Source organism: Melampsora larici-populina (assembly GCF_000204055.1).
Source record: "Melampsora larici-populina 98AG31 unplaced genomic scaffold MELLAscaffold_24, whole genome shotgun sequence".
Classification (NCBI taxonomy): Eukaryota; Fungi; Basidiomycota; class Pucciniomycetes; order Pucciniales; family Melampsoraceae; genus Melampsora; species Melampsora laricis-populina.
This window is the reverse complement of record NW_006768788.1, coordinates 29990-102078: the sequence shown is the minus strand read 5'-3', so window position 1 is coordinate 102078 and position 72089 is coordinate 29990. Positions and strand designations below refer to the sequence as shown.

The window sequence follows — 72089 nt, the reverse complement described above, 5'->3', positions numbered from 1 at the left end:
CTCTTATAACATTGGTGATCCTACTCCTCAATATCATTTGCCACATCATGACTCGCTCAGCAAAAAAAGGCTCCTCCTCACCCTCACAGAAACATAAAATCAAGATGACTCGCTCAAAAAGGTTGAGTGCAAATACATCCAATTCAATACAACTAACTGATAATCCTAGAGAAGAACAAAAGAAGAGCGAGAATTTAGGTCATGCCAACAAAGACGATTCAAAGCATGATACCCTGCCCACAACAACTTCTGGCCAAAAAAAAACCGGCAATCGAAGCTTTGTCACCTGTTTCCCTGGTCTCACACCGGAAAACTTTGAACAACAAGTCGACAAATGGACAGTTGCGGATCTTCGACAGCGACTTGTGGAACAACAACAGAAACAAGCTCATAATCGGACTCGGGCACCCCAAGATATAACTGACCTTACCGAGATTGTTCGCATTGGTTTTGAAAAGAGGATGCTTATGGTAGCCTTAATGGGAGGACTTCCAGAAACGGTGATATGGGATCTAGTGTAAGCATGACTTACCCAGTGCATCTTGTTTTGATGGTTTGTTAATGCAATGGAACTTTTTGAATTTAAGAAATATGGGTTCCAAATCATCAAAGCCCAATAGGTGGATACGCTTTCTAGCGTTTTCTAAGCTAGCTCTGGCAGAGAAACGTACGTCACCACCCTATGATGGTATCTTACATCAAAGGGATCATTATATGAATGTGTGATTTGTTTTCAGTACCTCCTCGTAATGACAAATCAGGCTGGAAGGCACGGAATCAAAAACTAGGCCAAATGTGGAAGGAATTGACCAGCGATGAAAGACAAGTCTTCAGTGATCCCTTTTTCTTTGCTTTAGCCAATCTACCCGATCTTTCAAAAGTTGTGATAGTCCATGTCTTTCCTCCTTCCAAGGAAGAAGGTGGAGAGAGGGAGGAGTAAGTCCTAGATGCCGGGATCTGGACTTACTGGACTATCTCTAGGAAGATAGATGCGGTAGCCATCCTTGCTCTTGAAAAGTTCAAGAGTGAGGATGGCGAGCTTTGGGAGAAACCTAGAGCTCCCTCGCGACACCGTGAGAACTCAGAAAGAACTCACGAAGTGTGTCAGAGGAAGAAGTCACTACGGTACGGGCAAGAGACCCTTTGAACCAAGGGTGGGAGGGCAAGCAAAAGAAGCGGGTTCGAAAAAGGTCTTTGCCCGAGGAAAGCCCACTCTGAGGGAAGATGAAGGTAGGCTTGAACGTGAGAGAGAGAAACGATGAGTGAGCAAGGTGGGAGCTGGTCACTCATCGAGCTGGGGTAATCCTTTTACCCAGCTTGTCCTATCCGTGCCTGGAAGTCTTATTCAGGGCAGCACCGGGAGGACGGTTGGACAGCTCACGTCATCCACTCAGAGTCCGCGTGATTCAGAAGTGGCTAATCACGCGGAGGGCTTTCCAGTCTGTGACATGGACAGGATTTATCTGCGGCTAGCTGTGACAGTCAAGAAGGATGGTCTGAGGTCGCTTCAACCAACTCAAAGTTCGCCGAATGGGCTCATGATATCAGCAAATTCCCTGAAAAGTTTAAAGTATATGTGCATGGTTTAGTGGTAGCAGAAGAAATTGAAAAAAGGGTTCCACATCCGACTGATGCAAGAAAAGCTATCCTCACTAAAAAACTTAACAAGATGATCAGTAAGTGAACCGACTTTTACAGTAGTCCGAGTTGCATTCCAAGGCACCTAACCTCAGGATTTTCCTCGCAGGTGATATACTGCCTGGACAGGTCTTTCCCAAAGGGCCTACCCCTGCCGTGCAGTTTGTTGAGAAGGGATGGCCTATTCAAATTTGGCAGGATGATGCTAATTCACTCATCAAGACTTATCAAATCGCCAAGGGGTTCCGTGGTTGTACCAATTTGTTGAAGAGGAATTGGCTAAGCGATATCGACAACGGTTATTTCAAACTTGAGAAGATCGATCCTGCGGAATCACTCATACCTACTAGCAATATCATCAATCATTCAATTACAAAAACACCCTTGAAAAATAAACCCTCAAGTCCCTCCGATCCAATTCTTTCAGCTGATGATGCTACTGACCACCCTACCAAAAAAAGGAAACGAAAGATGAAAGAAGCAAAAGAAAAAATTGTGAAGAAAAGGAAGAAAGAAAAGGATGATGAAGAAATTGAGTCATCAGAAATCGAGGACATCAATTTCCCAAGTAGCGATGAATTTTCAGAGGATAGTGATGATTTCAAAGGGGATTCGGGTTCTTCTTCCAGCTCTGAAAATGATGATGTCTAAGATTTGATGTATAATGTCATAACTCTTTGTTTCCGAGGGAAAACAACCCCACTCTTGATTATCTAGTGTGTTACGGTTGATTTTGTTGGCCTTCTACTACTTTGTCACTTTTGTCAGAACGTGATATGTCCCTTCATGGATCAGATCATGGTTCAGTGTGCAGTGGACAAAGTCTTGCTGAATTTGTCACAGTTTTCACTAATCTGTGACAAAATCACGTGGGGGTTACAAACCAGTACTTATGATTGGTTATACCAATCAGGTGGGGGTTACAACCCCTTACTTATGATGGCTTTATGAGATATGAGTAACCAACAATTTACTGATATAGGTTGCATTGAAGAAATAAACATTGAGCACTTAGGGGACCCTGAGTCCTCATGGGCCGGTTGAGGCTAGGTACATGTCAGGCCTGCGGAATGCCATAACCCCCAGAAGGAGTGGGAAATCTGGCATTCTGAATAGAGAGACTCCCCCTGAAATTGAACTTTACACAACATGGGGAGAGATTGGGCCCAATTCACATCATCTTCATGGTGTTAGACAATTATTGTGATTGAAGCTAGGTACATGTCAGGCCTGCGGAATGCCATAACCCCCAGAAGGAGGGGGAAATCTGGCATTCTGAATAGAGAGACTCCCCCTGAAATTGAATTTTACACAACAGGGGGAGAGATTGGGACCAATTCACATCATCTTCATGGTGTTAGACAATTATTGTGATTGGGGCTAGGTACATGTCAGGCCTGCGGAATGCCATAAACCCCAGAAGGAGGGGGAAATCTGGCATTCTGAATAGAGAGACTCCCCCTGAAATTGCATTTTACACAACATGGGGAGAGATTGGGACCAATTTGCATCGTCTTCAGGGTGATTGGAGATGTTTATGGGTGCAAAACTGCAAAATGTGATATTTTAAGCATTAATATGCCCATTAGAGCATGAGGGAGGGTGGTGAGTAAGAATCTGATCAGAGAGACTGACCTTGAAATTTAATTTTGAGTATTTTCCTCGTGGAGAAGGCCAAAAAACCCATGTCTTCATGTGACTCAGGTCATAAAATGGCTGAAGCACATGGGGAAAATGATTTCATTTTCAGATTGTGATTAATTTTCCCGTGTGCATCATTGAACTTCTGGGGTTAAACATGTGATAATGATGACTTTTTGGCCTTCTCCACGAGGAAAATACTCAAAATTAAATTTCAAGGTCAGTCTCTCTGATCAGATTCTCACTCACCACCCTCACTCATGCTCTAATGGGCATATTAATGCTTAAAATATCACATTTTGCAGTTTTGCACCCATAAACATCTTCAATCACCCTGAAGATGATGTAAATTGGTCCCAATCTCTCCCCCTGTTGTGTAAAATGCAATTTCAGGGGGAGTCTCTTTATTCAGAATGCCATAATTACCTCTCCTTCTGGGGGTTATGGCATTCCGCAGGCCTGACATGTACCTAGCATCAATCACAAAATTTGTCTTACACTCTGAAGATGATGCAAATTGGTCCCAATCTCTCCCCCTGTTGTGTAAAATTTAATTTCAGGGGGAGTCTCTCTATTCAGAATGCCAGATTTCCCACTCCTTCTGGGGGTTATGGCATCCCGCAGGCCTGACATGTACCTAGCTTCAATCACAATAATTGTCTAACACCGTGAAGATGATGTGAATTGGGCCCAATCTCGCCCCCTGTTGTGTAAAATGCAATTTCAGGGGGAGTCTCTCTAATCAGAATACCCGATTTCCCACTCCTTCTGGGGCGTCTGGGTGTGTGACACATCCAAGGCAATTGGATGTGTGTAGTAGCTGTGTTGTAGTAGCTGTGGTGGTCCGTGGGTAATCTTGAAGTCAAAGACTCACGGCATGGACCTCATGTACAAACTTGGACATCACACCATGTTGTTTATTTGCTTACATATTATATGGGAGGGTTCTCATGGTATGCCAAATCACTTTTTGTGTTAATAACTGTTAGAGCATCCGCACTCGTGCGGTAAGTCGGGTGCGGTAAGGTTAAATTTACCGCAAACGCGGGGTCTTTTCCACACCGGTGAAAAATTAGCCCCGCGGTAGTTAATTTTCGGTCATTTTGCGTTAGCGAATCGGTAAATTTACCAATTGGCTAACGCATGCGGTATCACACATCACGACTTGTTCCCGGCAACTCGACTCCAAAAACAAAACTCAACCAGACCTCCAACACCAAAGTCAACAACCAATATCTCCTTTTCACCACTCACACACGATGAATTCCAAGCCTTACAGTTGCATGAATCAACTCGAGAACGTTCGACACCGATCGATGTCTTCAATTGAAATAAGTCAATCAACCATCTTGAACTCGACTCCAAACCATTCAGATGAAAATGAAAGATGTCTAGATTCATATAGCTATGTAGAGGTCAATATTTAAGAAAATCAACATTAAAAGACCAATCATTGGAGGACTTTTAGGATCAAGTGATACAAATTAAAAATTGAAGTTTGGATTTTTATTTCCTAGTTTTAAATTCTTTAAATCTTTTACAAGATCATTATGTGTATTCAGACTCATTAAAAGCTTTCTCGATGTAGTAAAGCCTTTGTTTTTTAATTGGAATTCATGTATTAAGATCTGAACAAACTCATGTTAAATTTGTAATTTTAAATTAAGATCTATCGATCGAGTAGATGAACAGGATGATATCGGGTCTTCATGTGTAGATGGAGTATTAGTATCTTAGTGCAAAGAAGAGAACAGTGCCTCTATCACATGAAAACTGGCCATGAAAGCAGGTGATGTGTACTCAAAAAATTAAAACTTTACCTTACTGCACAACCGGTGCGGAGTACATGCACTATCTGTAAAGTTATAAAAGTTACAGCGCTGCTAATGCAAACGAGTGCGAAATTTGGTTGAGTTAAGTAACTTTTTACTTAATGTTGTGTTTGTTACCGCACGTGACCAAATTAACAACCGCAAACGAGTGCGGATGCTCTTAATAAGTATCATGATTCAAATTTAAAACTCGTGATGGAAGGTAAGTTCCACAGGAGCCAAAAATACTCTGATCACAATACTAAGGAATTTCCCGTGTCCACTGCGAAATGTAGCAAATCCTCCATTGTATCAACGTGTATCAATGTGTGTTGAACTTCTCAGAGCATGTATTGTTGTATTGCACATTGACGACATTTGTCAAAGTGCAATTCAACAATACCTATGTAATTAGTCTCACACAGTGATATGTAATGTCAGAAGTTACACTCACACATACGTATGTGACCTGTCTGATAATAAATACTACATTCCATACTCAATTCTGACATACCACGTGTTTTGTTCAACCAACTAGGTACAGCATATGAATCGCGACAAGCGCATTCATGTTCTTTTTCAACCTAATTCTTCCTCTTGACCGCTCAAACATCCAACCTAACCACTGTGAACATCATTCAACTTCCCCAAGTTGGAAGAGGAAAATGATTAATAGTACAGTTTGTCATAAAAGGATCCAATACTGCACACCTGAGACATAACACCCACACTACATATGTGCAGAAAGCTAAATAGATAGTTATCTATCATGTACATACAGGTCTGCTCAGTTTTTTGCCCATCAGAATGAATAAATCACATGTTATACCACATGAAACTTTTTTGACCTTGGAAAAATTGTTGCAAAAATTCACTACATAGAATTCTGTAGCTGCTCAGGCAATATTACTGAAGCTGTTTCATAGTAACAGAAAGGGTGTTACATGCAGTTGAGTTGATGAGATCACACCAAAACACTGGGTGGGTGTATGTAGTCAATCTTTTGAATACTTTTGTCAATCTGAAAAAAGTTACAGCATGTATTACATATGAATAACTTACGCTGATGAGCAGATAACTGAGCAGAACTGTATGTACATGATAACCACCTATTCACTGAGCCTGTTGCACATATGTAGTGTGTGTGTTCTGGCTTAGGTGTGGAGTGATAGATCATTTTATGACAAATCATACTCCCAATCATTTTTTCCTGCCCACTTGGGGAAGCCGAATAATGTTTGCAGTGTAACGTATCAACATATATCTTTGATTTTTGAAAGCTGCTATTCATTGGCCAATCATCGTTCATAACCTACCCTGTCTGCTTCGGACCCTTAGATCATCGCGACGAAGAACTCAGAAGCTAGAGGGGAAGTTAGTAACTGTGCAGCTGAAGTTGAAGGCTTATCAAACGATCTTGTTGTTTTTTAATCAGTTACATTTCATTGTTATTTGTTTGAAGTTAACTTCCAAACGTTATCAATCAATCAACAAATTTGTGTTTTGTTTTGTTTTGTTCAGTTTCCATAATCATTCTTATACTTTCACTATTCCAAGCTCATCTCATACTCGATCTCAGATTGTCCCTCTATCCTTCTTGAAGTCACCATGCCCAAGGACAACCCTCCATCCAGAATCAAATCAAATCGACTGTCATCTATCATTCAACATCTAGAAAAACCTACATCCATCCTAACCCGGGATTTGTCCTCGAAAGCGGTTCTTCCAAAGCCAAAATATAAGTCACCATCTACAATCAAGTCACGTCTTATCCGATCAGTCAAGAAGCATCTTGAGCGTCCTAAGCCACCCAAGCCTAATTCTCGAGCTGCAAAAAAAGCGGAACTCACGAAGCAATATGGCCTACCGGAAAACTCGAAATTTCTCTTCTTGAAGAAAGGTCGTAAATTTGGTCTTCCTCGTCTCAGTCTGACTCATGGAACTGTGGTTTGTCTCGATGCGGATACCTCCGAACTATTACTAGTTGTTCGATTTGTAGAGCCTCAGGAAGGCATGACGGAGGACTTGTTCAAATCTTATGATCAGGCTATCAGTACCATCTATCAGCACGCTAAAGCCAGGAATGAAGTTTTAGGTAATGGTGCTACTTATCGAGGAAGGAGACAAGGTCGCAAGTTCGGGCGAATGTATGCTGCAGGATTCCGTCCTGGGTATGATCCTATTGTCAAATGTGGTTAGTCATGTTTCAAGTCCAAGGATTCCATGTCCATATGTTCCAGAGTCACTTACAATGATATTAAAAATGCATTATAGGACATTATACCTGGAATGAAGAAATCGCAAATGATCTTTACAAAATGGAAGCTGACTTGAAAAGACAAGGCAACCTTCCCGAAATCGAATCGTTCTTTGCCGAGCGTTTCAGCTCACTCTCCTTGTTTGCATTCGATTCTAATGCAACTCTGGCCGCAGAAACAAATGCGCCATCCTGGGCCAATGAGTCCTTTTATGTTACTCCCAACTCTAAAGTCTTCGGTTCTAACATTGTGGTAACCTGCGATGAGTTTGTAAACAAAAGGCACAAAGATAGAGATGCATCCAAGTATGCTTTTGGTTTATTCACCTTAGTCGATCGAGCAAACGGTCATCTTTATCATCGCGGAGTAGATTCCCCAAGAGGTAATACTCTTGGAGCTCGTTTTGTTCTCAATGACTACAACATCGATGTAAATCTAGATGCGACAGATGGAGTTATCAAAATGCTTTGGAATGCTCAAATCCATCATCAAACTACAGCCTCGAAGACCTTCAACGCCCAAAACGAAAGGATTCCAGCTGAAACTGCCGAAATTACTCGATTCGCATGTTCATGTCAAATTTCGCAGGCCTTAGTGAATCGACTTAATACAGTCCAATCTTTGCAATCCACGATGTCCGAAGCCGATTGGATCAGTTATCAAGCTACTGTCTTGACCGGTTATAAAGAACAAGCTCACCAAAAGATGAAGGCACTTGCGATCAAGTATGGGATATGGCAAGAGGACTTTTAGCATTATCTTTCAACCAGCTTGAATATGATGATCTAGTTTCAGACTAACATCGATAGTTTTCAAAATTACAAATTATGAATGTTGAACAATCAAATAATTTAATCATGGATTGATCCATGAACTAGTTTCACACTAATTTCAATAGTTTTTTCATCAGTTTCCTATGCTCGTTTTCATCCATCTTGTTTCCGTTTTGATCTATGTTCAGATGGTTGAACTGTTGTAGGTATCGGTCTGGTTCGAGACAATCACATTTCATCATCAAATCGAACAATCGATCAACTGCAAAGTGATTATTTCTGGTTCATGGAAGGAATCTTATACATATTGATGTGTTTTGAAGGTTGTTGTTGTAGACCTTGGTTATTCTATCTACTACAACAAAGACCTTTCCATCAATATTTCAAATTAGATATCAATCGATCTAAGTTATTAATTTTTTGGATCGTTTATCTATCTATAAGCAATTGATGAAGATTCTTAATTAGATATATCGTTTATCTATCTATAAGCAATTGATTAAGATTCTTAATTAGATATCAAATGAAGTTTTTTTTTGATTTTTTGACTGTCTCTTCAATAATCATCTGAAGCTTGTTGTTGTTACTCTTGAAAATTTCAGAAAATCGAATTTTACACCTTTCTTCCTATTGATCTATTCATCTGAGTTGTTGTGACCGATTACTTAGTTGAGGTTCTGTTTATACCCGAAGTAGTCCAAAGAAATGAATCATCTTTTTGTTGTTTGTGTCCATACAATTTGGCAGTGTTGAGCGGTTGTGAACTTGCTCTGACTCTATTCAAGTTACTCTCCCTGCTAGTCAAAACCGATCAATCCAAGTTAGTGAATAATTTGTACTTGGTATGTTTTACATTTGGGCATGTTGAAAGAACTTTGCTATATTTGCTAAGTTCTGGGGTATCGAGCACAAATTCATCAAAGAATATCTCTAATCTCACATCATCAATTATTGAGATGTTTCTTCAAAATGTTATGTTCTTCTTTTTCAAAAATGATGTATAGTATTTGAACTTCTAAATGCCAGGTGAAAGGTCATTGCATCAAAATCAATGTGTGTGAAGATCCACAGTGCTTTTGTTGACCGAATAACACCTTCACTTGAGCAAGTCTCGAGTCACAAATACAATTCGGAGCTCATGTTCACAAACTCACACCTCAATGGGTTTGAATGATCCTTGTAGCGAGTTTGAAGGCTTCAATCTCGCATCTTGAACATCACCGAAGTTGAACATTTGAGAATCAGCTTTTCACTTTCAAGATTCATATACATATATCATCAAGTTCAATCAAACCTATTCTGAGCTTAATCTAAGACTATATTACACCAAGTGATTATAGAGGGTGACATAGATCTGGATGATTTATGAAGGATATCACCTAAGTAAATTGTTCAAATGATTTTTAGCATTGGCACCCACAAATAAAGTATAAAGTGTATCTAATCAAGTATCTATTTGTTTCACATCAACTTCACCATGACCATTACCTTCCGACTCATCATCACTTTGATCTTCCACCACCACAACCTGGGGTGGAGTATCACCCCAAAGATGATCCCACTCTGCATACCTGGCCATTTTGAGGGATTTTGCTAATGTTGCGAATATTGCCGAGTTGGCATCATACAAACCTTTCCATCCTTCTGCAGATGGACTGTGTAGGTGTGTCCATTCCGGATTCAAATTAGGTATAGGGAGGTCTGGAGTGATGCGTAGTTTGATCGATATGAAATGATTTCCATTGACATGGACCATTACGATTGGTTGGCAGTTGGTGGGGGGAGGTGTGAAAAAGGGGAAGGTGTACATAGTGGCATATTCGATTTTGGTGTAAAACATGACTGGTTGATTGAATGTATTGGCGATGATTGATAGGCCTCCAGGCATTGGGAAATATAGTGTTGGAGGTGCCCAATCGTTTGGGTTTTCAAGGATTTCGAGGATTTTGGTGATATCGTAATCAATACATAAATCGGGAAGGTTTTTTTCATACCAATCATACCTTGACATGACCTCCGCTCTCATTTCATTTCGGATCGACATGGCCTCGTCTGGTGAACGTCCCAGAGAGACTGCAATAGATGCAAATGAACAAAGCCCATCTCCAGGTACGTTCTTGGCCTCAATGATAAAGGGATGAAGGTATGACGGTATATCGTCCATGTACTTGAAGGGCTAGATGGAATATGTCAGTATCTGATGGTTTCTCTCAATTGGTACATGATATGATGACTTACCTTCATGGACGTTTTTTCTTCTTTGAGCAGTTCAGATTTTTCTTCAACCTCATCGACTGGAGCCTAGAAAAGATATGAGAGAACAGATTGAATGTCAGCATCCAATTGTTTTCCTTGTTGGTATATGATCGAAGTACTCACCTTTGAAGCCAATCCATCTTGTTTGGGGGATTCATATGCTTCTTGGCCCACCTTGGTGAAAAGCTGATAAGGAAATGCCAGATTAGACTGAGTTGTTCATTCAAAATGGGAAACCGGTTTGATAGATACAGAAAACTTTGGGAAATGGTAAAATGACTTACACTGGTGGATGAAGGTTTGTCGGAGGTAGCTTGTGACCGATGGGAATGGGACCGCAATAGTCGTCTAGGCTCATTGTTCAAGGTGGGTTTTGGAGGGCTGGGGATGACCGGAGCCGGTACCGTTGCTTTGCTCTTCATCTTAAGGGAAGGCTTTGCTGGTTCTTTGATGGGTGGAATTGTCTCCTTCAAACCTTTGATGCGAGTTGATGCCCGAGCAGGAGCCGTTACTAACGCCTTACGACCTTTACCTTTCTCCTTAGGGTTATGAGGTACTGTGATCTTTGCCGCTGCCGCTGCAGGCAAGGTGGCAGAGCCTGAAGCCGGGTTGATAGCTTCAATTGCTGACAGTTGAGGTTCACCTTCATCATTTTCAATGATCATGCCTGGAAATCGTTCTTTGTTGTCTTCAGCTGGAATACAAGGAAATCGTTCTTCTTCATCAGCTTGTTCAGTCGATTTGTTGAGTTCCATATCGAAATCGGGTGGTGTAGACATGTTGGCTGGCTCAATTGGCTGTTGATTGGTTTGGTGATTGGTTTGGTCAAGGGAGGAGGCATTGGGAGCTATAGACGTTTGACATGAGGGTTGGGAAGGCACCTGATTAAGTTGAAAGGGAGCTGATTGACCAGTCTTAGTCTCGGTTGGGTTTGGATTGGATGTAGACGCCTTGTTTTGATTTGAAAGAGAATTGATCAGTAAGTATCACTTTCTAGACATGAAAGGACAATCAATCTTACCTTCGGATAGATTGGAGGTTTGCCAGATATTTCAGGTGTTGGTGAGCCTGATTCTTTTGTATGAGACAGCTTCGTTTCGTTGCTTGGAGTGATTGAAAGGTTGAAGTATTCTTCCAAGATTTGCGTTTGATTATCTTTGTTGGATTCGACGAAGGTGATCTGTCGTTGAAAGGCATCCAGGAGGGTGGACTGTGTTGAGTGGTCTAGGTTATTCATTCTACGCATAAAGGTTTCAAACTTTTGAAACAGAGTTGAATATTGGATGGCGGGTGAAGTGATGGGTAGTGGGTTGACCGAATTGGATGTTGATTGAAGAGGACTTGGATTCGATTTGGTATTGGTTGACCTGGGACGACGTTCAGTTGGCGGTTTAGGTTTAAAGCTCCTTCCTCGCTTAGATAGTGAGTTCTGGCTAGCAGGATGGTCATGTGCAGGTTCGCGAATTGTAAAGTTCCACGGCTCAGCTTGGGAGTCTCGGGTGGCTTCAGCGAAAAAGGGGCAAGTTCCACGTGTATTTGCGTATCAAGTTGGTCCTTTGTGACATTTGAAATGGATGAATGTATGGCGGGAATCAAGGATAGATATCTTGTAGCCGTGACGAAGCGAATGTGATTCAAGGTGTAATTGTAGTGCCTTGAAATCTTGAAATACTCCAGGAGGAGGGGCAGGCAGTGCAAAAGCCATGCTAGTTGATTGAATAATGTGAGTGATTTTGGGAAGTAAGGGTTTTGTGGTCGATTGTTGATGAGTTGAGCTTGTGAGTTGTGAGTTGTGACTTCTCTGGAGTGAGTTGTGAGTTGTGACCCAACTGTGATATGTGAGTTTATATGTATTACTAGTAGTATATGTGAGTTGTGAATTGTGAGTTGTGAGCTGTCAGTTGTGAGTTGTGAGTTGTGAGTTGTGGGTTAAGTGATTGTGAAGTGTATGTTGTATCTGTAGTATCTATTACAGGTAGTATATGTGAGTTGTGAGTTGTGAGTTGTGAGGTTCGGTTTGTGAGTTGTGAGTTGTGAGTTGTGAGTTATGGGTGATGGGTGAAGTGAGTTGTGAAGTTTGTGAATATTGTGAAGTATGTGAGAGGTCATACTGTTTGTGATTTTAGTGTACTGTGTGAGTTTGTAATTGTGAATGTGTGAAGTTGTGTGAAGTTGGACTTGTATTCCAAATTTTTTTTGGAAAATACATATGTTTTTTTTTTTTTTTTTGATCTTGGATGGTGTGTTGTGTGGTAAAAAGGAGTTTATACCATGTTTGATGTTTTGAAGTCTTCAGGATCACGAGTAATGACTTTGTAAAGTTGATGATATGCTGGTCTAGCCCATCTGAAGTGATCTAGCGCGAAGATCCGGCTTGACAGTCGACGGTACCGCACACTGTACGGTCCGCTGTTATGTCATTCAAAAGAAGTGCCACAGGTGGATCTGAGCACGCGGGGTGCAAGATTTAACGCAGTATTACGGATTGCATGTCTAAATCAAGTCAATATTGGACCTGAGGGTATTTTAGTGTTACGGTAACACTAAATCACCCAGTTAGCGCAACCATAGTGGGTGCTCTTACTGTGACCGTCATGCGCTTGAAGTTGTATACTCCACTTTCAAACATCAAAGAACCCCTACTCTTATGTAGATTCTAGCTGGGCTTTGGGTTATAATCACCATGAATATGGTCACTAGAGCACTTTACCGAGATACTGAGAGATGTTGTAGGTTAACACATATCTTGTTATACATTTACCTATGTCTTCAATCTTATCAAAACTCGGGATGAATTCAAAAGTAGCAATTTTGATCTGATATATTGAACAATATAGGAGTCTACCGAGAATCTTGAATCTGAAAGAAAAAAATGGAAGGTATCAAAAAAGAAGAGGAGAAAAAAACCAAAGTTGAAAATGTCTATCGTGATAGTCAAAAGAAATGAAGTGTAAAAGCAAACAGAAAAAAAACGATTATATAAGATTTGGCAGATTAAAGAAGAACCATCAAACCAAAAAATGAACAAAGAAATATGGTAAAGAGGCCAGGTATCTCTTTGATCATACTAGCATCACTTGCAGAAGCCGTACCGCTAGCAGCCGAAGCGGAAATGGTAGGTTGTACGGCGGTTGGGATATTGGTGGTAGTGTGCTCCTTAGTCGTCTCAGTAGAACCGTTGATACTAAACTGAGCGCTTTGGGCGAGGATGGTGCCCTCCTTGAAATAAAGGGAAAGAATGTCAGCGATCATACGCAGCGCGCTTGAAACAAGAAAGTTGAGAATATTTACCGAACTCATGATGTTCACTTGGTAACCTTTACCGGGCTTGATTCCTGGTAGTTTATCGAGATTAAACTTGTTTTCAGCCGTATTTATTCCATCCTTGACCTCTTGACTGAAACCTGTTGGATAGGTTCTGTAAGGTTGTTTTAGTGCAAAGTCGTATCAGATGCTAGTTTCATCACGGTGTGCTTACGAAGGATTATTGTTGACAATCTTGATAGCAATGCTTGAGGGGTCGGTCTGAACGCTTTTCCACTGTACTTGATTGGACGAATGTAAGCTGAAATGAATCAAATCAACTTCATATACTGCAAATGACAAGAGGAGACGCGTATCGGCGAAATATTTGTTGTAGAACTTACTGCCATACAGTCCCCGATTGAGGTTGAGTCACAGTCAACTGTGCACTTGGACGTACGAAAGATGCGATGAAACCGATGACTAGTTGCAATGAGTAGGTGTGCATGATTTTGTCTGAAAGTATTTTAGTTTGTGCGTTCTGAGTTCAGCTTGCGGACCAAAAGAAACAATCGATGAAGAAAAACTGGTATAGTAGATAGTAGCTCTGAAGTCAAATAATTGTGCGAGGGTTAAGCTAATTTATCAGAAACAGGGAATTTATGCATCAGGCCATTCAACCCACATAAGTAATCGAGATAGATTGAATGGCAAACGATGACTGTTCGCCAATCCTGCTTATTTCAGCTTGAGTTGATTGATGTGTACACAGCGCGGCTCATCAGTGAGGGTAAATCCATCACATGACCAGTGAATCTATCGCAATAGGATAGTCGGAAACACTGTCAGGTTTGAGGTAACCCTCCTGCGTTATATCATATCAGCCTAAGCTTATGGATGTGAAAAAATGATCCCGCCGGAATATGATAGCAATTGTCAACGCTGATTATGAATCGTCCTCGGTGCTTTTCAGGCTTTTTCAGGTTTGCCTACGCAAGAAGTTGTCAAATTCATATGTCATGGTCCGACTTTTTCCGACCGACATTCCCCTGATTCGACGTACCAGGACGCACCATCATAGCTGGCACATATATACTGAGAATACGGCGGTACACATGGCCATTTGTCTCCGTACTGGCAGTCATGCCATATGGACTGTTTCCTCTGCCGGTCTAGGTGTGTACATGTAGTTCGCACAGGCTCAACCCTACGCGTCTGAAGGCTGTTGTAGATATTCAGGTCTGGTCACTTTGTAAGACTAAACATCATTCATCTCCAAGCTCATGAAGATTGAAAAGAGATCAGCTCATAGCCTTGATACGGTCGTATTGATGCCTCATAATTTCGCAGAATCTAGTAAATGGAACAGTTTTTGGTGATTCAATTTCACGAAGACAGCCAAATCCCTTCAACTTCCTAAGAGCACCCACTGTCATGGGGGTGATTTATCATAAATTTTGCGTTCCTGAGCGCGAAATTGAATCATGCGTGTAACAACTAAATTGGTAAACGCATGAAATCTCCTACGAGCTGCTTTACCATCTGATTTATCAACAATAGATCACTGTGAATCAACCAGATCCACAGCGGGTAGATTCTGACATGAAAAATCTTATTTATCATAACTTTCATCCAAAAAGTAATCATCTCACTATCACAATGCCTGCTTTGTTCAAAAGACAAGTTGATAACCTTTTGAAGGCTTCAAATGATGATGAGGAACAACTAGAGTGTGACCAACTGGTCTTTGACTTCTTGTTTGATAAAGCTCACACACCTCCTCAGACACTTCCAACAAATTTGGATCGCATGGTGGCATGCGCGCTCATGTCGCATGGTGAGATGCGATATCAGATCGCATATGTGACAGGCGATGAAAAGCCTGTGCGATGTGAGATCGCACAGGTTTCACGCAATTCAACCCGTGAAATCACATGCTTTTGTGTGATTTGACCCAAATGTGATTTAAGATTAGTGGCTCTCAAACCTGACCCAGTTTCAAAAAACCCGGTTGCCCCAGTTGAATTTTTGGCTGGGAGCTGTCAACAAATGTCAACTTGATACACAAAGTTACTGCCAAAAAACCAACTGGGTCACCTGGGTTTTTTGAAAACCGGGGCAGGTTTGAGAGCCACTATTGCATCAACTCAGTCTGACCTGATCCTCAAGCAAATCAAGATTGCATCAGCTCAATGCGACTCAACCACTCAGGCAATTCAAAATCACATAAATTAAACATGACTCAATTGCTCAAGCAATTCAACCTATGGAATTGCACAAAAAATATCCAAAAAAATTGTCTCATTGCTCAGGTCAAATGTGATCCAATCTTGCCTCATTACTTGTGATTCTACCCCACATATTTTTTCTGCCTCCTCACATCTGATTCAATCCCACTTAGAGAATCAAATCAATAAATTAAAACAGGATATCAAATCAAAAACAGGAGTAAGAATTGAAACACTTCTTCAGAAATCAAAAGAATTAAAATGAAATTAACTTATCTACTTCATGTTATTTTGTATTTTTGTTGTGTGTTTTTTTTGTAAATTTTCAGTGGTCTTGATTCTTTGGGTAGAAATATTGGAGAGTTTGAGTTTTGAAAGTTCAAACAGCTGACAAAAAATAAGGCTTCAATCTGTATTTTTAAAAAGGGTCTTTCTCAAGATAGGAGAGACAGGGGAAAAGATATGCCGCCAGTTGGCTTTGATTTATTATTTGCCTTCTTGCTATTTCTTGGGTTGTTCACAATAGTTGCAAGTTGGCTTTTTTACATAGTTATAGGCAAAACATGTTGTGTCATACATAAAGTATGCCTAATTGATTGGAATCAATAAGGGGTTTCGAGTTATTATAATTTTTACATAATTTTTAAAAACCCAGACAAGTTGTCTGTAAGAACAATCTTTGTAAAAACAACATAATTCTAATTTGGAACACCTAAAAAGGTGTCCCAACTTGAAAGTTTTACACATACTTTACAACAAAAGGCAGGTTGTTATAGCGTCAATATGTGTAAAAAAAGACAAATTGAGACCCCTTAATACACCTTCTTAACAATGCAAACATAATTCAAGGGATTTCAAGTTCCAATTTATACACATTTTTACGTGGTGGAAACTTGCCTGTTGTTGTAAAATAGGCATATAGTTTTGAAAGCAGGACACCTTTTGAGGTATCCTGAATTAAAAATATGTTGGTTGTATGCAAGAACAGTTTACAGACAACTTGTGCAGATTTTGAAAGGCCCTTGCTATTTGCAGCCCACACAAAATACATGTAGGCGCTGCCAAAACAGCGCCTACATGAAGGTTTCCCACGAAAAGCGCCGACATCATAAATGTAGGCACTTTTTCCTTGTTCAAATGACGCCTACAGGCTGAAAAACCAATGTAGGCATCATTTGTGTATGCCTACATTCTAAAAATAAAATGTAGGCATAAATTTGAAGCGCCTACATTGTGTAGGCGTCACATAAATGTGCCTACATCTTTCTTTTTGACTGTAGGCGTAATTTCTGTGCGCCTACATATTTTAATTCCAACACCCCTATAATTTAATACCAACACCCTTATAATTCAATTCCAACACCCTTATGATTTAATTCCAACACCCTTATAATTAATTATAAGACCCTTATAATTTTATAATCAAATGTGCACTCTTACATTTAATACCCTTATCATTTAATACCAACACCCTTATAATTAATATCACCACCCTTATAATTAATCTCACCACCCTTATAATTTAATACCAACACCCTTATATCACTGCACCAAATTGCAAATTTACCGCCGAGTTTGGAAAATTAAGAAGACATAGAAAATTATAGAGAAGCTGGCAGGGGTCAGAAAAATATGAAAAAATCATGGTTGGGCCCTTTGGTGCATTCCAATCATCTGGCATATTTTTTGATATTTTTAAAACCACAATTCATATAATGTCAGAAACCCAATTTTGGTCCAAAACTGGCAGTATCAAGACAGTGACCTTGCAAAACCAATAATATCATCAATTTTGCTCCAAAACATATGGTCTCTTGACATAATTAATGCCACATCCTGGATCCACAATTTGGATGCACAAAGGTGTTGTGTGTCTCCAAGAATGAGTGAGATATATCAAAAGCCGTACACACCAGGAACCGTATAAAAGCATAGAAATTGTCACTACAATGGCTCCAGCACTGTGATAAGCATTGTAGGCCCATTATGCAGCTTTCAGGAATTGCAAGTATCCAGTTTATTGAGCAAAAATTCTTATATTTTTGGGCATTGAAGTTTTTTGCCCAAAACTGGCTAGTTTTGGACCAATTTTGAGTTTCTGACCTGATATCTCTGCAAGTGTTTTGATTTGGTAGGTCTTCAAAACCAAAGCCAAAGATATGCAAAAATATGCAAAATGAGGGGACAACACACATGGATTGAACCATTATTTTTTTCAAATTTTTCTGACCTCTCCTGTATTGATGAGGTTTTTCTACATATTCAATTTTCTAAACTCCACAGTAAATTAATGATTTGGCGTAGTGTATATTAATACCAGCACCCTTATAGATTTGTATTCACACGTGTATAAGACCCTTATAACTAACTTAAGTGCCTACATGGAAAAAACAATGTAGGCGCTTGAAAATAGCGCCTACATCATAAATGTAGGCCCTTTTTGGCGGAAAACAACCGTGTAGGCGTAATTGGGACAGCACCTACATGGATTTCATGTGGGCTACAAATAGCAACGGCCTTTTTGAAAATCATGTAAAAATTAATCAGACTTGAAACCCCTTATTTTGATAAAGTTCACATTTGTGAACTTTTTGTAAACTCTATAAACAGTTCAAAATGTAAGTTTACAATAACATGAGAACTTCATAAAAAGTTCACGGGGAATTGGAGCTCACATTTTATTGTGAACTCCATCTCAAGTTCAAAAGGTAAGTGTACAATTCCATGAGAACTTCATAAAAAGGTCACATTTTATTGTGTGAACTTCATCTGAAGTTCACATTTTATTGTGAACTTCATCTGAAGTTCACATTCTTTGTGAACCATTTATTGTGAACATTTTGTGAAGTTCACATTTATTATTTGTCTTCTCAAAAAATCCTAAAGTTGAATGTATCTCATTCCAAATAATGTGCCTGTTGTGGGATTCAAACAGTGACCTTGCATAAAAGATATATATACTACATCACCTGCAGTGTTGCAACAATACATTTTTCCTTTAGTACTTCTGTGTGCTTAGGAAATCTTCATATACTACATTGCCCACAACATTTTCAATGACAAATTTTTCCTTTAGTCCTTCTGTATGCTTAGGAAATCTTCCCAGAGGGTTCCCTATAGCAAGTCTGTGCACCTAGGACACTGCGGCAACCAATGTGATTGGTGCTGAAGACTAGTGTCACCAACATAGTTTTTAATGTCTCCTTGAATTGTTTTTATTTGTTGTAAGATGTTTATTGACTTGAAGCTGGTGCATATTGTTATCATACTTGAAATCCTCCTGTTCCACTTTCCCTTTGATCAAAGGAAGGATTGTCACAAATCCACATGCTTTAAACCCAGCTTCAAATGTGTGAGAACAGGTATAATCACCAGTTTGAAAATGGTTGGTTTGAACACCATAAAAAGCACACAAGGAGTTTGTGGTGTATTTTGCTAATACTTGTGAGAGATTTCAATGTGGCCTGAGCTGACAAAGTGAAAGGTGATTGTTATCACTCTTTATTCAAAGTGGTGTTTGTATCTCATATCACACTAAATCATCCACCACTGAATAAGGAGACAGTTTGATCACTGGATCAAAATTCAAGCAAGAGCCCATGATGATCTCCACGGAACCTGCTGTGTGGATAGAGAATCAGCTAAACTTTGAGTAGAGTAAACGTCCTTCATACTTCTGTTCATGAATATATCTTTGTCACCAGACTTAAAACTTGTCCTGTTCATGATACATCTTAACATATGTTTATCATTTTCAAAACTTGAATTCATCAAAACTGAAAAACAAAAGTGTGATAGTTATATCAGAGATGTTTTTCATTTGATGAATCAAAATGAATTGCTCCAACTGTGGAAGACTCCTTTTTTTCAACTTCTTCTGTTTTGTCTGATCTAGACCAATAATTCAAGGATTTGGTTTTAATACAACAAGGATTTTATCCAAACAGCAACTTGAGTGTGTTAAAGTGCATGTTTCAACCATTGTAAACTACCCAAGAGATAGCAAAAAGAATTAAAAGTCTAGAATATGATTTTTGAGAAAACAAATAATAAATGTGAACTTCACAAAATCTTTACAATAAATTGTGAACTTCACAAAATCTTTACAATAAATTGTGAACTTCAGATGTAGTACACAAAACTATGTGAACTTCAGGTGGAGCTCACAAAACTATGCGAACTTCAGAAATGGTTCACAAAAAATGTGAACTTCAGAAATGGTTCACAAAACATGTGAACTTCAAGTTCAGATTCAGTTCACAAAACATGTGAACTTCAGATTCAGTTCACAATAAAATGTGGACTGCAGATGAAGTTCACCATAAAATGCGAACTCCAATTTTTGGTGAACTTTGTATGAAGTTATCATGGAATTAAGGGGTTTCAAGTTTGAGTTTTTAACGTATCTTTTTGTTTTAAAAACTCTTTCACTATAAGTTGTGACATGACACACCTGTATAGGAGATGAGTGGCTACTTGACAAAGCAGGAGCTTCAACTCCAACTTCACATGACAACTTGATTCAACCGTGAGTTGGAAACAAATTTGAACCAATGGCACTGCCACAGGACAAATTAGACATTCAAAGTGAAGAATCCTGGCGTGGTTGCAACATATCGGAGTTTGGAGGTAAACTTTTTGAATCGATTTTTGCTGAATTTTCTCGGCTGATATTCTTCCTCTTCATCTTTGTGTGATCAGAGTCCAGCTCATCAACAATTGTCCCTGCAACTCACAGCAACAAGCTTGTTACTGTTACATGTGATACAGAATTGCAGGTTACCAAAACGACAGCAGCAAAATTGGCTAGGTCCAAAGCCCAACTTGATTCAACCAGGAATGTCATTTCAAAATAGTATAGCTTCCGCCTCACAACGCACGGTTCCTACAATTCACTCAGTAGTTCCAGCTCAGCCTGTCAATAAGGAAGCTTATTGAGCAAGGAAATAACCGTGTAATAGTTGATATATAACTGTTACAGGTTAATTACATATGATTTACATATGTAGGACAGCAGTTGACAATAGTAATCAAGAGAGAAATAGCAGAATAAAGACCATATCCATGGATACTAACACCAAAAGGGCTGATAAGGGACTTGTAAGGGCTTTTGGAGGTTGTTATGGACGGATTGATTGGTTTATAAAGCTTGGTAAACTTGATTGGTTATTGTAAAGGATGGGGAACAAAAGAAATGAGACAAAGGCAAGGGTTTATATACCCATCAGAACAAGCAGAAAGCGCACAGCAACATAAGAAAATACAAATAAGGAGGCTAATTTGAACATCTCCTGTTTACAACTGATCAATGATCCGTAGATGATCACATATGATCATTACAACAAGATATGCGCGTGTAATGATCTACTTTTTAGTATTACTGATCTTTAATTCCCATGATCCCTGATTCACCTTTGTAATTCATTCTATTACAACCCTTCCTTTTAGCACGAGAGCCCTAGACCTCCCTTCTTGGCGGCCATCACATGCCAAGAAGATCAGTTTTAGATGAACAGCTACTAAGTTGGGTTCCCAATCCAACTTAGTTGCTTGAACTAGGACTACACATGGTTATTAGAAAGATTATTTTAAAACAAAGCACGTAGGATCGTCTGCCAAATTTATCCGTGTGTTATTTATTTGTTTGAATGATGTGTATCTTTTTAAATATCACATAGAAAGAGAAACAATAGAAAATAAGTATAGGATCCTGGTATCCCCACCACCCCCCCTTGGTAGCCTCACCACCCCCTCCCTTTCACAACTAGTGAAAGCCTTACTTACCAGTGACACAAGCTGTGACAGTAATTCACTACAGGCTTTGCCTCTAGCTGTCCTTGAGATTCCCCACAACACGTGTGCAGATATATCAATTGAGTTTTCAATCAAACCTTTTACTTGAGCCTCTCTCCGCATCAACTCCACTTCGACCAAACTCAAACCACTTCAAACCGTATTACCATTCAAATTCAACACACAACCTCAGAAATGAACATAGATGAACTCCTGGTCTCATATTCATCCCTACAGGAAGCTGAGGATGCACTACAAAACTACACCAAAACATTAGGCTACTGGCTGAAAATCACCCAAACCTGTTATGATAGACACAAGAGAGCCAAGAAGCGTGTTTTTGCCTGTGCTCATGGTGGAACTCCTCAGCCGGTTGAGAGTAGAGTTTGTTCTACATCAAGTCAGCAGCTGGGTTGTAAATGGTTGGCTACAGTCCGACGTGAGCAATTAACTCACCAGTGGAACATTGAACTCACCAATGATCAGCACATCAATCACGAGCCTTCCAACACTCTTGCCAAGATCCCAGCTGCACGGAAGCTTTCACCGGAACAGCTGACCACTGTTCTTAACATGGCAAATGCAGGTGTTCCTACACGACTCATCCTACGTACCCTGAAGGCTTCTGACCCAAGTAACTTATCTACAAGTCAAGATATCTACAATGTGATCAAGAAACAAAGACTTATCAATCTCAATGGACGCACACCACTTGAAGCTTTGATCGACAACCTTAAGGAAAATGATGTCTTCCATACTTTTGAGCTAGACTCTCATCATAGACTTCTGCGCTTCTTTGTTGCACCCAAAGCTAGTATAAAGTCAGCTGCAGAGTTCTGGACCTCTGATGTGCTGCTGATGGATTCTATGTGGGGTTGGTGACGCCGGCACCAGGAATCAACCTGGTCCATGTCACGCCCCGGAAAGGCCCCAAGAGACCTCGGATGAGAAGCTCGAGTAGTGAAGATGAGGTGAGCAGTCTCGCCCTGGATGACGTGATGATCCAGGCACGGACAGTGACCTTCGTCGAGAGACTCACCTCCCTCGTGGCTGATGAGATGAGACCCTCTTCCCTCCTCATCTCCCCTCCACAACCTCTCATCTCACTCCGTTCTCCTGATTCGCCGTTTGGCCTCCTTTGTCGCCTTTCCAGCGTGTAGAGCTCCCTTTTCGAACTTTCAAACCCTCCTTGTGAAAATGAGGACTGGTCGACGTAACAGAAACTTAGAACCCAAATTCACACCAGCTCTTACCCCACCAGGATCAGACGATGAGGAATTAGAAATACAACAGCAACGATCCTTTGAAATAGAAACGGAAGAAGAAGAACAAGAGAGAATCAGAAGGGACAATGCATTAGAAGCCATAAAGAATAAGAATCAAAACAAGAACAACAGATTGAGAAACTTAAATGAAATAGATGAAAGTAATTGATTCGAAGAAGATATCTTGTTCGAAGATCAATTAACTTTCAGCAAAGATAAGAATGAATCTGGGTCTTCCTCCGAAGAAGAGGTTATTGAACGTAACAATAATGGTTAGTATAATCAAACAATCTGTCGTTTTTCGTTTTTGTCTGTGATATATTCCAGTATATTATAAAACCCTGCGATATATTCCAGGTGTTGGATTTGTTTGATTTATTCCAAAAACATAGCTGTGATATATTCCAGTATCGTGATTTACTCCGATGGTTTGTTCTACCAGATACTGATATGGACCTGTTTCTTTGTTAAACAGACATTTCAGTAGAAGTAGCACAAATGGCTTTATCTATGGGAAATACAAAGATAGTAGAGAAGTTCCTCAAATCGTTATCTCAAGAAAAAGAAGACAGTTCAACTAAATCAACATCTAGTGATCCAATGAAGTTTTACAAATCTGGTCAAATATCCAAGTCAGACTTACGTGCTTTCAGCCCTTATTGGGACGATCATCTCAAGAAGATGGACATTCACTTCAAGTTAACGATGTTTAACGATAAATGGATCGAGTTAGATCATATGGTAGATGGAAGTAACACGTCAAAGAAGAAAGATCGACCAACAGGTTTGATTCCAAAAAGCGAATGGTGGATGACCTTTGCCGATTGGACGATGGCGAAGCAGCTCATGTTGAAGTATTTGAGACATACTTATGGTCACAAGCCATTTGCTGATGAGTAAGTTTTCTCATAAAATATAAAATAGACGGATGTGATGACTGAAGTCATATTTACCATGCAGTTTAGAGAAACATTTCGAGTATGTAGAGAGCTTGAGCTTAAGGCATGGTTGGGTCACCGCCTTTAGATACGACTTGTTAGTGAGGACAGACGTGATGTGCAACAGAGTTAACGGAGCACCCGGAGACCCTAGTTGCCATCACGAAAATTTTTAGAAGAATCAAAAGCAAGAACTTCGCTATTACAAGATGGAAGATTGATCTTGTTAGACAATCGTAAGTACAACCTTGTACAAAGTGTACCATTCATTAACTGATTGATGGTTAAATCTAATAGCATATGCGAAGGGAAATATGAAAGAAAGATTCAGTCCGATCACGGGGAAACAATATGCAAAAGGTATCAATCATGATTCGACCGAGAGCGAAGTGACAGATGACTTAGAAGATTATTCAACTTATTTAAGACCAAACAACCAAGTTAGACAAGATAGCTTTTCCCAAAAATACGATAATTACAGAAAATCAGACTATCAAAGGAGCGACTATCAAAACAACAATAGACGCAATGCAAGAGGCAGAGGTTTGGCGAGAGAGAAGTCACCTACCCCTTACCAAAGATTCGATAGAGGGAGAGGGAAAAGTAGTTTTAATATTAAAGGAAAGCAGGCAGAGAGGAGACAAGAAGAAGAAGAACCTCGTCAATCCACGTCGAAAGAAAAACAGACGTGAGTTGTACAGTCATGTAGTTGAAGTCGATGTAAACGTGTGTTTAACATAGATTCCGTCTGATTATGTTGTATTATGAATTTTCTCCTGTGTTGTAATGAAATTATAAGTGAAATCGCACCTACCATACGGTCAAGAACCGAGAGTGTCCAGATGTCCAATGGTGAATGTCAAAGCTTTCAAGAGCCTTGGCCGACAAGAGTTAAATGTAATATGGATGTCGATGAATGGAGACGTCAGTTGATGAAATACGGTTTAATAAAGGAATATGGATATCTCTTGGTTGGATATGTAGAAGGATTTCATCAAGGTGTTCCTAGTCATTCGATAGGTAACATGAAATACTATTGCCCCCCGAATCACAACTCAGCCAATAACGCTAGGAAGAAAATAGAAGACAACATAGAGAAAGAAGTGAAGGCTGGTAGAATTTTTGGACCGTATGGTAAAGAATATGTTTATGAAAGGATTGGGTTCTTTCGAACAAGCCCTTTAGGCGCGGTAGAGAACGGAGATGGCTCCTTCCGTCCAATTAATGATATGTCTTACCCGAGGTTCGACAACAACATTCCGTCAGTCAATTCCTTCGTCAATAAGGAAGAATTCAGGACAGCATGGGATGACTTCAAATTAGTGGCTATGTTTATTAAGCGGTTGAAGTCAGATGTACTGATGGGAATATTCGACTGGGAAGGAGCTTACCGACAGATTCCTACACATCCTACGCAATGGCCGTACCTAGCAATAATGGACTTCGAAGACCGTGTTTTAATAGACGTGATGATAGCTTTTGGAGGAGTCGCAGGATGCGGATCCTTTGGTGGTCCGGCAGATGGCTGGAAGGAAATCATGAAGGCCATGTTTAAGTTACTCCAAGTTTTTCGTTGGGTTGACGATAACTTGATGATAAAAGATAAGAGCGATAAGGTAACAATGTTAGATATCGTGAAGGCTAGTGAAAAATTAGGTGTGAAGACTAATGTGACCAAATATTCCGAATTCGCTGTGGAACAAAAATTTATTGGCTTCATTTGGAATTGCGTTGATAAAACAGTTACTTTACCAAATAAGAAGTTATGGAAACGCCAGAGGGAAATTGACGAATTTTTATTGAAAACTCACTGTACTAAGAAAGAAATGGCGAAGTTCAATGGGAAACTTAGTCACCTAACGCTCATTTTACCTCAACTGAAGTGTTGCCTAACCAAAAGCTTCAGTTTTGCTGCCGCCTGGAAGTCACCCGGGAAACGAGTTATCCCTGAAGATGTAAAAGAGGACATTCGCCATTGGAAACGTTACTTAGAAAACCTCTCGCCCACAAAGCTCATTCCAGATCATGTCGTCAAGAATGTGGGTTGGGTGGGCGACGCGTCGTCCGACTATGGTATTGGTGTTATCATCGGTAAAACTTGGGCACAATTTAAGTGGCTACCTGGGTGGGATAAACCAGAAGGTAGGCCTAGGAGAACGATAGCCTGGGCCGAGACCGTGGCAGTTCGCCTCGGCTTAATAATGCTGAAGGAGAAACTGACTACCAGCGGGACTGGCTTAGCTGGTTTTAGTTTCTCTTGCCTGACCGACAACACAACCACCGAAGGAGCAGCACGGAATCGGAAGTCTAGGGACTTCTGGGTCAATCGCGAGTGGCGCTTGGTTCAGGATCTCATGGTCAGTTATGACTGCAATATTAATTTAATAAGAGTTAAATCAGCCGACAACGAAGCAGACAAGCTTTCTTGCGGGCTAGACCCTTCAAAAGGAAGCCATAACATGCTGCAAATTGAATTGCCAGCTGACCTCTTAGACCTATTATACCAAGTCTTACCTCGAATCGCACCAAACGCTCAATGACTTCAGCTACTCAAACACTACGTCAATCTCACCCAGGTGTTTTTCGCGAACTGGATGACGTCAGTCTCACCATCCTGCACCACGGATGGGCACCTTCAACGACAAGACAGTACACCGCCGCAGTTAATAAGTTCTTTAGCCACATGGGTGACACGCACTTCAATTTCCCTTTATCATTGACAAACGTATACCAATTCATCCTCTGGTGTTCAGAACCAAGTAACCCCTCCCCAGTGATCAACTCTACGACTAAACAATATCTCACGGGCCTACGTATGTGGCACACCTTACACGATGTGCAGTTCCCCCGGTTGGACGTTGACCGTCTACGTATTCTAATGAAGGCAACGAAAACTCGCGAGCTAGTGTCAGGGAGGGATGACCGCACAGGTCTAACGCTGATGGATATTCACCTTCTGATACGGAAGCTGAGCGGCAGATCGCTACCATCCTTAACCTTGCGTGCCCTACTCTTGACGGGCTTCTGGGGGCTTGCTCGCCTAGGTGAACTCACCTTACATCCCGACCACCCTTCGGTTTTTATTCGCAGGAAGGACATCAAATTCTCCGCATCCTTCGACCGAGCTACAATTCGGCTTCGGATGGCAAAAACGGCTGCGCCGGGTGAATATCAGTTCTTGCGACTATGTAGGCAACCCAACATTCTGGACCCTATTGCGGCACTGCGGAGACTCCTCGATTCTACCGATGGACGGCCTGACGATCCTCTTTTTCGAGGTATCCTGCCGGAGGAGCCAATCCGCAAGGCATCAATCTTAGCTGTACTTCGGAAATTCAAACCGGTCAAGGTCACAGGCTGGTCTGGGCACAGCTTGCGGATAGGTGGAGCTTCATTGAAAGCTAACTTAGGATGTTCAGCGCGGTTGCTGAAGAGGTCAGGCAGGTGGAAATCGTCTGCTTATAAGCTCTATGTTTGGCGGTACTCGCTCCAGACGCTACTAGAAACGAAGTCCCTGGCAAGACGTCTGAATATGGATTATGGGCACTGACGCATGTAATTTATGGCACATCGTGCTTTGTGAATTGACCCGCTTTGCGATTTGCGTTCTGCTTCGGCATTGACGTTAGCTCCTAGTTAGGGGCCTACGTGAGCTTTGTCTCTTCGAGAATGGGTTTTGAGCCCCTTCACAGGGGCTCGGCTCTCTGAGCCTCACTCCCTGTAGGTGGGTTCGAATGGGCTCTTTCCCGTTCCCTAAGAGACCGCTAACTTCTTGTCACTTAGGATGGATCCTGAGGGATGCTCCAGTAACTGAAGTTAGCTGCTAGGCTCCTCCCGAAGCACACTACTCTCACTCTAGCACATCCTAGAGCAAGCGTAGCAAACAGCATAAGCTTAGCGGTTTCGAGGCTCTGTAAGAGTCCTCTGTAAGAGTCCTCTCCACGTGTCAGTGACACGTGTCTCCAGTCCTCCTCCTCACTTGGAGGAAGAAGACATGGACATACAAAACCAATTGGTGAGGTATCCTCAATGAACTCGTCTAAAATCAAGACTTGAGCTGACTTTGGTCTCTCTCTAATTTAGTTTTCATATGCCACTTCTGCATGTTATAGGAGTATCACCAACTCATCAGTCCATCTCCTTTTGTTTTGGTCTAATGTGACAAGAAACAGAGGAAGACTATTGCTGGATTCTGGAGCAAATGAAGTTGTGCTATGGGCCAAAGCTTGCAAAACTACAGGCTGTGGTGACTGATCGAGAACTTGCTTTGATGAACGCGCTGACAAAAGCTCTGCCAGATGCCAAAAACCTACTGTGCAAGTGGCACATCAAGAAGAATGTTCAAGTCAACGTCAAAAACAAGCTATCCGATGACAAATTGAAGAAAGTTCAGAACCACTGGATGAACATTTGCAGCTCACTCTCTGCCGACGAGTTTGACACAAACCTTGAGGCACTTCGGATTATGATTGATGAGCCTACATTCAAATACATCAAGACTACGTGGGTTCCTCACAAGGAAAAATTTGTCACCGCGTGGACAAAGGATATCAAACACTTTGGTCACACTGTCACTTCTCGAGCTGAAGGTGGTCATGCAGGTATCAAAGGCTGGGTATGGCAGTCAACCGGTGATTTGGCAACTGTATATAGCAAGCTTGAAATTCTATGTCAGCAGCAATATGATAAGATATCACAAAAGATAGCATACAATCAAACTCATACCTTATCTCGTCTTCGTCCTCGGATCTGGAGCGATGTCAACCGAAAAATTTCACACTACGCGCTACTTGAGGTAAAGTTCTTTCTATGTTTTGTAACAATTTTTCTCCTCTGTTCATCATTCAAAGTTCTAAGCCTGATATGCGAACATACCTACAAGCAATACCAGAAGGCACTTTCTTTGGACAACACCAATACATGCACCTACGTACTCTCTGGGTCGCAAGGGTTACCTTGCGCTCACTTCCTCAAGCACCTCATCTCATCTTCAAGGAAATTGTCTCCAACCCACTTCAACTCTCATTGGCATCTAGATCAAGGATTAGTTGTCCCTATTATGCACGAGCAGGTACCTAATTTGGAGGCACCACTAGACAGCATACAAACTTGCCATGGAAATCTCCCTGCTCATCAGCAAAGTGTGTTGTGTAATCACTTGAGTCGGATCCTCATCAATCCACCTCCCACCATTGGTGATCCAGATCCAATTTGATCTCGTGGTCGGCCTGCAGGGTCATCGAACAAATCCAAGCGTGAGCTTTCACAATACAAACATCAGGATGCCGAACATGATGGTCGTCCATGTAGTCAATGTCACGGAACAGGTCACAACAAAAGAACGTGTCGTGACCCAGCACGATCAACAAACTTTGCTTAAGTTCGATTCAATCAGCATTCAAAGTCAACGACTTCAAAGCAGTCTTAGTCTTCATTTACATCCTTTCATTTACAACTCAATTCATCAAGATACTCAAATAGCTTATCAGCACTTTCGTATCTTATCTCAGATCCATCATCATTTACTTGAACAATTTCAAAGCATGTATCAGCTAAGCAAGCTTACCAGAAGCATTAGAGCTGATCTAGCTGCTACTTGTTCATTGCCTTCTTATAAACTGAAATATTCAATAGTGGCTTTTGGAGACTTTGAAGCGGCTGCTAATTTCGCTCACATGCTTGGTTTTGAACGGGTCATGAATATGAAGCTTTTCAACATTGTGATTTTGCTGTGGTTGCTTATGAACTTTGAATCAAGTATCACTTGAGTTCATGCCTCTTACTTCAGTAGAATATCTTAATTTGTTACAACTTTCAGTCCTTTGTATCTGATAATGAATGAGTCTGATAATGATTGATGTGATTGAGCAAAGATTATAAACATCTTCCGCTGAAAAGAGCTACTTACTGAATCTACACGGTAAAAAATCAATTCGTTATCTGATCGTGCTCTTTCAGAATTTCTTCTAAATTCTTTAAAAAGCGTTCGGAATCTTTGAAGGCAATCGTACAAGGTTGTAATTTGATCTTAGAATTTGATTTGTTGTTTCCTATGGTGTTTTTTGAAAGATTGATGGCTTCTTGTAATCTACCCGCTTCAATGCCATACCTAGTAAATCAAAAAAATCATCAAGATCTATAGTTTCTCTAGAAGAAATGCAGAATAGGTAGTACAGGATGAAAAAGACCACTCGACACAATTCATTTTATTGTTCTGGTTCATTGATTTTGAATCGTTCTCACTAATTCATCTTCATTCTTAATTTTCAATTGGTCTGCTGAATTGATTTTCATTTGGTCTTCATTTTCAATTGATCAGACTAATCTTGATTCATCTAGGATCTTGTGTGACAAAACTTGAGAAAACTTGAGAAAACATACTCCAGACCACTTCGAGTGCGGAACACGGACGTCTGGAGACTGTGTTACTGTCACAGCTTGTGTCACTGGTAAGTGAGGCTTTCACTAGCTGTGAAAGGGAGGGGGTGGTGAGGCTACCAAGGGGGGGTGGGGATACCGGGATCCTAAGTATATAGAAATGATAACTGAATATGAAATGAGAGAGAAAATAGACAGTTTGCGCACTTATGCATGTAATTAATGACTACATGTATTTGTTTGTATGTAATTAAGTATTACAATTACTACATGTAATTGGGTATTACATGTAGTATGGTGATATGTAATGGGTTTATTGTAAGGAAGGTGATATGCCGTTGAGGCGGCTTAGGCCCTTTCTGACACAGCCCAACACACCTTCATCTTCTTCAAGTGAAACAGCTGCGCAAAGACTGGCAAGGTTGAAGGCCCAACTCATGTCAAAAAAGAAATCCACTAAGACAAGACACAGGGTCCAAATTTTATACTCACGACACATTAGCAAAGGAATCATACATGTTTGGTATCAAGATAGGTATTACTCATACTGATTATTTGTAGATTGACTTCGCTCAACACCAACCAGGTGTAAAGAGTGTGTTCCAAAGCTGCACAAAGTGTAGCCTGGCACCAAACATACAACAATCTTGACACAATCTTGGAAAAAGCTTTGCTAACACGTCGTGAGTGCAAAATTTGGACCCTGTGAGAGTAACTGCTTCCTTACATTGGTCCCCTGTCCAGTCAAAACACTTTTGTCCATATGACATAAGCCCAGGTCTGATACCTTTTCTTTGAAGGATTTATGAAATCATTGCACAGAGGGCTATTTTTTTGTTTTTTTGTAGATGCTCAAGGTTTGAAACAGAGCCGCACCTTTTCTCATCAGTATATTAATACTTTGAATGTCAATATTGCCATTCATTAATAATTTCTTTGCAGGTCAATCACAACATAAAGCCAGTTCATTTCAACATACACCAATGGAGGTTGAAGAAAACTTTCCAGATATACCCATGGACACCGAGAATGAGTCTCAAGATTTATCAATGGAAATCGAGGATGACATCCCGCCTGCATCAATGGCTTTTGGCCACAATACTCAACAGACTGAAGCGGATTTGGACAACATTCAACAGACAAACACTTCACAGAAACCACGATCATCTTCTAAATCAAAGAAATTCATGCTCAACGATTAAACTAAATCAAACAGAAAGTCTCCGTTATTCAGAAGCACACCTCAACCTTTCACTTCACATGTCAAATCTTCCTCAAACTCAACCAGAAGAGTCTCACAGGAAAAGTCAAAGTTTACACCCCAAAACATAGGGTCTTCAAATGTTCCAATCAGTCCACCACAATCAGCACAATCAGCACAAAGAATTCCCATGCGCCACCTTGACACCACACAAGAGACTCCTTTGAGTATGAGAACCTCTGTTTCTCATTGGCCTCCCAATCCAACACCCAGCCACCATAACACACCTGAAGGCTCCAAACCAAACCCTGACAAGGATCTTGACAAATCAGATGAAGGGTACAGAGACTCTGATGAAGAAATGTCTGAGGGCTCTTTTGATCTAGCTGAAGACAAAGAACACCGTCAAAATCAAGCTTCTATTTGGGCCAAGAATACTACTAAACAACATTCCGAGCATAGACTAGATCTTTGTGCACGAGGAGAAGCTGCACTGTCTCAATTTGAGCAACTTAGCTTATCAATCCAGGACTTTCACAAATTACTCTTAGGAATCTTCAGAAAAACATGAGGTCAAGATATTAAGCCGACCCTTCCCTCACCCCCGTCAGTTGATGAGATCAATACCTGGACCCAATGTAAGTATGATAGGAGAGCAATCATTGACAATCATGTTGAGAGAGCTCTAGCGGTCTTTTGCCGCAAACACCCAATGCCACATTTGAATCAACTTGCACAGGTCAAGGCTGATGCCGCTTGAGCTGCGATGTCAAAGATCCAACCAGTGAAATTTACCTCTCAAGTGGCAATCCGGAATTCCAAGGTCAAATATTCAAATAGTGTTGCCTCCACGTGTGAAGATGCTTTGGCTCTTGATGGTTTCAGCTAATGTACTTTTGACTGGACCAGCTCCCTTAAGTCATATGAGTGGAATGAAGCCATGTTGACAATCTTGCTTAAGGAGTGGGAAAAATGTTATAAACGTGGTGATGCTGATGATTACTTGATAAAAGATTCTCAGGTTACTCCAGAAAATAAGTTCAAAATATTCAAGAGATGGTATTCAAATAAATGACGTGAGTATGTTTCCGCAGAGAATGCGGCTGATACTTCTAAATTCCCAAATCCAATGGACAATGAAAGAGCATGATCGAAAGGGAAGACCTCGCAAAAGAAATCAAGAACAACAGTGAGTATCAATTACATTGATATGTATTTGTATCATTGATTAACTGATTGTAAAAATGGGTTGACCTTCTTAGGTAGCAGCCATCCACAACACATCCATCAAGAAACATTTTCCAAATGAAAATAACCTTTGATTGATTTGTCAAACCCAATTGTTCATTCAGAAGATGAGATTGAGGACGGGAAATATGTCTGTGTACCTCTGGTTTGGCAATCAGCTGATGTGGATGAACTCTTTGGCAAACTTGATACATCACCTGTGGATTCTCAACTTGATGCTCGAGGATGGACAGCTGCAACAAAAGCACTTGACCGTGGTCCGCGCCGTCAGTTGACACAAGCTGAGTTACTCTACTGTCATCCTCCAAAACACTTCCCAAAATGCTTAGCGGACAAGGATTATGAACAAAATCAAATCAACAAGTTAAAATGCCAAGGACTGAAACTTTCAAACACTGCAGTGTTTGATCTGAAGCCATTTATCCAAAAGCTCAGGACTTTACGGACATAGTTTATGCCTACATGCTCTACAATGGTCCTTTTCCAATGTCTTTCATATTTTTCAATTTTCTTTTTACTTGTGAATATTTCTTCTTACTTGTGAATAGTTACTTTGGGTTTGCTTGTCAATAGTGATTTCTGGTTTGCTTGATGAAAAATCTCATTTTTTATTTCTTCCAAAACTTCCCATAGTGCTCATACTAAGTGTATAAAGAACTTCTGACAATTCAAAGACAAGAAGATGAGCAGACTATCTAAGCACATGAAAGGTTATGTATGTGGAATCAAGCTGTGTATGTGAAGGAAAACCCAGGAGTTATCAAGCATAGAACGCCCATGCTGCAGCATAACCAAACAAATCAAAACTTGGGAAGGAGAGATAAAGAGATGTAAGAATAACTACGGATAGTGCTGGATTGTCAAGTCTAATCCTACAGAATGAGTCTTTGTTGCCCAATGAAGGGGGTACAGATCAAGTGGTGTGGGGTCTTTGCCCAGCATACAAGTCAGGGTCTCACAATTTTCACAGTTTGTTTTATGGAATCATCTCAATTGGCAGATCATTTTATCAACAGACTCAAGGCCCACAAATATGATTGAGTACAATTTGTGGGCTCATCGTAGGTAGCTTCAGCTGCAGATTTTCCTGAAGCTACAAAAACAAGCTCAAAACATCAGGATTCATAGATTCTTGTACGCTTTTAAGTTAAATAAAGTTAACTTGATCATTGGTGTCCAAGGTACATTCCAATTAATGTGCTACTCATATCACTAACCAAACTCAAGGACAGCATATTTGACAATCAATGAGACAAGGGCATTGATGAATCATTCAACACAGCATATTTGACAATCAATGAGACAAGGGCATTGATGAATCATTCAACACAGCTACAAGGCTACACAATGGCTTGAGGTGAATCTGTATCTCATGCTCATCCCTTTGACAAACTAGTGAAAACATTGTGAGAAACGTGTGAGTGAGACAGTTTTTTTCAAGGTTGTTGCGACTGTTTTGGGATGGGTGTTGGAAGCTAACAAGATAGGAAGTTGCCAAGGGAGCAAAATACTTTGTTTCTTGAATAAATGATATATTTCAAAAATAGAATCTGATTGCGAATTGAAATGCCCACATTCAAAGGAGGATGTAGGTAATAAGGTCTGCGCACCTGGTGTTGGCCTGTGGACTTTCCAGACTGATGTTGATGAGTGCGTATGAGTTGGTAACTTGGTTGTGTTGGTTGTGGTTGTTTGAGCTTGCTGAATGGCACAGCACTGCTGAGACAAGGGCTCAGAGCAGTCGTGGCCCATAAAGGGCGGCTAAGCCCGGCCCCATCTAAGCTAAGTTCAACCGGTGAGACCAAGCACTTTGGCCACTGAGGAAATTTGCAAGCCTATTGTGAGTGGACTTGCAAGCATTACTCCATCCACTCACACGCTCACATGTCAGGAGTGAGCTCCACGGACCAGGTGGTAGGCATATTAAAAAATTAAAAATCAATGTCACTGTATCATTGAGTTTGAGTAGAAGGAAAGAGGTCAAGCAAGTCAACTTCAGAAGAGTCATCAGATTGATCATCAGAAGTGTCTCCATCAGAAGCAGGTGATGATTAATTTTGTTGAGCTGTTCCATACTGGATGTTAGAAGCAGGTGTCACTTCATTGTGTTGGGTTGTTTCTTCAGCATCCGCAGGATCAACCAACTTTACCACCTTATAGTTTCCAGCCACTATGTCATTGGTCCACATTTGGTATGTGGCAATTGTCATCTTCATAAATGGTTTCTGGAGTACTGCATCAGTCATTGATCTGCTGGCCAGGCTGTGTTTGACTCTGAGGCGGACTCCACCAGAGAAAGTCCTTGAAGCAATTGTCAGATGTGAGTTTGCGGTTTTTGGATGGCAGTCTTGGAGGCTTTCAATATAGCAACATCATTTGTTATAAAAGGCTCAATCAGGAGGCTTAGTGAGTGATTGATCATGTGGAATCAAGTTTCTTGAAGTGTATAAGAAAGCTTTCACAGAGCTAGGGGGAACATTATGCGAAGTAAGCATTTTGTGGATAGATTGTGGTATATTCTGGTAAGTCCCTCAAAATTGATATCCAGATAAGAGGGAAGTCGCCATATTCATTTAGAAGGTTTCAATCTGTTTGCACCAAGTTGAGACAGTACAATGTGTCAGCCCTGAGTACTAAACCAGCGTACCAATGGGCGACAAATATAATGAAAAACCTTGAAAACAGCAATTACAACTCAAGGCTCAGTTTCAAGAGTCAAGTTACATATGATTTGGCATATGTAACATGTGCAAACTTACATCAAAGAGTGTGTACGTACACAACTTTGATGTGAACCAAAGCTACATATATTTCACAGATGTAACATGTAAGTAACAAGTGAAATATACTTATAAACCAATAGTAACTGTGTTACTGTAATTAACCTAACCTTAGAACCACAATTTTTGCGCACTTCTAGCTCAAAGATTCCCAGGGTTCAGACTATATAAACCCTGAAGATCCCACCAGTTTTGAATCATCACTTTAACATTCAACAACTTTACAAATTGCTCATTTCATCTTCCTAGAACTTTTAAACTTTGTCTAACATCTAGATTCTACAAACTTTGAATCTTCAACCTTGTGTCTTGTTGACTTTATTGTGTGCACATATAAACCTTGTTTCTGTCTGATTAGACTCCATAATCAGCCATTTTTGTAATATCCATTTGGTGGAATCACACGTAAGGCTTATATCAGATTGGGGATTCCTCTGATATCAGAAACTCTAAATTCACGGGGAACCTCTATTAGTCAGAGTTTAAAGTTCCTGGTGTTAAGACAGACCTTAACACCTCCTTTATTGATCATTCTTTGTACAAGAAGTGACTCAATTCAGGCTTGAGAACTGCGCGTCAGTTGTTCCATTTTAATTGTTGCTAATAAGAACACTTACCCAAAATCCCTGGGCGTAAAATCCTTTATTAAAGGGGCATTTAACTGAAGTTATTACTTGTTTATTACAAGTAAAGCTTCTACGCCCATTGTAATCCCCACAAGTCTAGTAGAAGTTTGTTTAAACTTCTGTCTCTTTTTTATTGACTCTACTAGCCCAACAGACGCTAGTAGGCTCACACAATGTATCAAGTGGAAAACTATAAATCTTTACCAGGTCAAAGACTTTTACACCATGTTCTTTCACACCCAATGCTCTGGTGTCAAAAAGACAGTTTAAATTTACATATTGCACCTGGGTACAAGGCTGTAACAGGACCCAGGAATGCCCCTATATAGGGTAGTGATGTGAAGAAGTGCATTTTGATCAAAAGGCACTTCCTCAGATCAGTACCCTATATAGGACAATTTTTGACACCATACAAAATTTCACCTGCTGAAAAAATGGAATTGGTGGAAAAATGGAGAGACATGAATTGGGAAACTCAGAGAAAATTATTTCAGATCCAAAGCAATGATTTTGGGCAATGTATCAAGGTGCGATGCCAAGGGTAATAAATTCCCCATGAGAATATGAACACCCTACAGGGAGGTAGCGGGCATGATGGAAAAATAACACCTCACAACAATGAGTGCCACAGTTAAAGGATTGAGACAGAGGACACATATAAGCTCATGAATGATGGCTAAATTTTGATGACCTAAGTGGAATATGCAAAGAAACAAGCTGTCAAACAATTGAAAAACAATAGATCTGAACATAGCCTTTCTTGGAAGGAAAATGAGAAGAAATATTGCACTAAAGAATGAAACTACACTGCTTGATCAAACCACATTTTCAAATGGACAATGGATATCAAAAGGAATGGTAACTAGGGATAAGAGGGAAACCAAAAGTAGAGAAAAAAGAAAAAAATTGTGACAGAAGTGAATGAAATGGGATGAATTTGGCATGGTGGTAAACAGCTGTGACCTCATTGCTACAAACCATTGATGACTGTCAAGTATCCCAAAAACACCAGTACAATAAAAGTCTGAATTGACTCCATTTTTTTTAATAACAAGTGACCAACCACAATTTACCCCCACCTGAGATTCAGTTTTCACCAAAGGGATCTTACACCTGATTGTGTGGTGTGAAATTGCTGGTAGGCAGATCTCCTACCCATGAAATAACTCTAGGTGTTGGATGACACAAGAAAAACATTGGATATCTTCATCCGGAGTATCTTTTGGAAATCTGTGATGCATAGATTTTGAAGGTAATGACTCAATGATCCCTGGTTTGTTCAGGGACCTATTTTGAATCAATTGGTCATGGATTTTCAATAATTTAGAGTTTTGACGATTTTTTTGAGTCTTCAAAAGGTGGTTTCTTATGGTAACAACAAGCTCAACTCGCTTAAGAGCTTCAGTAACAGCTGAGATCATTTTTGTCATGTCAGCTCCCCACATCTCATTGTTGCACATAAGATGCAAATGAAAAGGTGGTGTGGTTCTTACCTTCATCTACAGGGGAAATTTGTATCTTCCTGTTTACCACGCTCTCCACCCTAGGCTTAAATTCAAGCTCTGAAGACAAAATCAATACAGATATGTCCTGTCCATAAGAGATTACAAATGAAACACACCCTTCAACAGAAAGAGCTCCAATCCACCCCGGGAGACTCCACCTGTGTTAGGATCTTCTCTGATTGGATTGTGCATTCCAATTGGTAATAAAGACTGCACAATTCTAAGGACACTCAGACTCCAAAGTCTTTCATAAAGTTCCAAATGATCTTGCTGTAGAAATTCCAGTAGATTGACAATGATCTTTCTCAATTGTTCTTGAGTCACAAGTCGGACTCCCATTTCATCTTTCAGATGTATCAATTCTGGAATCATCAACCTCACTTCTGAATGATACTTTTGAGCATCACTACAAAGTTCTTGAATTGCACTTGGTCCTACCCAGGGTGACACAATACCAGTGAATAGATCACCAAGCATTGAATGCCAAGGTCTTCGATTAGATACATATTTAGGTTTTTCATTCAATGGCGCAAAGATTTCCAATGCCTTGATCCTGTTGTGAATGTTGTTTTGGGCATTATCTTGTACCACACCATGCAAATTGCTCCCTTCAATCATGCCTTTCATTGATCTTTCTGATGGATTGAATGCGCAAAAACTGAATGAACCCATAAGGTACCATACCCATGATAACATTATTTTGTTCATAATGATATAATGGGCAATTCCACACAAGGATTTTATGACTAGAGTCTTTGATAAAGAGGTTGAGTTATCTAACTAAGGTGTTAAATGTGCTGAAGCAAATGACATTGATCATTGCCACACAACACCTTTTAAACTCTCTCTTTGGCTTCTCACTTTACACTATATGATTCTGTAACTTGGATGCACAACTTACAGTTTTGACTTCTCCCCACAAGTGTAAGAAAGCTGTGCTTGTATCAAACTAACTTATCCTACATCCACATGCAACACATGAAGCTCTGCACTTTTATCTGCTTTTTATCTTCTTTCTTTGTAACAGGGCGCAATCCTGCTACACCCCACACCCTCTCACACTCCGCTTACAAGACACACCCACACCGTTTGTGCCCCGCCACATATGATCTTTGGTATTCAGAGCGGGGTGGATTGTTCCATAATTCAATTTCATGGGAACACAGGAATAAGTGTATGCCTATTGAGCAGGGAGAAGCCCAACCATACGTTGAAGGTAAAACCAACATACAGGGATCAATCAGCATAAAAAATCTTCTTGGATCTCAATCATTCATCTGCGGTAGAATATCAACCACTATCCAACCAAAGAGGCATGTTCTGATATTTGTCTCTTGAAAGCTTTTAGCAGATTACAGATTGGCTTGCTGGATACATCATGCCAAACTTGAGAGCACAGCAAGCCTTGAAATTGCCCTTCTAAAACTGTGCTTGGCTATATGAGCGCAGAGAAGCCGGTAGCGCAGGAGGGGCACTTAGACCTGCTCTTTGGCTAGGACTGGGGTGCATGCAGAGCAAGACACTCTGTGTTTGCGCTTTGTGGCGGGAAGCTTCAGGTATTGCCACAGGCGCAGTATGTCATTCAAGTGTAGAATGGAGTGATTACACCTCTTCAAGAAAAAACCCATGAAGGTGTCAAGTTTCAATCTTACAAGTAGCTGTGTTTCACATCCTAAATCTATTGATTCAGATAGTGGGGAACAGTGGACAAGTGCAGATACTTGTAACCAGTGATGTAGCAATCTAGACAATTGATCAGGTAAAACACAAACCACACTGGGTAAGCTGTGCTGCAACACGCTACAGGCCAGTTAACCGTGGATGCAGTGGTTTTCCAGACGGCCTTGCTGTGTCACCACGTTGACGCAGAGGTTTTATAACATATCTATAGACTGAATCACCATAGCACAGCTCCTGCAAGCTGGCTACAACCGTTAACAGCTGCGTTTGGGGGCTTAGGAGGCACACTCTGTTGAGCGTTAACAGCTTCAGCTCCACTGCAAAAAGTTGTAGTGCGATTGATTTCGATGGTTACCAGTATCTGCACTTGTCCACTGTTCCCCACTATCTAAATCAATGGATTTAGGATGTGAAACACAGTTACTTGTTAGATTGAAACTTGACACCTTCATGAGTTTTTTCTTGAAGAGGCAACAACGCAACCGCTACGCTACGCACAAGAATTCGGGCTATTTCAGGTGCAGAGCGCCAGTAACACTCTAAAGCACTACGAACTCAACCGCTCTTTTTTTTTCTCACTTGGGAGTTTGTAGTTGTGTAACCACTAAGAACACCGCTATATAGCGGCGCACCACTCTGAGCCGCTATATAGTGCCGCACAACGCTATAAAGCGCCGCACACACCTCATTGAAGCCAAAAAATCCATTCACGAGTTAAAAAAAATTAACAAACAAAATAAAAGTGATGAAAGGAACAAGCAACAAAAAATAAATAACAAATAGAAGCAGAACCTTGTAATAAGAAAGAACAGGAGCTATTGATAGAAAATGAAAATTAAAATTAAAATTAAACCTTCTTGTGTTTTACCAAGCTATCAATATAGTGTTGAAGAGCTTGTGTGTCCTCTTCAAAATCGCCACCAGGGACAATCCCTTCCTCAACCAAGACTGAGAACCCACAAGACGCTCCATCGTCTTTGGAAGCATATTTGGGCGTGATGGAGTACATATGTCAGCCTCAGCGGAGAAGGTGCGCTCACAAGCACACAAGGTAGCTGATATAGAAAGGTAATCGCGTGCCAGTTGCGCAAGGTTTGGAAATTGGTGTTGGATTGTTGGAAGAGCCAAAGATATCAAAGTCATCGGGTTCCTCATCGGCAGCATTCCCCTCGTCAGCTGATGGGGATGTGTCACAATGTTCAGTTTCCAGTAAGATACAGTCAAAAGCCAAATTGATTGCCGAATTGGCAGCATGCTCGAAATTGGGATAATGTACAGTGAAGAATTTCCCGCAGAACCAAGGGTTAAGGATAGTGGCAAGAAGGATACTATTGGTCTGCAACGCCTCTTCCGGGTACTTGCCTAGCCATAGAATCATCTCATCTATCGCACCCACAAGGCTTTTGAATTCGGTGGCATCGGCTTGATGGCTGTTGAGCTCAGTGATGACGCATTTGTATTCCTGTAAGAGTATACAGCCGGTTGGTCCGTTGCCATTGACTCGCGACGTGGCATCAACAAAAGTCTACAAAAGATGAACATAAGTTGAATAGACAGTCTTAATAAAACAAAGAGAGAAAAACACACCTTGAGAAGCTTGTTGACCAATTCCACTGCATGCCATTTGGCAGAAGAGATGTTGACCCCCTTAAAAAAAGCTTTACAATCAGCGGCAAGCATAGAGTTGATTACCTAACAGAACAAAACAATGTTAGTGTTAGTTTAATTTAATCTTCAGATTATAATGTGCCTTACCTCTTGTGCCTCACAAGCCACTTTGCGACTCTTGTAGTGACTGTTCCAGCGGGTTTTGCAAGGCCGTTTGAGCATACGGCCTTGATAACCCATCCGAGTCGAACGTGACTGGAAGTCGCTTCTTCTGGCTGCACTGCTGGCTATCTGGCCACTCACAGTATCAACCTAAACAGTAAGAAATCAAGCTTACTTAGCAAAAATAGCAAATATATTGAAGACAAATATATAGAGAGAGAGAAAGAATACTCACCTCTGAGAGAGCCATGGCCACCAAGTTGTCCTTTTCACAAAGATTACCAGAGATTTCCAATCCCTCATTAGTATCCTGTTGATCAACTCCATCGGGTGTTTCAGGTAGACCAGTGTCGTCCTCGTCTTCTGATTCTGGGTCGTCAATTTGCACCTCATCCTCGCCATCGTTGGCCTCGAGCGCTGGGATAGGAAGTGGCTGACCATGAGGTATACCAGGTTTAGCTACACTAACCTTCTGCCCCATTAACTTGAGCCCATGCCCAACCGTGAGGTTGAGCTTATGGGCATAGCACTTCACGTGATGCGAAGATGGACTCCACGTGGCCGGGTCTTCAGCACAAGCAAACATCGTCTGCATCTCAGAAGCCATAGGTCTGTTGTTTCCGCCACTGTAGGTAACCTGAGCAAGCATGTAAGAAAGATTAAAAAAAAGAATTCAGGACAATAAAAGATTGCAATAAATGAAATCAAGTACATATCTTTTTATGAAGCCCGTGACAAATGAGAAAGCGTCCAATTGGCCTGGCTAGAAGGGCACCGAAATGCCGCCAAGCCACCATTTTAAGGGTAAGGTGTGTTGAACGGTAATTTCAGTCGTTGTCAATGAAATTCGCGGTGGCTCCAATGAAGGCATAGCGGTGGCCTTTTGTAGTCCAAACATCGTGTACCAAGCAAAACTTACCCTTGTTTTCCTAGGTCAATTTTCATTTAAATAAATATATCAGCAAAATGTACAAGTCTACGGAATGCGACATGTGCCAAAGTGACAACTTGAAATTTCAAAATTGAAATTTCAGAATCCCCGGGTCAGAAATTGACAAAACTGGAATAAACATCAGATTTAATCCCAATACTGGTCTGAAACCGCCTGTATTGGGGATAAAACCTATCTTTCTGCCAGTTTTCACAATTTCCAGACCACAACTCAAATATCGACCACTGACTTGGCACTTTGGCACAAATAATACATGAAAATTTCAAGAAATCGATTTTCATCATGTCAAACTTCACATATGTATAAAACAACAAAACCCAATACCTAACCGTACCACAAGTTCACCTTTTGGGTAAATGCACACCCATCAAAACCTAATGTGATCATTACTAAGATCCCTACCGAGTCAACCATAGAGAAAATTTACAACCAATCACTATCAGCTTTCACCTGTTCCACAAAGTCTATATCCCTGGGACCGGGATAGACGAAAGCCCCGGTCCCAGGGCTTGTCTTTCTCTCCAGTCGATCGACTGGAGAGAGCCACCTAAGCCTAGGTGGTCAAACTCTAATAGAGAGACCACCTAGGCTTAGGTGGTCCCTTCCTCCAGTCAATCGACTCGAGGGATGGCCCTGGGACCGGGGCTTTAGTCTATCCCAGTCCCAGGGCTGGTTCTCCAGTCGATCGACTGGAGAACACAGCCTAGGGCCACCTAGGCTTAGGTGGCCCTTCCCTCCAGTCGATCTACTGGAGGGATGGCTCTCCAGGGCTGGAGCCTAAGCCTACGGTCCCAGGGCTTGTTCTCCAGTCGATTGACCGGAGAACACAGCCTAGGGACCCCCTTACCTCCAGTCGATTGACTGGAGGAGAAGGCCACCTAAGCCTAGGTGGCCCTAGGCTTTGTTCTGACTGGATAACAAGCCCTGGGGTCACCTAGGCTTAGGCTCCAGCCCACAGGGCCATCCCTCCAGTCGATCGACTGGAGGGGAGGGCCACCTAAGCCTAGGTGGTCTCTCTATTAGAGTTTGACCACCTAGGCTTAGGTGGCTCTCTCCAGTCGATTGACTGGAGAGAAAGACAAGCCCTGGGACCGGGGCTTTCGTCTATCCCGGTCCCAGGGATATAGACTTTGTGGAATAGGTGAAAGCTGATAGTGATTGGTTGTAAATTTTCTCTATGGTTGACTCGGTAGGGATCTTAGTAATGATCACATTAGGTTTTGATGGGTGTGCATTTACCCAAAAGGTGAACTTGTGGTACGGTTAGGTATTGGGTTTTGTTGTTTTATACATATGTGAAGTTTGACATGATGAAAATCGATTTCTTGAAATTTTCATGTATTATTTGTGCCAAAGTGCCAAGTCAGTGGTCGATATTTGAGTTGTGGTCTGGAAATTGTGAAAATTGGCAGAAAGATAGGTTTTATCCCCAATACAGGCGGTTTCAGACCAGTATTGGGGTTAAATCTGATGTTTATTCCAGTTTTATCAATTTCTGACCCGGGGATTCTGAAATTTCAATTTTTGAAAATTGAATTGTCACTTTGACACACCTCGCATTCCGTACAAGTCAACTTGATAAAGCTAGAGATACTTACCTTCACAGTGTTAATAGCCTGGTCGTGCAATCCCGAAAATAAGATGACGGATTGCTTTGCGGCCCAGGTTCTGGATCGAAGCGTACCACCCCAATTGACAGTGTGAAAAGCGGCGTGAAGAGATGGATCTTTGAAACGAGCCCATGGAAGGGCATGGCAAACCAGCCACATTACCAAAATCATATTGACGAGTTCGGCTGAGAACTTAGGGCCAGCAAAGTAAGTTTTGAGATTTCCCTTTGTGACCTTCCTTTCAGCTTTGAGTTTCTCAGTGTAAGATGGCGGAAGAACGACGCCTGCAGCAATTGCTTTGTGACGCATCTTGCACTCAGGCCAATTCTGTTTGCCATCGCGGTGCCCCCATAAGCCATAATACGCAGTTAACCCAGCCAAATACGTATTGTTGCACCATTGACACTTGTATGCAAGACCCTACAAGTGCCGATGGTAAAGGAATTATTATGAATGTTAGCCATGTAACACATAAACAAATCACACAAGTGAAAAAAGAAATATACACACTTTAGGAGGATAAAAATAGGATTTCAGATGCTTCACGTCTTCGCTCCTAGATTTCATATAGCCTTTGGTCTCAACAATCTTGATGTCCAAATGTTGATCCATGTCAACATTGGCTGGGACCTCATAGACCTAAACAAGAGTTTGAAATGAAACGATTGGATAAGAAGAAAGATAAAGGTGATAGAGGTAGAAGGTGGATTGGAAATGAATGAGAATGAAGGTAGAAGATGGATTAGAAAAGAATGTGATTGATACATTAAGATGATTAGTAGAAATTGACTTACATCCTTTCTGGGTCTCTTGCGCGGAGGAGAAGTTCCTGCTGATGAAGTGCCAGAGACCAATATTGATCTAGCCCTTTTGCTGGTTGAAGAGCGATTCTAGGTGACACATACAGTTTGAATGTAAGTTCATTGCTTCAGTTTGATCATCATACGATCAAAACAACTTACTTTTCCTTTTGGAGCTTGCTTGGCCTGTGGGGCAGTGTTCTTTTTGCTGATCGGAGCTGAAGGTCGGGGTGATGCAGGTCAATGGACGAGGGGTCCTGGAGATCCATCACCAGGGCTGGATGATACAGCTAAAGTGACACACGAGTCTTTGGGAATTGCGATGAAACCAGGTTGGGTGCGAGATGGGCTGGCAGGTCGGAGACTTCTACCAGAGGACCTACCTGGGACCTGAAGTGTATTTGGAGTAGAGGTCGAGCTTTGTGAGATGCTTTTGGAGGGGGGCATAGTGATGGGAGATATTGACAAGGGTGTTGTTGATTTCAATGATCGATCAAACGTTATGACAAGGATTTGGTTAATAATCAATCTTATCTTGAAGAGAGATAAGAGAAAAACCTATAGGCGTACCTTATATCTTGGAAATGTGAACCACAAGCTGGCCAGTGCCAAAATGTTGTCCAGGGGGTTGTATACAGGACTTGGTCAATAGTTCAAAGGGATGTCCAACCGCCAGTTGCCATCTTGAGGTAGTGAGATTGATATCACAATAGATGTACAAGAAGGTTGGAGAACGTTGGTTAAAGGGCTTACCTGGGACCTGGGTGCGGGTAGGCTCTGCTATATAGCGGGGCAGCCCAAGCCCCGGCCCGTTGGGGAGTGGTTCACTCCGCTCTGGGGTTTCGGACCCTTGCTGCGCGGTGCGCAGGCTCCGCCCTGCATAGCGAGGGTATGAGTGGATGCACAACCCGCTTTGCTCCCGCACTTTTGAGCAGCGCGGTTGCAATGTTGGAAGAGGTGTAATCACTCCATTCTACACTAGCCTATGTAGGTGAAACTGGATTGCAGATAAGCCCGGCATTCCTGGGTCATCTTTCAGACCAACTCAATCTGTACTTTGATTCTATGTGGTGTCCACCCAGTTGTGCCCTCCTTACTTGTAGTCAAGAATGCATGGGTTGGGGTAGTGAAGGGCCCCATTCCAGGGGATTGGTTTTTGAGAACCACTCTGTCCAGAATTAACCAAGTCCTTTGCTGGCGGTCCAAGGCTCATGCAAGGGACTTACCTCATAAACAAGAATTTTGGCTTGAGAAGTGAGCTGTATCAATATTAAAACCACTGCAATATGTTTTTTGTTTTTGGGCAATATAAACATCACTACACAACAAAAGAAAATGTTAGGAAGGGCCATTACATTTGCTGGGGCTCCAACCACTTCCATATGTCTTTGGGATCTCCTATTTCTGGGTGGTCCAAGGTTGGTGTTTTTTTATGGATTTTTGAGGAATACAGGCTTTGAACCTGCTCAGCACTCAAGGAGAGGTGTAAAAGTCCAATCACAACTCTCCAAGAAGCAGAACTTCCAGTCCACAAATGGAGCCTCTGGGAGTTGGAGCTTATGTAATGGCTTGTGGCCATTTGTTTAGTCCTTTGCACAAGAGTGACTTCAACAAACACCTGAAGACTTAAGTCAAAACCTAATATCATTAGGTCATACAGACCTACCTATCACCCAATGGATTTTTGACTCTACCCTGCCAATATGAAGTTGGATCTTGAGGAGCATCTTGGAGGGATCTCAAAACAGACAAGTCCCACTTTCCTTAAGAGAGACCAACACACCTCAAACTCCCCCTTTAAAAACACACACCACACCTGTAGCAAATTCCACCACTGTATCACGAGACTGTACTTTCCAAACTAACGCTTTAAGTACATACACCACCCCTCAATCCAAAATCCACCACTGTAGCAGGAGTCACACCACCCCTCAATCAAAATCCACCACTGTGGCAGGAGACACACCACCCCACAACATACATACCCGACCCCACCTCACATCTCATAAAACACACCGTCCAAGACAAAAGCCCACCCCAGGGCGGAAACCGTACCTTGATGACATAAAACACCGTGAAACAAAATGCTCCACTGTAGCAGGCAACACACCACCACATATCAAACCCTACCCGGTTGTGATCATGTATCACATCTCATACTCGCAAAACACCTTCCCAGACAAAAGCCTACACAACCAACCTCAAAACTCACTCACCCTCTACTCACCAAGTCCACGGTACAATAGTCCCTATTGATATTGGCACCATATGTAAGTATCTTAGATAGTTGACAAAAACAATTTTGTCATTGGTTTGATTGTTTCAATAGATCATTGTATTGATGAACATGGACAACAGATTCATAAAACAGTGGCTACTCAAAAATAAACATGTCTGGACCAAGATAAGAAAGCTCAAATGCTACACCTTACAACAAAAAGAAACCAAACATTCCCAACATTCCAATTTGGAGACACTACTCTTCAGCCTAAAACCAAGGTTAAGTGGCTAGGATTATGGCTCAATACAAAACTATCTTTCAACAGTCATATTCAACACATGAAGAAAACAGCAGAGTTCAATATTCAACAGCTTAAGAGGATGAACAACTGCTACACAGGACTGGCAACAAAAGAAATCAAAAAACTAATCATCACAGTCTTATTACCTCAAATTCTCTATGGCAGTATTGCTTGACTCACACAAAAGAACAACAAAAAAGCTAACAGACTACTAGAAACAATCCAAAACGGGGCAAACAGAACAGCAATAGGGGCTTTTAGGGGTACCTCCAACAATATGATGAGCCACAATGTTTATTTACCACCATTCATATGGACGGCAACACAAAAAAATCACCACTTCATATCAAAACAACTCTCAGCACCTGGAAACCATGCAAAAGAGATCTTCATCAAGCACAAACTGTCACATCGCCCCAAAGTTCATCTAGGTCCGGTCCAAGATGTCCTACAACGTCAACAACTAAGTTGCCTTGCAGAAGAGAATATCGAGATCATATATGCACATCCAATAGTGCCATGGGTCAAAGGCATATGCAAACTATTTAATCTTGATAAAAAGAGAGAAGAAGTCATTAAAGAACTACCAGACCAAGTCTTAGAGGAAGAAAATGATAGAAAGGCTGTGGCAATATTCACAGATGGATCAGTGAAAGAAGAAGGTGGAGGTGCAGCTGCAGTCTTGAAGACAATCAGCAGTGCCCAATCAGTCATTTACCAGAACAATTACTCAAAGCATGAAACCAAACTACTAGGACTACTCCTAGCAGCAGAGCTAGCAAGAGACATCTTTAGATCTCAGCGCCCAACACCGACTAACCTTTCCATTTTTTGTTATAACCAGAACATACTACGATTGATCCACGATATCCCAAGGCAAAGCTCAGGGCAACACCTAATTATCAAAATCCAAACAATCCTAAAAACACTACCAGAAACAACTAATATATGGTTCATTTAGACACCAGGGCATGAGGGAATTGAACTCAATGCACTAGCGGATCAACTAGCAGGAGAAGATGCAGACAACTAAATTACAGCAATGATACTACCATCAAGTATAGGTAGTTTGAGACAAAGAACTAAAGAAAATTTTAACGTCCAAAATTTTGCATTTAGGCCAGGCAAAAACAATTATGTAAACAAACAAGAAAGGATAGCGGAAGGACTGGCTGAACTTGAAAAGAGTGGCACAGCAGCTATCTTCCAACTGAGGGCAGGTTTTAGCCCACTTAATGCTCATCTCTTCAAAAGGAACCTAACCGACTCACCCAGATGCAAAACATGTGGCATCAATGAAAATACTCACCACTTTTTACTTTACTGTAGAAGATTTTCAAAAGCCAGGAAAAAATGAGAAGGAGCATGAAAGAAGAAAATGTGAAAGTAAATTGCAACGATAGCAAGGAGTTGTTGGACTCGCCTAAGGCTTTTCCCCTCCTATCACAATTTATTCTAAATACTAAAAGATTTGTGCATGCAAATCCTTCTTACAGGGACTAGACCAAGGCGAGCGGCCGCGGAGCAAAGGACAAGGTGTCACAAGAGAAACAAAATCAAATCAACCTCAAAATTGCTGATAAATGCTCTTGTAACAGGGCTAGATTGAAAAACATCAGAAAAAGTGTTGGCTAAACCTTGTTACATACTACCGTCAAAGCAGTCTTAAAAGCCACTAGCACAATTGGGCGGCGGGCGCCGCACTGACACTTTTTTCACAACCTGAAGAATAACTGTGGGGTGTGTTGGTAGATATTTTGAGGATTTGGTGTGCTCCCAGGCACCCGTGAACTTTGACACCCCTTTTTGTGCTGTTTGGGCCACACCCTGAATGACTGCATGGTGAAAATTGTGTAGATAAAATTATTACCTGCGCCAAGCTTGACCCCCTCATCCTAACCCCCTAATCCTGACGCCCCAACCCTAAACCCTAATCCTAACACCCTAATCCTAACCACCAAATCTTAATGCCCTAATCCTAACCCCCTAATCCTAATGCCCTAACCCTAGTTGGTCATATAGCTGTATAGTTTTAGGTCCGCTAGCCACCCTGTAGGGTGTTCTTTTTGTTCTTTCAAGTAATATTATTCCCGGGGCCTATGCCTTAGGCTTTGCACCAAAACCACTTTCATTTAATCACAGGTTTCTTTCTCTGAAACATATAGTGAGTTTGAGAAGATTCCATTTCAAGAACTTCTCTCTCTCACATTCTGACATTAAAATGTAGATCAAGTCAATGGATTGAGGTGTCAGTTATATCAAGAATCCATTAGCTATGATAGATGACTTGAAAATTCAAACAATTTATCATCATTGCCACCATCATTCATGCTCCAATCAATTGACAGACCTGTTTGTAGAATGATTATTGACATCAATGCAGCTTTTGAATTTGAAAATCTTAAAGGCTCACTTTGCACATTTTGTTTTGAGCACTGAAATAAATGACACATACTGTGAGGCAATTATCATCATCTTAATTTGAGCTATCTATCAATCAAAAATCATCCAAAGTCAAATCAATTTGATCATTAATCAATTCAATTCCATTTTTCAAGATAGATTGGAGGTGCACCTAAATCCTTTTCAATCACAGGGATGGATGGTGGTGGCTATAATGATGACTGATAAAGCTGAATTGAAGTGCAGTCAAACCAGTTAATTCAAGGTTCAAAAAGTGAGAAACTTGGTATGATACGATTTAATTAGTCAAATAAATTGCCTGAAATGTGAAATTTTTAAACTTAACAAAGTCCCACACTTGCCTTGAGCAAGGCTGAAGCAAGCTAGAGACTTACACCAAGCTTGTATGGTCCATAAACTTGTGGTAGAGGGTTTTGCAGGGAGCCTCCTCAATTTACTTTTATCTCATTCCACCAAGGAAAGAGAAAAACTATGTGTCTTACTCTGGCACATATCATACAGATTTTTCACTGAGGAAACTGCTCCACTCCATGAACAAAATTGCTTCAAAGTTTTGGCTTCAATAGCTTTTGTACATGTAGACCACACATATGGGAAGTGCCAGTGACACCGCAGGAATTAATTAGTTCAAAACCCAATTGGACCAAGTTTTGGTGTCAGGATTTGAAATTTCCTTGAATCTTGAATTTTGTTCACAACTTGTTTGCAATATGTTTGACAATTTCCTTTGAGTGGTACTCTGTTGGACCGGTGTATGTATGTACAAGTAGACACAGAAATTATACATCACCCTGTAATGATCTTTTTGGCCCCAAGGGTGTTGTAACTTTTCTGTGTCTACTTGTACAGCTTTATCATACAACAAAAACCCCAATTCCAACCATTCAATCATCTTTCCTTTGTCATGCATCTTCAGTCATGATCCTCTGTACAATTGGTGAATCTGTGGTGACTGATGTTGAAAGGTGTTGTTGTTGTATGATGTGTGGACAGAGTATCGCTCAAGGGAAATCAGCAAACATATTGCAAACAAGTTGTGAAAAAAAAATCACAAGTTGAGGAAACTTCAAACCCGGACACCAAAATTTGGTTCAAATGGGTTTTGAACTAATTAATTCCCATGGTGTGAAATGAGTTGATTTTGTTCATCTATTATCTGTGTAATAATGGTGCTTTCCTTGGTGAAAAAACTGTACAATATGTGCCTTATCCGGCTCATGGTTTTCCTCTTTGGACCATGCCTGAATCCTTGGTGTGGAAACAGATAAAGGGGATTGAAGGAAGCTCCCTGCAAAACCCTCTACTGCAAGGTTATGGACGGTACAAGTTTGGCGTAAGTCACTTGATCACTTCAGCCTTGCTTGAGGCAAGCATGGGACTCTGTTGTGTTTATGAATCCTTGCAATTTTTAAGGACAAAAATTATTAGAGTCAATCAATTATTGAGATCACAATTGATTGATCATTGAAATTGCAATTGAACATAGAAGTTGTCACACCTACATATGTAGAAAAAATTGAAACTCTAGAGGGATCCAAAAAGGTCTCTCCAGGTGCTTGCTGACATTGCCTTGTAAGAGTCAACTTGAAGAGAATATGTGGACAGCTCTACAGATGGATTGGGTGATGATTGTTGCAATTGATTTAGGGGGCTACTAAAAAGCGCCCGCAAATAAAACCTGAGACCGCCCGCTTTTAGAATCCGGTAGTTACTAAAGATGTTTGACTGAACTGTGGTTCAGTCTTGAGGAACTAATTTGTCGAGTGTCCCAAATGTGATTGAAATCAAATCAAATGGAAACCGGGCGGTCTTGAAAATGATCGACAACAGTCAAAAACCCACCATGCAAAACCCCTCCAAAACCTCCCGCTCTCGCTACCCACATCTAAGCAGGATAGTTGGCGTGTTTCTTACTTCTTTTCTAACCAAGTTCTGTACCACACCTATAAAGCTCCGGCTGGTGGGGCTGGTGTTAAGAGAAGTGGTCATGAGTACACGCGAAAAAGGTTTTCACACCCTCCTTGCCTAGATTCAAACTCGATGAAGCTAGAACTGCCCCTCTTCTGCAAGTCTGTCCATTTCTTCCTACCCAAGTTGGAATGTAATTTATTCGTTGAAGACCTTTATCTGCTTGTATCTGATCCAAGAGCTGTATAAAATCACAAAGACACTCGGTCAATCTACATAGTTGATTATTTTGATTGATTATCACTCGTTTCTTTTTCCTATCTCGCTTCGGAACCCACCGATCTCTCGCCACCCCTACAAAAATCACAGTTCAAAATTCTCGCTTCAAAATCTCTTTCAAAATGTCAAGTTTTCAGCTTTGAACACTCCTATTCAAACTCGATGAAGCTAGAACTGCCCCTCTTCTGCAAGTCTCTCCATTTCTTCCTACCCAAGTTGGAATGCGATTTATTCTTTGAAGACCTTAATCTGCTTGTATCTGATCCAAGAGCTGTATAAACTCACAAAGACACTCGGTCAATCTACATAGTTGAATATTTTGATTGATTATCACTCGTTTGTTTTTCCTATCTCGCTTCGGAACCCACCAATTTCTTGCCACCCCTTCTCCTTTTCATTGCATACACGTCTTGCTTGTAGTTGTTGAAGCAGGAATACAATGAGACGCTCCTTGCATTGGTTTGAAAGGGTGTTGACGCTATTCAACTTACAGGTCGGACAAATTCGCGATAAACCCCTAGGATCCACAAAACCGGGATGAATCGAAGTTGTGTTTGAATGTAGCCTCAACCTTTGAGACTATACCCAGACAAAGCAATTAAGTCATCAAACTCAAGTAAAACCTTCAAATGCTCACAAGAGCTCAGAGACTTGAATCCTTTCTGCCTTCTAGCCTTGTTGCTGGTACAAGACAGAGAATAGTCAAGCCTGAGGGGATTGCTAAGAGGCTCAGGTCCTGTTCAGTGATGTGATTGTATTTCAAGCCGAGCTGAACAATCTAGTCAAGATAAACAATCAATACGAGGGATGAGATGTGGGTAGCGAGTATTAGAGTCAATCAATTATTGAGATCACAATTGATTGATCATTGAAATTGCAATTGAACATAGAAGTTGTCACACCTATTTGATTTCAATCACATTTGGGACACTCGACAAATTAGTTCCTCAAGACTGAACCACAGTTCAGTCAAACATCTTTAGTAACTACCGGATTCTAAAAGCGGGCGGTCTCAGGTTTTATTTGCGGGCGCTTTTTAGTAGCCCCCTTGATTTATACAGCTTTAACGGTTATCTTTCATGGGCAGAATTAAAACAATATTGGTTTGGTTTGACAATGTACAGTTCTGATGTTGTATACAAAATTCTTCTCATCCAAATTAAATCCAAAGACTGAAAGGTGATTCACATAATAAGATAATTTAATCACAATAATAGAGAAAAAAGTGAAAAAAATATAACATCATTAAAGATTATATGTAAAAATGAATAAAAGAAATTGAATCCCTTTTTATGTAGATTTCAAGAATTCATTTATTTCTAGGATGAGTGGTGAATGGTTTCAATGAAAAAAAATTGTAACAAATCATCAAGCTTTTTGGTTTTCTAAAGAATCATACTCCCAAAATCAATTATCTTCAAGGACCGTACACCTATCTGTAATCAATAATCAAACCAAATCAAAATGTTTACTTTCACAAGGTAGTCTTCAAAACCTCCAACCACTCCAACTTCTGCTTTCCAACTTCCAAACCTTCCAAGTACTTCCAAAAACCTACCCTAAAGCTCATCTTTCCCCTCCCAACTGTTTTCCTTCTCCACCTTTCAACATACCTAACCCTTAACCTATCCAATTTTAAATCAAACACTCTACCTTCATCTAAAACCAATTCATAAGTCTCTTTAATCTTCTTAAAAAACTCTGGACATTGTAAACTTTCATTTGTCTTTAGATCTCTTCCATTCAAGATCAATTCTTGAGACCTTGCTTTGCATTTGTTTGACATACTTGAAAATGAATGATAACCTGAACCCCCCCAATTCCAAAGAATTCACTCATCAGTATTCTTGATGTTTTTAAGGAGGAAAGAAAGACTTGAAAAAAAGATCACTTACTTTCCCAATCTTTATAAGTCACATCTTTTCACCAAGTAAACCCAGGTCCAAGTACAGCTTGAACTTTGACCACATAATCCTGCAAAGGAACCCAAATGTCTTCTAAATCCTTCACCTCATCCTTCAACTGATCCATCTCAAATTCTTCAATTCAATTTAATTCCACTTCAATCGCTTTTGATTTAAATTTCTCCTTAGATTTCTTAATGATCAGATTGATATCTTCTAGTTTAGATTCCATAGATTTCAATTCAAACTTTTCATTCTTTTCAAACCATTTCTTCAATTTCTTTATTAACTTTTCCCTTTTGGTTCAAATCAAATCAATTTTTGTTTGTTTATCATTCAATTTGACTCTTTTAGGTTCTTTTTGTTTCATTTTAAATTATTTGATTCAATTAATTAATTTCTTTAGTTGAATATTGTAGACTGTTCTTTGATCATTGCTTCTGACTCTTCAAACACCTCAAACCGTTCTTCCTGGATTGTTACATCAGGTTTGTTGACTATCTCTTCTTTTTCAATCACTACAGCTGGTTCTTCAATCATCTGTTCTTTCTTGATAACTAAAGTAGGTTTTTTGGTGATCTTTGGCTCTTTATTGTTTTGACAGTTTCTTCAATCACTTGTTCCTCATCAATAACTACAACTGGCTTTTTGGGTATCTTCTCCTTGATAACAATCACATGTTTTTCAACCTTCACTTCCTCATCAACCACTATGACCGGCTCCTCAGGTTGACTTTCTTCCTCCACAACTCCCATAGGTTCTTGAACTTCTTCATGCTTAGATGTCTTTAAGATCTTCTACTTCTACTTTAATTTGTTTTCTTTCACAATATTCATATGACTTTTTAATCTTTTGAACTTGAGGTTTTACATAAACATCCATGAGATAATCAAACATTAGGGGGTGTCAAGTTTGATTTTTTATAACAAAAAAAACTATGAAACGGCTAAGTTTTTATGTTATAACTCAAAAAAAACTTAGCCGTGGTTGTTTAATAACTGCTAAACCATGATTGAGGTTTTTTTACATTTTGGCCTCGATCATCCACCTGGTGAGGTGAAAACTGCTGGTAAAAGGATGCAAGGTTGTCCTTGCATCCACTATTAAGCCCACTGTGTCTCAGAGCGAATCGGTCAAGGCGAGCTCTTTGATCAAATGTTGTAAGCATAAATTGTTTACGTTTTACGCAAACGGGATACATAAATCCTCTCCCGTTTGCATAAAATTTGTGTAAATTTATGCTACAGCGGGAGAGAATTTTTACGGTAAAAACCGTAAAAAAAACAAACTTGACACCCCCTATTATACCAATCCTTAGTTCAATACAAATAGTTTCATCAAAATCAAGAACCATTTGAAGAAATCATATGAACAAATTAACTTCATATTTAGTTTTAAGTTTTCAGATGCGATTTTATATGTATAATGATTCAAGAGTGATTGAAATAAATGAACGAGTTGAAAATCAAACTAAAGCAGATAAGAAAATTGTAGAAGTCGGTCATGTGGCTTATAGCATGTCACATCGGATTGCTATTCAAGCTGCTGAAGATGGTCAAGATGAACATACATTAATCTTAGGTCTTATACTTTTCCAAACCGTCCACCTTATTTCAATTTTTGCTTATGATTTACTGATCTTCATGTTTCTTTCTTGGCTTGGTTGGGTTTCGTTCAGATGATGGTGATATTGAATCAGCTTTCAAACATTTATCTGGAACGATCCTAAGAGATGTACCAAAAGATTGCTTTCACCTAAAGGACAAAAGCTAATTCTAGATTTATTATCTAACAAACGACCTGAATTGCATGAAACAGATGAAGGACAACCGATTGATGAGATCTTTATGTATTTAGCAAGATTACATAAAGCTGAATTGGTTTCGATCATACCTGATTTGATCATTGAAAACTCTTTACATAAATTGTATATCTTTGATACTTCGATTGGATTTAAAGATACCAAACTTGTGTCAACGGTCACTTTTGATTTAAACCAAACTTGATGTTCAAGATCATCTTCTTGAATTCAATTGATTTAGGTTTACAATATTCAAGGAAAACCGGATTGATTTCATTTTGATAGGGTTTTTTAATGTTTGGATGTAAGTTTAATTGAATTTGATCATTCTATGAGATTTAAGTCGGATCGAGTTCTGTTTGATCCGATTAATGAATTTCGATTTTTCAAGTCTTTAAGGTGGCTTTTAAACCAATTTGAAATAGGGTCTGACTAAAGTAAAAGTTGATTTATAACAATCTTTTAAATCATTGATTAAAGGTTTCATTTTTTGATCAAGTTCTAGATTTTCAATTTGGTTTGAAGCTTTACTGATTGTAGGAAAAACATGTTGGTTCCAAATCTGTGACACTTTGGCTTGGACAGGTTGATGGATCTCTTGAGTAAAGCTTTGAATGTAAGGTGAAAGATGTGGTGATAAGGCCCAATGTAGCTCGGCTAGATTTGAACGAACTAATGGGTTCTGAGTCGGATCTTTTGGACAAAAATTAAAGTATCCAAAACCAAAATAACAGATTGAGATCTTTAAGAATAAAGAAATCGAGATTGATAAGAAACTTTTGGATGTGCTGGGATTCTGGTTGATTTGATGTTTTTGTTTTTGGATTGGTTTTCGGTTTAGGTTTCTAAGTGAAATGGAAGAAAAAGGGTGATTAGGAAAATGAGTTTTCTTGATGAATGTGAATGTCTGTATGTAGATTTGATGGATCAGAATACAAACTTTTTTGATGATCATCTTTGTTTGTTGAGGTGGATCAAGTGTAGTTCGAATTTGAATTGGTGTTGATGATAGTAGGATGTGATAGTTTGATCTTCTTAGTAGGTGATCGTGGACCTGTTGAAGAATAATAAAGAATACAGAATTTAACCAAACAATCAAGTTTGATGTATTGATGTCAAAGTAACTGTTACCTGTGTAGAATAAGTTTGAGGACTGTAGATGATGATGATTTGAAGTGGATAAGAAAGTGATTGGATTAGTTTGATTAAAGATAATCCAAGTTTGAAAGAAAAGACTTACATTGGATGAGGTTTAGGTTGAGAATGAGAATGAGGAGTAGATTGAGTTTGCTTTGAAGGAGAAGAAGATTGATGAAGTAAATAATTGATAAAAAAATCTTTGATTAGGTGGTAGTCGGTGAATGAGTTACAACTGGCAAGCTAAGTCAAATCTGTCATTGGGAGTATGTACCATCATAAAGAGTCAGAAACATTAAGTAATCAAAACTATCAAATTTTCAAGCAGGTAAGGGGTTTTGTCTAGTTTTGTTCAAATTGATGGTTCTCCTTTAATGTTTATGATTCAAGGCAGTCTGAGAAGATTCATGGTGGTTTCAGTTTTTTGTGTTATTTATAAGGAAAGCTGTGATGGGAGACGGAGGCAGAGTTCCAGGGGACTGTCATTCCCTGTTTAGAGAAAAGGCCATATTCTATGAGCAAGGATCCATTTCCTCTTACTTTCCTTGTCTAGAGATGAGCAAAGTAAGCAAGTATCATTGCATCATTATTTTATCAATGAATACATATACAGAATCAGACATATTCAGAACCTCAAGTGGGAATTCATCAGCCAGTGTTATCTTCATGAAATGGGTGCATCCATACAGGCTTGAGGAAAGCTCCTCTGGTTTGTGACATGAATTCCAATGTTGGTTTTGTAACGGGAGCTTCCAAATGTGCAAAATTTTGACCCTGAAGCACCCCTGGTTCCTGAGATATATTAGCCATTTTCAAATGACTCTTCCACCACACCTCCACCATTAGTCTTCATGTGTACTTGTCCTACTCATATCTAATTCTGTGAGATCCTCAACATAGTTTTCAAGGCAAGACTTAACTTCTACCTCTCATCATGCTTTTTGTATTGGTCAGCTTCTTGACAAAATTGTTCACTTCCTGTCCTTCAGAGGATTTTTTTTTCTCATGCCAAGTTCCTTTAGGTGAGTGAAATAACATCAATCATTTACACTACATGCACAAGACAGGGTGGTTGGACCCTCTGGAGGCTGGCCCTTTTTACCAGCTCATGCATGTGTTCTTTGTTCTACATCCATACATGCCTATGAGAACCGAACCTATCATCTTTGATATCCTATCGCCAAAGATGATTCTCACCAGTCTTTCTTGTATGAGAGACAACCTCAGTAAGTTCATCAGTGATTCACCTTATTATTCATTTGGGTCTGGCTCCCTCACCCTTGTATGGAATCATCTAAAAACGCTTGACTGAAATTTGATGGTCACATTTGAATAAAGAGATTCCCAAATACACATCAATAATCACAAGAAATCTTCTAATGAAAAGAAAAGTTTAAACCAGGAGAAAAAGAATGAAAGCCTTTCAAAATTCCATAGATTGAGCTTTATCTGACATTTGTGCATCTGTAGTCTTTTCAAAAAGAAGTAATCAATCATCAGTTTACACCAAAACAAGTAAGATTAAACCAACATCAAGAGAAAGAAAAGCTCACGTTGTTTGGATTTTAATTTTTCTCTTACAATCTTATTTATATGTTTTTCAAAAACTTCAATATATGGTTTCAAAGATGTTTACTCCCAATTAGGTTGATTACTTTGTTGAGGTCCTTCTCCAGTTTGATTGAGTTTAACTTTTTCTAATTGTCTTAAAAGGTCTCTAACATCTGGAACTTTTTCTGGATCGAATGCATGAATTTGAGTAGGATCGATAGGTACACAAACTTTACCTGTACCAGGATTTACACAAAACGGACTTTTCAAAAGATGGTTCATATTTTTAGAAACTTTTAAATCGATTCTACGATATGTGCAATGTAATTGAATATTGATCAGTGCTTCCTTTAGTCTTTGGCTCCTTCTTTGATCACTGAAGCTAGAGTTAGCCTTTCGATCGATGTTTTTAATCTCTTGTCCAACCGTCTTGTGAATTTCTTCCCATTTGGCGAACGAGGTCATTGATTTCGCCATCGTTAACTTCTCAGAGATTTGCTTCAATTTTTCTGTTTGATGAAAGAACGACATATTCAGAAAATATAGACCATCATCTATTTAGTCAAGCAACAAATTCACAAGCATACACTAACCTGATTCACTCAAGGCTTGCAGTACAGTCGACAACTTTTCAGGATCCTTGAGAGCATCCTGTTCTACAAACACAATCTCTCGAAAGTAAACCTTGAGGATATTGTAACTACGTTCGATTGCAGGGTGAATAGGATGGGTCAAAGACACCCAAGAATGAATACCTCCTCTACCAGAATAAACCCATAAAAGACGTTGAAATGAGAAATCTTCTTGTCATGATAAATCTAGAACTTGTACAGCAATGTTAATGAAGTTCAAACAATTTTTTGCTTCAGAACGACGGCTTCGAATATCATCATAATCCGTTAGATCAATTTCAAAGACCGATTCTCTTAAGATCGTTTTTGATCTTTGGGCTGGGCCGTATAAGCAGATCCGATTTCGAATCGCGTAGGGTTCAATCTGATAAAATCCTTCTGTAATTCGATATGACTTGCATAAGAGTTGTATCTTAGGTAAGCTTCATTTCGAAGGGTGACAGTAAACTCTTGATGTGTAAAGGCGTAGTTGGGTACTATCAAAGATTGACTCATCCTTTCATGAGTTCATGTTTTTTAGTCAAAGATCACACTTGTGTTTCATTGAATAAAACGTTGACTCGCCGTATCTTGATTCAATCATAAGAAGAGTTGCTTCCAAGGAAAAAGTCGTTGATAGTAATTTGACATCACTTGAGGTTCATTTAGATTAGCCCGAGGATCATCGTAAGCCGCAAGAACACGATGCCTGTGATAATATTTTGATGAATTGAATTGAATCTTTGTGTCAGAACAAATAAGTCGGTTTTTGTCAAATGAGTAATTTGGAGACAAGACAGAATTTCCAATCACGTTTGTGGCTCCAATGGAGCATTCTTCATATCGATGTCATCATCGAATCAATGATCCAATGCCGGTCATCTACCTTTAATTGACTATCTTCTTTCTTTTCTATCTTTTCAACCGAGCCCGAGTTCACTATCGATGGGGCTATCACATCTTCCTTGATCAGCTGTTTGACAGGATCAGACGACGAATTTGTTTTGGTCTATTCCATTTTGTTTGGATGATCGTTGAGTAAGTTATGATGCATATGAGACATCTCGATTCAATCTTCTAGAGTATGTTCAATAACTGAGCTACCATTCTGGATGAAATCTAATGGAATGGTTCCAGAAAAACGGTTAATACATTTTCGGGAGAATTAGCTAAAGAAGGATCAAGACCAACTAAAAAGATCATTATCTTGTGAGATGATATTATACCATTTGATATGTGCTTATTCTCGATCACTCCTTACACCTTCATCATGATCATGATCAATCTCTTGAGCTTGTTGTTGTTTTGGGTTTTAATTAGTTGTTGATCTAGTTTTAGGTTTTTAATTGGAGTTTTACGCGTTCGAATTCACCGTGATATCATCAATGAACAGAAAAGATAGAACTCATGGTGGTTTGACCGGCCATGAAGAGAGGTGAGGTCGGAACAGCTGAGCCTAAGGGGGTTAGAGTCCTAGTGGACAGCTTGCCTTAGGGGTTTAATCCAGTTTCGCCGAGAAACTGGGTTGTGCTTTTAGTGTTATGATACCACAAATTGTTGATAAATGCTCTTGTAACAGGGCTTGATTGAAAAATATCAGAAACAACGTCTGCCTAACTTTGTTACAGAGTTGGGGGGATATCACTGTCAAGACAGTCTAAAAAGTTGCATATGAATCCTATCCACCAAATCCCGGTTTGGGACGTGCTTGCACAAAGGTCTGAATAACAAAAGAATGACTAATTACAAAAGTAATTCTCAAAAAAAAGAGGGATGAGATGATGATCTGACCATCAAATGACACCAAACTCCTTTGCTCCAACTAAATGGCCAAACTTCTCAAGGTAAATTAGTCCCTTTTCACTTAATAAGTTTAGTTAGTGTTTTATGCAACAAAAGCCTTAATGCACTTAAAAAGTGGATGATGTTATTGTGTCAACTGGGATTCGGTACGGTGAATGAGTTGAGAAGCTGCTTGGGGATTCATTCCACAAGCAAGGGATGGGTGTCACATATAGACATCCATCTCTGCAAAGTACATATAAGGCAAGTGAAGAGTGAGATACAAGTATAGATGTTGTAGACATCTAGAAAGATAGGATATGACCGGATCTGGTGTTGTAGGATCCAGTTCACATTTTTGAGAAAAGTTGATAAGAGAAAAAGCACACAAGTTGAAAAGAAAAGTACATCTAAAAGCGTGAAAGAAAAGAAAGATGATAACAAAGGGAAACAATGATATCGGGATATCACAATTATTAAAATGTGAAAAGCTGGTCTAGAGGAGCTTTCAAAATGATCAAAAATAATCCATTAAGGACTATAAAATGGCTTTTGAAATGAGGGGCAAAAGAGGGCAAAAGCGATAACAAACAACTTTTTTTGAAAAAGTGTAAAATGGATTATTTTCAAAAAATAATACATTTCTCCTGGTTTTTGTAAGCTATACCAAATGGGGCCAAAGTCATTGATATAGTCCATTTCTTACTCAAAATCCCCTGCGGAGGGGGTGGGGAAAGAATTGTTTCCCCAAACTCATTGCTAAGCGTTTTAATGCTTTCCATGGGACTTGTCCTCAGTATGACTGAGGCTGAGGCCCACTAAGCAACGGGTGTGGGACACCTAGCAAACACCTGGGCTGCTTGACCTTCTGCAAGGTAATTAGCCCAGTGCGCGTCCTGAGGGCGCAAACGAGAATAAGGGATTGGGACCCTTCAAACCTGGGAGGGTGGGAAAGTCCAAAGAGGACATGAGGGTTCGAAAAGATTCTTGTAAAGATGGGAGGAAAGGAAAGCGGAGATTGTGAAGACAAGGACTTCGCGGTTAGGAAGAGTGGACGACTCGTAGAAGAGAGAGGACCAACAGAGAGGTTCTGAACTCTGAGAGGAGGATAACCTCACCCCTAGACAGGGTGAGAGAATCCAGGGCCGGTCTAACGCGTACCAAACCGCTGTCTGAGAGCCCACTCGTCACATGGCTCAGCTTCTAGCATTACGTGAAAGGCGTGAAGCTGGATGCTCTGCTTATTTCTCCCGAAATGGACCCGGGAAGTTCCTCGGTGCCTTGTCACCACCACAACAAAAACAAAAGAGCAAAATGTGAGCACAAACATCTGACCCAGGGGTCAACAAAATTTCATGGGGCAAAGCATCCACAGGTATTCAGCCCATGACAAATAAGCCAAAACTTCTTTTGCTAAACACACAGATAGAAAAACCATGAGGTACTTTGCAAAAAGTGAAACAATCAAAATTATGCTGCAACTGAGTTATAATTGTTTGCAAATAATAAGGCCAGAGATCAACAAAACTTTATCAAATTTTATCAAGAATCTCTAAAAATCACAATTTTGCTTTGCTTGCTATCCCAAACAATCCATTGGATCTACCACACTTCATTGACGGGATACAAAGTAGAAGCCGGGCATGTGCCCGGATTCTACTTTGTATCCCGCAATTGATCAAAACTAACAATAAATGCTTAAACTGAGGTTGACTATGACTTGTACAGGAACCGGAAGGACCAAGAAATCAAATGAGAATATGGAGGATCCCGTTCAGGTTGATCAAGTTGGCAGCTTGGTCATTTCTTATGTGGAAGCAAGATCCGATTTTACCTTGGCCCATGGGAATCTCAATCAGATTGGAAACTGTCGATTGGACTCTCAGCAACACTTCGATATATCGACAGATACTAATATGTATTTAGCTTAACACAAGCCCTCTCTGCGCGGCCACGTCCGCGCGCCTCGCAGAGGGGCTTGCGACTAATTGTCGAATTCTGGCACGGAGACTCCAGCCCTTAAGTCCTCTTAAGTGGTTTTTTGATGTTTCCCGCTTTCCTCACTGATAAATACCACTTTGACTTGCAGGCAATCATGTTCATGAATGGCTTCTACATGTCTTTGACCATTGATCAACCAGGAAAGAATGCTCTGTCATTCTGTTTGCAAGACACGTATCCAGGCTTTATGTCTCGCTTGTAAAGGGGTTATGGGCTGTATTTGAACCGTAAAATCAAAAACGAGACAGTACAGGCAGAGATTGTAAAGCTTTTCAACCTACCTGGTTGGTTACACCACTCAGAGTGCCAACCAAAGGTGGCCACCAGTATGTGTAGAACCCCATGCCAAACAACACTCCCTGCAAGGTAAAGTGGTGTTTATCAGCAAGGGAAGCAGGAAAAAGCAAAAAACCACTTAAGAGGACTTAAGGGCTGGAGTCTCCGTGCCAGAATTCGACAATTAGTCGCAAGCCCCTCTGCGAGGCGCGCGGACGTGGCCGCGCAGAGAGGGCTTGTGTTAAGCTAAAATATGTACAGCCGTTTCATGAATGATTGATTTTTTTTTCAAAAAGTCGTCGCGGTGACAAAACCGAGTTTTGTTTTATTGCCCTGCTTTGTACAGTTTTGATCACTAGAAGAATCCTCGTGAGAGGATTCCCAATATCCCCTCCGGTCATCTGTCACCCCTATCTCAATGCAGATCATATTTGATTCTCACTCACTCGATGGGGTGCGTCCTTGGCGAAGGGCCCCTTTTCTGATCTGGTACGTGACTCGCACTTATCTCTAACCTCGTTTTTCATCCCTCTCTGCCCTTCTCACCGTTGCCCATCACATGCTGAGTTCCGTCAAAAATGCCTTTCAACACTTACAGCCCAGACCTCAAGGTTGCAATTGTGCGAATGGTCTTGCGAGGGATGAGCTACCCGGATATTGTCCGTACATTAGGACTCCAGGTTTCGATCGCTTCGGTTCGACGTTGGTATATCCTCTACCGCACTACACGCTCGGTGGTTACCGATCCTAATCTTTGGATGGATCAAGGCGCTCCGACTCGGCTGGACGATGAACAGCGGCGCTTCCTCATGGATTCCCTCGACGGCGATCCCACCCTTTATTCGGACGAGCTGAAATCAAAACTTCGTGAAACATTCAATATCAACCTATCAACTGGTAATCTATTCAATGAAATCAAGTCTCGACTAAACCTTACCCGAAAAAAAGTGCGAACGGTCCATCCAAACCAAAGTCCAATTGCTCGAGGCCAATATGTCGCAAGAATTTTTGGCATTGATGTGCAATGTCTGGTCTTTGCTGGTAGGTTGTCCCACATTTTTCCTTCTTTTAATGATATTATTTGCTGACAATTAATTCCAGATGAGAGCAGCCTAACCAAGCGGCGCTTGTATCGAGATTACGCCAGGTCTCGCCGCGGACAGCAAACCCGTCGCCTGCAACGTGCAACTACTGCGAATCGATGGACGATCCTACCAGCGATCTCCATGAGTGGAATTGTTGGTCTTCAAGTGATTGAGGGGGGTTACAACCGAGTGAGATTCGAGGAGTATCTAGAATTTCATCTGGTAAGCTTTCATCTTTTTGGTTCATGTTGATTGGTCAGCTGATTCACTTCCTACGACTGTAGTTGCCATTCATGCAACCATGGCCGGCTAGGAACTCGGTTCTCGTGATGGATAATGCCAGAATCCATCACGGTGGCCGAATTCCTGACCTCTGTGCCGCTCGGGGGATTCGACTTATCTACCTCCCAGCGTACAGCCCCGACTTCAATCCAATTGAAAAGGGGTTCTCGCCATTGAAGGCCGATCTTCGCCAATCAGGAATTCTACATCGGGATCTCACTAAAGATCAGGAGAAAGAAGCGATTTGGGTCGCTTGTATGGACATATTCACCGAGGAGCTGACAACTTCTCTATTTAGAGGTTCTGGTTATTTTTAGTACGAAAATGACTGTTAAAGTTGAAGGACACCCATCCATTCTTGCTGTGACTTATAGATGGCTTGTAAACTTTCCTAAATTGTGCTCACTGGACTTGAATTCAATTTTTTTTCTTTCGGCTATGAATGCCAACAATGTGGTATTCACACTTCTACTATAATTAAAATGTGTAGTGCAAGAGAGTGGAGTGAGTCTGACTTTGAATTTAACATATGATTGATTCCTTTGTTTTATGACAATGAGCAAAATGAACGAGTGAGAAAAGGAAAGCTCGAACGAGCGACTTTCCATTGCTAACAAATGTGTAATCAAATTTGTTAGAAGATGAGTAATGAACTTTGATACAAAGTTTGTGACCTTTGATCAAGTTCTCTGTCTCAAAAGCATTGTTATGGAGACAAAAAGCGTTCACAACGATATGGGATGAGGCATGCGTGTGTTTCGAGGTAGTTGGGGCTTAAGGATATCAGGTCAAACTAACCCAATAAAAGACCATTATATCTCCATCATTCAGAGTGTGTTTGACCGATACATCTGATTTTTTGACAGGATGAAGAAGATGGTTGAAAAGAAACAACATCAGAGATGATGTCCTCAGTGTCATCATATCGGACGAGTCACAGACATTGTCTCAGTCCGTATCAATCATCAGTACTCAAACCTGCTCTAATCAATGAATGTAATCAAGGTAGGATCTTTGCTTTAAGACACCAATTAAATTTGGGAAACATCATAGTAGTCAATCATTGAATAAGCAAAAACCACACCAAAAGTATTCAGACAATTGAAGACACCAGGTTGTAAAAGATAGGAAACAATAGCATGTCTTTTGAAAAAGTAACAAGATCGATAACCAAAATAGAGGTCGCTTCAGTGGAAGCGACCACATGGAAACCATGACAAATTGGAATAGAATGAGGTGTGAAACCGACAATGACAATTGTCTTTTTGTAATTAAAGCAACACTCTGAGGGTTTGTCATCTCAAGACATGATTTCGATGTCGTCTGAGGTCAACGTTCTGTCTACAAAATCATCTTCCAAACCTTCTTCAAACTCTTCTTCAAAATCCTCTTTGAAATCTCCTTCAGAACCTGAGCCGGTCATATCAATGACCTTCGGATCTTGAAGGGATGGATCGATGTGAGCGTCTTGTCCTGCACCCGCTAGAAATGGAAATGAAAACAAACAATATGTTAGTCACGGTAAGTTGAGGTGATTCGAGTGCCGTGGATACCAAACTCACCTTGGTTGGAGGTGGAAGTGGAAGTGGATTGTGCAACACCTGGTTTATCTGGAAGACTCGGTCTGCCAGAATGGATCGCCTTCGATTTCTTGTTGGCCAAAGAGGGACCACTAATCCTGCGTTTCAGATTGGAAGTGTGCGCATCTTTGGAAGTCGATTTGTCACCACGACATTTGGATTTCTTCATTATCTCGCGGTAAGCTTGAGAATTAGGAGGCATATCCAAAGTCGCAGTTCCATTGATCTAGCCGACACAGATAAATGAGCTAAAATTGAACATATAGAGAAATTTAGGAATACTGACAATTGCTTTTGCCCAGATATGTGCGCCTTGCAGTGAAAAATGATAACGGAAGGTTGGGTCCCAGGGGGCTCTCAAAATTTCGCCACCATCGCCACCCGGACCAATCTGGCTATGACGGTGGATGAGCTTGTCCACAAGCTCCCAAGAGTTCCGTTCATCTTGATGTTCCTGGAAATACAAACAAGGTCCTTTGATCAGCTCTGCCAAGAGAAGATTTTGAAGCTAGGCACACCTTGATCTCCAAAGGCGTTAAAGTCTTCTTGTTTAAAAGTCGATCAGTGGCTGAAACCTGATGAAATCGAAACAATCAACTCGGGAGCGCTTCTTAATCAAAATAGAAAAACAAAACTAACCGCGGCCAATTCACGCTTCTTTTGAGCATCACTAGGGGTACTGATGGTAAGGTCTCCAATTTTGGTTTTGGACCTATTGATTGTGTCCACAAATTCCTGCCACTCTGTGTACGAACTGAGGGTGAATGGGGTCTTTCCAACCTTGACTTTCCATATCAACTCCTTGGCCATCTCCCCAGTCAGAATGACCTCGTTCATCCCCTCTCGCATTTCCCCAATCACGTTGCCACACAAAACCTTGAATTCATTCAGACTCTTACCTATAAGACAGGCACGTACAAATTTGCCTTTTCCGGTCGGAAGGTTGTTAGAATTGATAACTGTAAAGGTCTTCTTTGGTTTAGACTTTGTGGATCCTCCAATGCGGACTTGTGGCTCGTCCGGCTCGTCCTCAAAAGCAATCTTGAACTCGACATTGATTTTGACCTCATGGGTTTTATCAAATTTCACTCGTGCTGGAGAACCGGGTTTGGGAAGCAAATTCCCTCCAGCTTGGCGAGCTGGGGAATCTGGTCCATCGTGAATAAGTGGAGGGTCCTCAAAGACTAGTGAAGAGGTATGTCAGTGGAAGGCAAGGGAGATAGTGGCTGAAAGATAGAAATATGCTCACGTGAATTCATCCAACCTTGTTCTTGAATCAAAGACATAATGGTCGCGTTGATGGAAAGTATTCCGAATAGCTACAAACAGAGGAGTTGAGTCAGACACGAAGGATGATGATTGAAATGTTTTTGAGAGGTCAATTGAGAAAAGAGTCAACAAACAGTGATCGTTTGGAAGGTGCGGAGAGAGAAATCACGTCCAGAGGCGGATGGGAAAGGTGATTCGATGTCTCTTGAAGAGGGATATTGATCACCAGAGCTTGAGGCAGGTACGTCCTCCCAGACACTTCGAGAAAGAGTGAAAAGGGGGATGGAATCAGACATTCCATCCCCAAGGGTTGTTTTGGGGTTCTCTTCCATGCATGAGCTTGACGAGAGCTTGCCTTATGGCAGATAGTGGGTGTGGTGTGACAGTCGAACGACCGGAAGAAGGCCTGCAAATAGCTGCAAATCCACTAGTGCCCGTTAAGATTGTAACGGGCGCGGCGAACGCGCAAGATATGCTTACTTAAGCTTAAGTGCATGTAAAGTCTTTAAGCTGGGTTGTGCCACTTTTATCCAATTTTTCTGCTGCGGGGATCACTTTTCTCAAAAAAAAATTGCAACCTTTCATGAAACGGCTGTATGTATGTATGTACAGTCATTTAAGAAAAGCTTGCCCCAAATTGCCCGCAAAACTCAAGCGAATTGGCGGGGAATTTGGGGCAAGCTCTTCTTAAATGACTGTAAGTTTAACAGCATCCCATTGCTTTAATGAACAATTCACCCGCGAGCCCAAGGCAGTCATCAAGATTGCTCAAGCTCGGCCGAAATGTATATCGCAAGGATCCCTCAACCGGATCATTTATGATCGTTTGAAAATGAGATTTTGCGTTGTGAGATTCGCATGAGCAGATGACAAGTGAGGGCATGGGTGATCTGGTTGTTTCCTGTTGTTTCTCACATACTTTCAAATTCGATGAGATAAAAGTTCATAAAGTTCATCTCTATTTGACTTCCTGTCCTTTCCTGTCTTCCAACTTCATGAACTGATTCTATAATTCGAACCTCGATTCCGAATTGGATCTAATTGGATTGTCACGATGGACAAAATTCACAACTTGTGGGCAACTCCAACGCAATGGAATTCAAGAGAAAGTGATGACATCAAAAACTTTTGTGGGGTTCTGTTTTCCTTGATATTTTCTTCATCTTCATTAACGTCTCACGCATTGCCAATCCTTCTGGCCTTGTACTCTTGTAGCTCATATCACAATCACATACACTGAAGATGAGCTCATCCAACAAAGCTCAAGATCGCCTCCAATTCACTCCGATTGACGAGATTTCAAAGGTATATACGATAATAACTTGATAGACTCCGTACTTCAGACCTTAAGCGCTCTGGCTTGATATGCTGTAGTCTACGTATCAATTCATTCCTTGACTCTTTTTTTCTGCAGATTTGTCAAGAACTTAGTAAGAACGTCTCAAATGGGATCACCAAAACTTTAGACTGGAGGATCCATGTCAGTATTCTCTATTTACCTTACTTTTATCAGTCCCAAACTCGATTCCCGAATCTTGATGTCTCATTTGGTTACAATAGCAATTGAAGCAATTGGGATACCTCTTGCAAGACAATGAAAACTTGCTAGTTGAAGCACTGGTCGTCGATGTAAGTCTTGCCGGTAGTTGACATACTTTGGGTTCCTGTCGGTAATCACATCCATATTCAACTGACATCTCCATCTACTACATTCAGCTCGATAAGCCGAAGACTGAGACTGTCATTGGTGAATTGGGTGGTACCATAAATGAGGTGATTTATGCCCTCAAGAATCTCAAATCTTGGCTCAAGCCACAAGCTGTCAAAACGGATTTTGCTTGGCGCATTGCCAGACCGAAGACGTACCATGAACCAAAGGGTTTGGTTTTGATATATGGCACTTGGAAGTAAGTCTTCACAAGTGACCTCATTCATCACCGCATCATACTCCTCTCAGCCAGATTGACCTGATGGGATTTCGATTTCATTTGAATTCAATTTCACAGTTATCCAATTGCTCTTGCGATCGTCCCATTGATCGGTGCGATCGCCGGTGGCAATGCTGTGATTCTGAAGCCTTCCGAACAAGCTCCGGCAATTGCCAAGCTTTTCACCAAACTTATTCCGCAATATTTGGATAACAATCATATTCGTGTCGTCAATGGTGCTGCCGATGAGTCTAATGCTCTGCTGGATCACAAGTTCGATCACATTATGTTCACTGGCTCGGGGCGCGTCGCAAGGATTGTAGCCAAGCGAGCAGCAGAACACTTGACACCCGTCACGCTCGAATTAGGTCAGTCAGCCTTGTCATGATATCAGTCTGGTGTCGATATCCCAGTCACTCACGGATAGGTTTGATTCTCTCCCCCACTTCCTTGTCGCTTTCATCCATAGGTGGAAAATGCCCAGCGATCGTTTTTGACGACGCGGATTTCCCCGTCATTGCTCGTCGACTGATTTGGGGAAAGGGCGTGAATGCAGGCCAGACCTGTGTTGCGCCAGACTATATCTTGGTTTCAAAGAAGAGTGAAGCTAAGTTGATAGCTAGTCTGAAGAAAGCTATGCTAGATTTATATCCCCTTCCCTCTATCTCGCAATCTTCGTCCAATAAAAGTGTGAACCCATCGGGAGGATCCGGCGATAATTCAGAAGTCCTTCAATTTTGTAAGATTATCAACCGAAAGCAGTTTGATCGACTAAATGAGCTTCTTAAAACAACCAAAGGAGATCTCATCCCAGTCAATGGCACTTTACATTCAAAGGCTGATTCATACAACGCCGAAGAGTTGAGAATGCCATTGGCTTTGGTCCGAAACGTGAAGAAAGATGACCCATTGATGCAAGAGGAAATCTTTGGCCCGATCTTTCCCATTGTCACCTACGACCTTGAATCACAAACGATGCCTGAAATCTTACGCCCGATTTCAGACGCTGAACCATTATGTGTCTATGTATTCACTCAAACTTCATCTAATTTGGAGCTTGGTGAGTAGTGCAATTGTCTCAATGAGTAACATTTTAATGCTGATCGAAATCTCGAATCTCTGACTTCGAAACACCAACGTGTTTGCCGAAATACAAATTTTCCAGTCAGAAAACACACAAGATCGGGTCAAATTGTTTGCAACGACCTTTGTACCCAATTGGCAATCACAGGTTCACCTTTTGGAGGCATTGGTCAATCAGTTGAGTGATATGATGGGAAAAGCTCAAGGACTCGTCTTAACCAAGTATCCAAGAATCCTATCTGACCAAGACAAATACCTTCCTCTCCACGAACCTAACAGGGTCACGGAAGCTATCGAGGATACCATTCGTTTTTGACGTTCACTTATAAGCGTCCATCTATCAGCCTTTCACCAAAGGTTGACTTTCTTTTCAAGACGCGTTATCCACCTTATACACCTTTTAAGCTTAAGATTTTCTCTTCAACGATGGGACCGGCTAAGATCAAGGGACTATCGAAACCAGAAGCAGTCCCGAAAAGTACGCAAGTTGCCAAACGTACATGGTCCCTGCTTTAACCCCGATCAGCGGTTTAATTGCGGTTGACTACTACGTTGTCCCTTTGTTGATATGTATGAGATCATATAAGAGCATCCACTATGGGTGCGGTAACCAAGTGATTTATCGTAACTTTAACGCTAAATTATACACAGGTCCACTATGGACCTGTTTTAGACTTGCGGTCCGTACGACTGCATCAAATCTTGCTCTCCGTGTGTTCAAATCTACGCAAGCCTACGACTTGATTTATCGTAGGAAATCAAGTCGAAACTACTGTTCCCAAAACTTCAAACTGCATATGAAACTTCATTTCTCAAACTTCAAACATCAAAACCTCACTTTTGAACTTCAAATTTCAAACTTCATCCTCAAATCTCAACTTCGAGATATCACATCTCGGAACATTGCACTTTGAATTGAATCGATTTCAATCACAACATCACCCTATATCTTAATCTTTTGCGAGACACCTTAAGAATTGAGGTGCACAATAGTCAATTGCTGAGTAGGCTGAGCTCGAGCTCAATCTGTTTGGAATTGAGTCTGAAATGGTGAAGGTGGTGTGTGAAGCCTATAAAACAAGATTTCTAGACAAGTTGCTCAAATTCTTGATGTTCCTCATCATTGTGGTTTGAAGACTTCAAAAGACAGTCGATGTGTCTCTTCAAGGAACTTGTAGTGGGCATCTGATGGATGGTTTTTCGGATGGGATTTGTGAGAAAGATATGATAAATCATCGCAAAATCAAACCACTGTGGATCTGGTTGATTCACAGTGATTTATCGTAGTTAAATCAGACATTACATCAATCCGTAGTGGATTTCATGCGGTTACCAACTTAGGTAAAACACGCGTGATTAAATTTCGCGGTCAGGAACGCAAAACTTACGATAAATCACCATCATGATAGTGGATGCTCTAAGAGCATCCGCACTCGTGCGGCAAATCGAGTGCGGTAAGTGTAAATTTACTGCAACGGCGGGGCTTATTCCACACCGGGAGCAAAGTAGACCCGCGGTACATAATTTTAAGGTTGATTTGAAGTAAGACAGAAGTAAATATAATCATAGCCTACCTCGTACTTTATCTCAAGTAACTACTCGGGTCCGGTAGCTTTCCAACTCGAATCAACCTCCATCTCACTCAACAATATTCATACACACCACAATCTGACCGATGGAACCCAAAGAATCGAAATCTTGCAAGCCACGCGCTCCGAACTGGACACCAAAAGAAGAGCAGCAATTGGCCATGTCTTGGATACATGTCTCTTCCGAACCGGAGATAGGAACTAATCAATCCTCCGAGATGCTCTTCAAGAAGGTTGCCGATCACTTCAACTCAAAGATTGACCTCCATCAACGTGATTGGGAGCAAGTCCAAACCTGGTGAGTTGAGTATGTTGTCTACTGAGTCATATACAATGGCTCATTGTTGTTTCTTGAAGCTGGAACTCTCTCCGAACCTCCACACTTAAGTTTTCTAGTTGCTACGCTAAGATCGAACGAGCTCCCCGAAGCGGTAGAAAGTCTCTTCGTCATATGCTGGGTTTGGGGAGAGGTAGTCGGCAAAAAGTTGGGCATTTGCTGCTTCTCTATCCCTATGTACCATTTTTTTCTTTGGTCGTTCATTTTCATTGTCTTGATCTGAATTATCATCTGAACTTGAATCTTGACTCCACTATGCGAGCTCCTCCCTGAAAAATTCTCTTGTTCTTTTGAGGTGTCTTGAGAAAAATGTGCTTTCTGGCATTCTGGATCGCAAAATTTACTA

At 40.7% G+C, this 72089-nt stretch overlaps 10 protein-coding genes across 10 annotated transcripts; 5 read left to right on the top strand and 5 right to left on the bottom strand.

The window, feature by feature from the left end:
• Positions 1-1669: 1669 nt before the first annotated feature.
• MELLADRAFT_107519 (uncharacterized protein) lies at positions 1670-2289 on the top strand (the record flags this gene model as incomplete). Its single annotated transcript, XM_007411366.1, has 2 exons — positions 1670-1676; positions 1748-2289. The coding sequence occupies 2 exons, from the start codon at positions 1670-1672 to the stop codon at positions 2287-2289; spliced, it is 549 nt and encodes a 182-aa protein (XP_007411428.1).
• Positions 2290-6534: 4245 nt separating this feature from the next.
• Positions 6535-7420, top strand: MELLADRAFT_56377 (uncharacterized protein; the record flags this gene model as incomplete). Its single annotated transcript, XM_007411367.1, has 2 exons — positions 6535-7284; positions 7365-7420. A coding segment is annotated over one exon (299 nt), but the record flags the coding sequence as incomplete, so codon positions are not given.
• Positions 7421-10297: 2877 nt separating this feature from the next.
• On the bottom strand, positions 10298-11623 carry MELLADRAFT_87953 (uncharacterized protein; the record flags this gene model as incomplete). The annotated part of the gene is made up of 5 exons (XM_007411163.1): positions 10298-10318; positions 10360-10422; positions 10501-10563; positions 10662-11327; positions 11399-11623. The coding sequence occupies 5 exons, from the start codon at positions 11621-11623 to the stop codon at positions 10298-10300; spliced, it is 1038 nt and encodes a 345-aa protein (XP_007411225.1).
• Positions 11624-13108: 1485 nt separating this feature from the next.
• Positions 13109-14273, bottom strand: MELLADRAFT_124001 (uncharacterized protein; the record flags this gene model as incomplete). The annotated part of the gene is made up of 4 exons (XM_007411162.1): positions 13109-13596; positions 13669-13795; positions 13856-13942; positions 14025-14273. The coding sequence occupies 4 exons, from the start codon at positions 14126-14128 to the stop codon at positions 13372-13374; spliced, it is 543 nt and encodes a 180-aa protein (XP_007411224.1).
• Positions 14274-31613: 17340 nt separating this feature from the next.
• On the top strand, positions 31614-31994 carry MELLADRAFT_107516 (uncharacterized protein; the record flags this gene model as incomplete). The annotated part of the gene is made up of 1 exon (XM_007411368.1): positions 31614-31994. The coding sequence occupies one exon, from the start codon at positions 31614-31616 to the stop codon at positions 31992-31994; it is 381 nt and encodes a 126-aa protein (XP_007411430.1).
• Positions 31995-37523: 5529 nt separating this feature from the next.
• MELLADRAFT_107515 (uncharacterized protein) lies at positions 37524-38290 on the bottom strand (the record flags this gene model as incomplete). The annotated part of the gene is made up of 2 exons (XM_007411161.1): positions 37524-37639; positions 37699-38290. 2 exons carry the CDS (start codon positions 38288-38290, stop codon positions 37524-37526), a joined length of 708 nt encoding a protein of 235 aa, XP_007411223.1.
• Positions 38291-54743: 16453 nt separating this feature from the next.
• MELLADRAFT_72124 (uncharacterized protein) lies at positions 54744-55451 on the top strand (the record flags this gene model as incomplete). The annotated part of the gene is made up of 1 exon (XM_007411369.1): positions 54744-55451. One exon carries the CDS (start codon positions 54799-54801, stop codon positions 55111-55113), a length of 315 nt encoding a protein of 104 aa, XP_007411431.1.
• A 2550-nt stretch (positions 55452-58001) lies between these two features.
• MELLADRAFT_107513 (uncharacterized protein) lies at positions 58002-59047 on the bottom strand (the record flags this gene model as incomplete). Its single annotated transcript, XM_007411160.1, has 3 exons — positions 58002-58429; positions 58514-58680; positions 59001-59047. 3 exons carry the CDS (start codon positions 59045-59047, stop codon positions 58002-58004), a joined length of 642 nt encoding a protein of 213 aa, XP_007411222.1.
• Positions 59048-65257: 6210 nt separating this feature from the next.
• MELLADRAFT_64068 (uncharacterized protein) lies at positions 65258-67138 on the bottom strand (the record flags this gene model as incomplete). The annotated part of the gene is made up of 6 exons (XM_007411159.1): positions 65258-65439; positions 65520-65763; positions 66056-66112; positions 66177-66721; positions 66787-66856; positions 66941-67138. The coding sequence occupies 6 exons, from the start codon at positions 67136-67138 to the stop codon at positions 65258-65260; spliced, it is 1296 nt and encodes a 431-aa protein (XP_007411221.1).
• A 785-nt stretch (positions 67139-67923) lies between these two features.
• On the top strand, positions 67924-70455 carry MELLADRAFT_116794 (uncharacterized protein; the record flags this gene model as incomplete). Its single annotated transcript, XM_007411370.1, has 9 exons — positions 67924-67936; positions 68022-68111; positions 68221-68286; positions 68367-68435; positions 68523-68713; positions 68813-69102; positions 69204-69794; positions 69900-69994; positions 70097-70455. 8 exons carry the CDS (start codon positions 68049-68051, stop codon positions 70331-70333), a joined length of 1602 nt encoding a protein of 533 aa, XP_007411432.1.
• Positions 70456-72089: the final 1634 nt, after the last annotated feature.